Raw genomic sequence first — 71571 nt, 5'->3', positions numbered from 1 at the left:
ACATTATGATATAATAATGCGTATTGAAGTGGTTTCATTCATTAGTGAGTTGATTGAAGGGAAGTAGTTAAAGCCCTATGTTATCAGTATGTCTGCACAGCAGGTACAATGGGCCAACTACATTACAACACAATTGTCCCCATGTTTTCTTTAATAGTTATTAACATTAGATATTTTAATGAGATATTGACGAAGCTAAATTAAAAGTCACCTGAGTGTCACATGCAATGACCGTGTTGTGTTTTTATTTCATGAACCTTTTACATTCAAACAAGTTTCTAAAGGTCTTGTGTTGTTCTCCGCACGTGCCTGCCTGTACATGGCAGCTTTTAATCACGAACGGTGCATATAAGTGTTAACTTCATAAACGTTAGCACATAGCAATAAGCATCAAATCACAAGTATCTACGGATTTAAACGGCCGGAAAGCTCCGTTATGCTTCTGGCTAAGCGGCAACTTGTTACCAATGCTAATATTCGCGAACGTTACAAAGCAACACATTGGCATTCATCTGTTGTATTACATTATAACGGACTGTCTTGATAAGAGTGATAGCAGAGGGTATCTCACCTTTTCAAAAGCCGCTCAGTTGTGATGAATTTACATTTAAGGCGCTCCTCGCTAAGAAACACGTCATCCAATCAGAGGAGACACAATCTAACTGAGACAACCAATGGGTGGGTCAGAGTTAAACGAGGGGGCGGGACTTATAACCGACACTAAGTGAGAAACACTAAGTGAGAAACAGAAGGTCCCTCTGGGGATTATTATAAATCAATGTATTGAACATGTCAGAAACAAAACAAGCAACAATAATTATTATAAAAATAATAATTACACTATATATGTTTTGAAAATAAAAGATGAGGTCATCGTCATTATCATCCGTGAGGTATTGGATTCTTTGTACAAAACAACCAAAAGGAAATCACTTTTACAACCACAATAAATATGAAGCCTGAGTTCCCCTGCTCAGAACATTCAGTCTGCTTTCTGAATCAGAGTTTGACTTTAGATAACGCTGTGTCTCAGCTCATCGGTCCAGTCATTCCAGATCAACACCTTTTGTTGAGATGCAGTGAAGTTTGGAATTTGTTCGTATGGATGTTTTAAAAAATGCAGTTTCCTCTCAATATGCGCACGCCCTCTCTCCGTGTGAACACTCACACATTCTTTAGACTTTCATTCATACATTTATCACTTGAAATGCTGATCTGTACCAAATGTACTCAACCAGTCATTCTTATTAGCCATACCTGAACATGCCTACGGTACTTTGATCCCGTACCTGAGCTAGAGTAGAAGTACTCAGATCTTGTAGTAAAAGTAGAAGTACTCAGATCTCGTACCTGAGCTAAAGTAGAAGTACTCAGATCTCGTACCTGAGCTAAAGTAGAAGTGCTCAGATCTCGTACCTGAGCTAAAGTAGAAGTACTCAGATCTCGTACCTGAGCTAAAGCAGAAGTACTCAGGTACTTTACACCTCTGTATATCTGTATATATTAAATGAAGAATTAAAGCCACGTATCCATGAAGGCGTTCCGTGAATCTGCTGTAAACCCCGTTGATGCTGCTGTCAGTGACTGAGGGTTAGAGTCAGTCATAATGCAGTCTGAGGTTCTAACAGCAGAGCCGGAGGGTTCCTAAACCTCTACGGTCTGTGTTTACTGGGACCACATGCTGCTCTGTTTACTTTCACAGATGGCTCTGTGAAAGTAAATCCTGCTTATTGTAATAACAGAAATGTGCGATGCAAAGTGAAGAAGGTGTGACGGCACAGAGCTCAGGAGTGTTAGTGTGTCTCTCCTGGTTATTAAAGGCATGATAATCTACTCAGCGTGAAACTACTGAACTCAATGTGTAAGTGTTTTAAAGAAAGGCTGATAGAATAGAATGGGAGGGATGAACCCCTCTGTAATGCTCACACATGCAGAGCACACAGTGTGGACACGTGTCCTCTGCTTTCAACCCATCCTAGCACCAGGAGCAGCTATTGTACAGCGCCCGGGGAGCAATGGGAGTGGGGAGGGTGGGGGGTGTCCGGTGCCTTGCTCAAGGGCACCACAGCAGGGCCCAGGAGGTGAACTGGGACCTCTCCAAGTAGCAGTCCAAACTCCATACTTAGGTCATACTCTTAGGCTCAGAGTCCAAGCCCCTACTGGCTGAGCCACTGCCGGAAGAGGGTCAGTGAAGAGGAGGCTCTGCTGTGTGGCTGCAGTACCACCGGGGGCCATGGGGGCGCTGTTTCACCCAAATCATATAGAATCTTTATAAAGTCTTTAAAAAATCATATTAAATCACAGAAAAGAGCTACGGGAACGAATCAATAAGGAACGCTTCACGAATTTGCGTGTCATCCTTGCGCAGGGGCCATGCTAATCTTCTCTGTATCGTTCCAATTTTAGTATATGTGCTACCGAAGTAACACAAAATAACTAAGAATCTGGGGGGTATTTATAGGTCTGTGCCCACCAGTGTTTATGTATTGTGGTGTCAGAACACATACAGCTGAAAGGGAGCCAAAGCCTGGGTGTAAGAGGCTTTAAAGGTGCAGAAATGTACGTGTGAGCAGGTCTGGGTGAGTCTGTGTGAGCCAGGTACCTCACATGACTCTTCAGGACCGGGTCTGACCCTCTCTAGGTCCACTTTCAACCTGCTGAGGAACCGCTAGGGCTGGTGGGAACTTTGTGACGTCAGACAGCGAGGATTAGTCAGCCGAGAGGACAAAAGATCTCACCCCTCCTCCTCTTCCTCATTCCTTCCAGAGAGGGGCACGTGGGGTGGGGGAGGGACACAGAGACTCCGACATATCTTCTGTTCTCCCTCTGATCCACGCAGGAAGACGGTTCTGCTCCAGAAGGCTTCGGATTGCTGAAGCTGCTGACGGGTTTCTGCTGGAACATCAGCCTGAGAGGAGAGAGACAGAGAGATACACAGAGAGAGAGACACAGAAAGAGAGAGAGAGACAGAGAGAGACACAGAAAGAGAGAGAGAGAGAGACAGAGACAGAAAGAGAGAGACAGAAAGAGAGAGACACAGAGAGAGAGACAGAGACAGAAAGAGAGAGACACAGAGAGAGACAGAGAGACACACAGAGAGAGAGATACAGAGAGAGACAGAGACAGAGAGACAGAAAGAGAGAGACAGAAAGAGAGAGACACAGAGAGAGACAGAGAGAGAGACAGAGAGACAGAGACAGAAAGAGGGCATTTCAACCCAGAGAGAAGCTGCACACAGAGTGGAGGACATGCAGCTGCAAGCACTTTGAGATGACGTTGTCTTTAAAGGGTGCTATATAAATCTAATGTATTATTATTACAGCTGCAGCTTCATGTCTTTTGTCATGTTGTAAATAAAGCTACGAGGCTTTTGAAGGGATGGAGAGAGGTCGTTAGTCTGCATGTGCAACATCTGCCTTGAAAGGAGAACTCAAACACATCCAGACAGGACATATTACAATATGAACAGTTTAACTACCAAGGTTCATGAAAACATTGTGAAGATGTCTTTGTGCAGCTGGTCTTTACTTGTGTTCATGTGAATCAAGTCTAAAAGTATACGGTTGCTTCCTGCTACTTCCTGTTTACATTCAAACCAATGCAGTTCCACAAACTCACCACCAGATGTCAGCCTGAGACCAGTCTGTGGAGGAGAGAAACACACCAGTGGCGGCTGGTGGAAAATATTTTAGGTGGGGCTGTGGAAATGGTGGACAAACAATACGGGGTCCACATTCCTTTGAGAAAAGACCCCTTCAATTATGACTTCTGATGATGTTAGAGGGGGGGGGGGGGGGGGGGGGGGCAACAAATTGAGGCTTAAAAATATGAGAAGACTGATCAATACCTCCATAATCTTCAGTGTGGTTAGCTACACCTTGTCCTGGACATAGTTTCTACAGCATAAACTGTGTTCAGTACAGTAGGCCCACACAAACTGCAGAACACCGGGGCTTTGGGAACACTCACAATTACTTGAAATTATTTAATTCCCATTCAACCTGTTAAGGGGCGGGTCACACGCACCTGACACAATTTGTTGTTTGTATTTTTCGCTACGTTCTCTTTTTTTGAATGGTTGCATAACGTTCAACTTCCCCGAAGATCTCGACGCGAAGCCTGAAGGGTAAACACCAGGTTTACTAATCTACCCGCACAATTTGTCTCTGGTGTCGGAATGTCTCGCTATGTTAGTACATTTTTAAAAAACAAAACACCATTTAATTTCGGGTTAAAATGTGTTGTAACTGCGTTACTGAGCATTGTAACGGGTAATATATCACCTGCGTTACATTACTTCGTTACAGCAAAAAGTAATATATTACTGTAACTCCGTTACTTTTGTAACGCGTTACACCCAACACTGTCTGACATCACATACGTATCGTAGCATAAAAGTTCACCGTTTATTTATAATTAAAAAAAAAATATATATATATATATATTTTTTTATAAATAATAAAAAACGTGTTTATTGGGGGAGGGCAGGAATGTCAAATGGGAGGGCCTCCCACGGCGCCGGGCATGCCCTCAAGCACACGTTCCTTGAAGGCTATAAGAACTGCAGTCTGAGTGAACTGCTGACAGTGGTAAGCACATATTGATCACTTCATTTCTTCCCTTATTACATTGCTTACTATTTTAAACTCATAAATTGTATCTTATCTTATTGCTTATTTATTTTTAAAGGTACATTGAGCTCAATGTTATGTTCTCCGATGGGTACCGGAAGTACAACACAAACCTTCCACAGTACCTCCAAAACAGGCCACGTGCCATTGCACAACACATCCTGGACAGACACTGTCGATCACTCGACTACAGAGGAGCCGTCACAGGACGGGAAAAAGAAAAGGAGTGTTCTGTATGAAAAGCCTGAAAACATGAGCCACACACCTGGTGTCTTTTGGCCGCGGTTCCATCAGTCCATACCTGCCAAGACTGGCAAAGACATTCACTGCCCTGCACTCACTTCTGTGTGGTGTTCAACACAATTGATGGTTGTGGTTGGGAGAGTCTCAGTGAGACCTCCAGGGAAAACCCTCTGTTTTCTCTGGACCTTATTTGCTTAACTCCATCCCAAACAGATTCAATCACTCCCACCTTAGAGGTTGCCCCTGTCTGCACGGAGGACACCCCCAACACCCCTGTCTGCACGGAGGACACCCCGAGCACCCCTGTCTGCACGGAGGACACCCCGAGCACCCCTGACTGCACGGAGGACACCCCTGTCTGCACGAAGGACACCCCTGACTGCACGGAGGACACCCCGAGCACCATTGTCTGCACGGAGGACACCCCGAGCACCCCTGTCTGCACGGAGGACACCCCTGTCTGCACGGAGGACACCCCGAGCACCCCTGTCTGCACGGAGGACACCCCGAGCACCCCTGTCTGCACGGAGGACACCCCTGTCTGCACGGAAGACACCCCGAGCACCCTTGACTGCACGGAGGACACCCCGAGCACCCCTGTCTGCACGGAGGACACCCCTGTCTGCACGGAGGACACCCCTGACTGCACGGAGGACACCCCGAGCACCCCTGACTGCATGGAGGACACCCCTGTCTGCACGGAGGACACCCCTGACTGCACGGAGGACACCCCGAGCACCCCTGACTGCATGGAGGACACCCATTCTAAGAACAGTGGTAACCACTCAAAGTCCTCAAGAGATAGGAAACGACAGCCGTGTGGGACCTTATTGCAGGAAATGACTGAGCACACATACCACCTACAGGATGAGACGTTCATGTGTACAGTGATATCAAGACTAAATGATCTTTTGGAGGACATAAAGCAACACACCCCACATGACAGTAGTCTTCCTCTCCCCTTCACGCCCCCCCAAACACAAAAGGCAGAAGAGGACCATAACACCTCTCAGTACCAGCCATCGTAGACACCCTTTTTCAGGCCGGGTGGGTCATAAAGCTGAGGTCATGAGGTCCAACTACAGAGTGGACAGCTTGAACAAGAGTCTAATGCGGGAGGAGCAGGCAGGGGTACGAAGAGGAGGATAGATGCTTTAGGTAAGAACAAAGTATATTTACTTTTGCCATCTCCTCTATATTCACAAAACACAGCCAGTCATTCCAATCCTATGTGACATGGCACAGTTCATTTCCCTCCAATAGAAACTGGTAAGAGACCATTAGTCTTCTCATTGTGCTTATTGCTGTGGATAGGTGTTAAATATTGTTGTTGTTTTGTATCATATCAAAAGTTGTTTTCATCCAAGGCACCACCGCCAGGTAAATGTTTGAAGCTTGGAGATGAATGGAGCTGGAAAGAGGCAAAGAGGCAAAGAGGCAAAGAGGCAAAGAGGTGCTAAGTAAAACAACGTTAATCCATTGCATGTGATTGATGGAGTTATAACAAGTATATCATAAGGTGTCATTACCGTCTAAATATCTAACAGCAAAAGGAGGAGAGTCTGAGGAGGAGAGGAGATGAGGAGAGGAGAACAGAGGAGAGGAGATGAGGAGAGGAGAACAGAGGAAACAGGGAAAGCAGAGTAAAGAGCAGAGTTGAAGGAGAAGTAGAGCAAATGTAAAAGTCACTTTGAAAAGTATCAGCAAGAAGATCAGAGTTGCATAATGTCATTTTGTTTTATTCGTTACTGTTATATTAATGTTGTATGTTAATGTTTGTACACAGGATAATAAAGGGGTGGTGTACATTTTGTATAAGTTTCCTCCCCTACATGCAGACATGCTATCGAGTTAAGTATTGGTGGAATCTCTTCCTTAAATGTGTCTATAGCACTAACAGATAGGTTTCTGCTGCAGGAGCTTTTGACTAATGCTTTGTAGTCTAGTAACAGCACTTCAAAAGTTACTAAGAAATGGTCGGATAAAGCAGGATGATGCGGTTCGACTAATAGTTGCTCAATTTCAATACCATAAGTCAGAACAAGGTCGAGAGTGTGATTATAGCAGTGGGTTGGTTTATTTACACTCTGACAGAAACCAACAGAATCTAATATAGAGTTAAATGCAACAGTAAGGCTATTTTTATCATCGTCAACATGAATATTAAAGTCACCTACGATAATTACTTTATCTGTTTTAAGAACCAAAGCTGATAAAAACTCAGAGAATTCTGATAAAAACTCTGAATAAGGACCTGGTGCACGGTACACTGTAACAAATCAGATGGCTGCAAAGTTTTGCAGGTCGGATGCGTAAGACTAAAAACGAGGCTTTCAAAGGAGGTATAATTTAATTTTGGTTTAGTATTGATTAGTACATTTGAGTCAAAGAAAATGTCACAAATGTGTGTTTTGGTTTTTCAGAACGACTTCTCAACTCAGGAAGACTTTTGAATCGAGACTTATTTTGAACATGAAGGAAACTATTTAAGAACTTATGTTTGTATGCCTTGACACACGCACTCGAACACACACCCACACCCACACACACACACCCCCTCTCACACACACACACACCTCTGCTCAGCCAGACTTCCTATAAACGTCACAGTCCATGATATTGACAGAAATGGACTCAAACCAGTATTAAGACCAGAGGCCAGTTATTGTCTCACACTCACTCTCAGTTCAAAGCATTTGAACATGGAAAAGAGTTTTGTCTCTAACATGTTCAATACATTGACTAATCAAAATATTAATAATAATTATAGTAGAAGTTGTACACAAATATCAGAGGTGGAAGAAGTACTCGGATCAGAATCAGAATAAGGTTTATTGCAGGTGCGTGTGAGGAAGTCCGCGGATTGGTCCAAACGTAACTATACCGAAATACGTCACTATACCTCAGAAGTAAATGTCCAACGAGTCGTTCTGGGGCAGCACAGACAGGTCTTCTCTGTGTTAGAGTTTTACTCTCTACAGGGTGTACTTTGAGGGTTTGTGACTCTGCAGACCGTTTACATGCAGACAAACCTTCATAACACACAAGGGGACGGGTGATAACCAGGAAAGCAGGACAATGGACCTTTGAACACCAGAACTCTGTGAAGAACGTCCATTACATGTCTGTTTGCATCTTGAACTTTATTCATCTACATATCATATTCCATGTACTTGTATATCGACTCTCCTTGTATTTATTTGCACATCTCAAAACATTCTCTTGCACCATTTGATCAGTTCTATGTCCTAGATATTCCTGTTGCTCTGCTGGAGGACGACTTCAGTTCTCATTGAGATATCTGCACTCTAGCTGCTGAGCTCATGGTGTGAGAGACTTGAAATGATTAGAATAATTTTGATGTGTTACTTAAATTATCAATTCTACATTTAAAAAATACTCATAATGTGCCCGTCATCATAAATGACGCGTTTTCCCCCCCGGTATCGGGGGTGCGGTGTAGAAGAGGTTAATGTCTGACCAATGGTTGAACAGCATTTCCGTCCACATGACTTGTGTTTAAAGTTTATAGTCCGTTTGAGTTTGAGAACGCAAACCGAACGTTCTGGAAAATGAAACAATGTAACAAACTGTCGTTTTAGGAAATTAGGATTTTGCAGAAAATTTCTAAATTCAGATGTCAGAAAATCTCAAAATGCAGTCTTTATTTAAAAAAATGATTTATTTACAAGGCAGATTATGTACAACACTATTTACACAGAAGTGAACTATAGCACGAGTTTATATTGGCATTTAACAAGCACACACAGGGGACAATATGCTCAGATGAACAAAACAGGTTCAAACACGGGTCACCAGAGAGAAGGGGACTCTGGGCTTCTGATGGAGCCCAAACCCTAACAAGCCCATCTCATTCAGGATGCAGGGCCACGAGCTGCTCTCAGTCAGACGAGAGAGAGAGAGAGAGAGTCTAATGAGAGAGAGAGAGAGTCTAATGAGAGAGAGAGAGAGTCTAATGAGAGAGAGAGAGAGAGTCTGCAGAGGAGCTCCTGTAACTTCAGGTATTTACTGCAGGCTCCATTTTCTATCTCAAGCCCCCTTAGCGAGAGCTGCCATTCCTATTGGATCAAATATTCCCGATCTATTCGGTAACATCTCCTCTCTAAATGCTGTTTCCAGACTTTTACCACACACAATTCTTTAATAATTAAAATAATGTGGAGGTGAAATAAAACGAACATTTCCCAGAAAAATCTAATAAATCTTTCAATTACAAACCGTATGTTTTCATCTTTGCCTTACGTACGACTCCTGCACTGACCACAGGTGGAGATATTTGATCAGGTGTTGCTCACTGGTGACCCCGACACACACACACACACACACTTTCTCACACACACTCTGTTCAGTCGGAGTCGCTGCTGCTGCTGGACGAGTCGGTGGACATGGCCTCCACGTCGTCCTCGTTCTCCTTGTTGTGACCCGGAGGCTCCAGGCCGAAGTCGTTGCCGTGGTGAGGAGGAAGCATCGACACGGAAACATCTGAAGACTGCCACGGGTAGTGAGGGGTCAGGACGTCTGGGGGAGGGAGAGAGAGAGAAATCTCAAGATTCTGACATTTTTGGAAAATCTCAGAATTCAGAAATTTGTTCAGAAAATGCTGAATTTTACTGAAAAAAAAAAAAAACGATGATTCAGAAAATTCAGACTTTATTCTCAAAATCTCAGAATTCTGTATTTTTTCTGAAAATCCAGGCTTTCTGAGAATTAAACGAGTTGGTTGCTGTGTTGCTGTCTCCACATCTTGGGGATGTAGCGACGATGCAATGACCGCAGGTGGAAAGGACAGACGATGAGCGAAACCTCAGATTCTCAGGATTATGATCTTTTTGAACTTTATTCTCATCATCTCTAAACTCTTACTTTTTTTGAAAATCTAAGAATGCTGACTTTTTTCTGAAAATGTGGACTTTATTCTCAACATTATTTTTGTTATATATATTTATTATTTGCATAATGATGTTTTTTCAGAAAATTCTGACTTTTTTTTTTTTTTTTTTAAATCATAATTGTTTCTCCTGAGAATGAAATGATTGGTTGCTTGCTGTGTTACTGTCTCCACATCTCGGGGACGTAACATGTAATCATGTAATGACCGCAGGTGGAAAGGACAGAAGATGTAAAAATCCTCAGATCTCAAAGAATTATGACCTTTATTTTGAAAATGCTGATTTTTTTTTTCTAAAACTCAAACATTCTGAAAATCTGAAAAATTCTAGCTTTGTTCTCAAAATCCTGAAAATCTCAAAATGCTGACTTTTTTCCTAAAATGTGAACTTTATTCTCAACATTATTTTTGTTATATATAATTATTATTTGCATAATGATATTTTTTCAGAAAATTAAAGAATTCAGACTATAATCTCAAAATCCACACTATTTCTGAAAATCTCAGAATCATAATTGTTTTTTCTGAGAATTGAATGACTGGGTGCTTGCTGTGTTACTGTCTCCACATGTTGGGGATGTAACATGTAATGACCGCAGGTGGAAAGGACAGAAGATGTGCAAAACCTCAGATCTCTCAGAATTCTGGCTTTTGTTTTGAAAATCTCAAAATTCAGACATTTCTCAAAATGCTCTCAGGTGTTCAGGCGTACCTGGAAGCCTCCCGGCAGCGAGGGCGTCTCCCGGCAGGTGTCCGTTCACCCCATTGGTCGGCAGGTTGGCCATGTGACCCAGCATGCCGCTGCGCATCTCCAGGTCCGTGGGGTAGGGCCTGCGGGGGTCGCCTGAAACCACAGGTGTGTTACAAGGTTTCTGATGACAAGTCATTAAAGCAGCTTCCCTGCGCCGCCTCGTAGCTCCCTGGTTCAACCAATCAACGGGCAATAGGTGCTGAGCATCTTGCGTCATGTACACAGGCAGGAACACACAGGACACCTGGATGGGGATCGTTCACATTCACACCATAACAAGTTCATAGCATCACAGTGAATAAGTAAAAGTTTGAGTGCAGAGGGGATGAATGATTTTGAAACGCGATTCGTCTTAAAAGCAGCTCGAGCATATCTACGCTGTGTTTACTCGTGTGTTTGTTTTTAAGGCTGCTTGTACGAACCTTTAAATTCAGTTTTCATTCAAACAACTAACATCTGGTTTGTGTCGCTTCCCTTTTCCCAACGAGCTGGGACGTAACCCAAAGACTGAGCAATACTTATGAGTATGTCCCTCTGTGGGACGAATAAAGGTATTCTGTTCACCCATCCCCTTCTGTTCTCACCGCCTCCAGAAGCACTGGATCGCTTTCCTATCAAACACGGAATCTGCTTCCAGCTGATCTTAGAACCCTTTGTCCCATTGCTCAATAAAGACATCATAATAGAGACGAGGAACATTTAGGGAGGAGACAGACAAGAAGTGGTTCCTACCGGGGACCCAGTTGAGCGGCGCACACACGGCGTTGCTGGCGCTGATCCTGTGAGCGTACTTTATGATTTCCTCTGAGGAGATGCTCCCTAAAGACGGAGAGAGAGAGAGAGAGAGAGAGAGAGAGAGAGAGAGAGAGAGAGAGAGAGAGAGAGAGGGAGAGAGAGAGAGAGAGAGAGTCAGACACTAAGACACACGGAGGTACATCCCGCTCACCAGGAAGCGGCGCTCACCCTTCCTGGCTTTGTCGATGGACTTCAGTTTCTCCTTGGCCTGGTACACGGCAGTCGCCTAGGGACAGAGAGGACTCTGCTTAGATTGAAAGGCTCCTATTATACAATGTTTAGGCAGATATCACAGGTCTCAGGTATACACAAAGTGTTCTGATCATTGTAGCCACACCCCCTCTCCTCCAGCTGTTACCAAGGAGACAGACGGCAGGAGAAACACCTTTTAAAATGTGTGTTTCCTGAATGGAGCTCGGTTAAGCTAACGCAGTGTATGCTCCGACCGTCCACACTACAACGGCCTACAGACAGAAACCAAGCAGAGACTGTATTCTCCATGACACAGACAGTCTGTGGTTTGGACTTGTTTCACTTCTGTCTAGTTTCTGAACAGATGTGAGGAGCTGTGAGCTCTGAGTGCTAACAGCTAACGGCTGATGTTGGTTTTGTGGTTCTCATTGAAGATGACGTCACGGCTCCGCCTACACTGCGTTACTATAGTTACTGCCCCAGCTACTACACTGCCATGGAAACGCAGCATAAAGTAAGCCAGGCCTAACGATGCCGAGCGAGGCCCTGCAGTGGGAAAGCACCATAACTGAGGTTTCACCGTCTCAGAGCTCACACCCCGCCCTCAATATCTCATTCAGACTGTTAAAGCCTTTTCCGCCCAAAGCAAGGACCAATCACAGATCTGGGTCACTACTCCTACATCCATGAGAACCAACAGGCTTTTTAAAAGAGAGAAACATTAAAAAATACTTTGAATAAACTTAAACTTCGCCTGTTGCGCAGAGTAAATAAATGTAGATCCATATTGTGACGCGGCATCCTGACGTTGAGATGCACATTGTAATTTGAGTGAGCGGATAGGAGACCTTTAAGCTGTAACACGTGTGAATGACCCCTCATGCTCTGAGTGGTGTGTGAAGCCTCACCAGGATGTGCTCGGCCTCCTTCAGCTGTTTCTGGAGCTGCTGGATGTCGCTGTCTCTCTTCTCCACCTCCTTCTCCAGCAGCTGCATCTCCTCCTGAACCTTCCCCTGCTGCTGAGCCACCTCCATCAGGTCCTGGAGCTCCTGGTCCCTCTGCACCAGCAGCTCCAGGACCTGAGACACACACACACACACTTTAATAATATATATATATATATATATATATATATATATATATATGTCCCTCTGCGTGCGTGCGTGCGTGCGTGCGTGCGTGCGTGCGTGCGTACCCGGATGTCCTCCCCAGGCTGCGGAAGCTTCTGGCTCCGGGACAGCGCCAACATCTCAATCAGCTCCCTGAGAGAAACACAAATATCATGTTTTATTACTTTATCTACCGCTGATGTGAAGTACAAGTACTCAGATCTTGTACTTGAGTAAAAGTAGAAGTACTCAGATCTTGTACTTGAGTAAAAGTAGAAGTACTCAGATCTTGTACTTGAGTGAAAGTAGAGTACTCAGATCTTGTACTTGAGTAAAAGTAGAAGTACTCAGATCTTGTACTTGAGTAGAAGTAGAAGTACTCAGATCTTGTACTTGAGTAAAAGTAGAAGTACTCAGATCTTGTACTTGAGTAGAAGTAGAAGTACTCAGATCTTGTACTTGAGTAAAAGTAGAAGTACTCAGATCTTGTACTTGAGTAAAAGTAGAAGTACTCAGATCTTGTACTTGAGTAAAAGTAGAAGTACTCAGATCTTGTACTTGAGTGAAAGTAGAAGTACTCAGATCTTGTACTTGAGTAAAAGTAGAAGTACTCAGATCTTGTACTTGAGTAAAAGTAGAAGTACTCAGATCTTGTACTTCAGTAAAAGTAGAAGTACCAGAGTGTAGGAATACTCTGTTACAGTAAAAGTCCTGCATTCAAAATGTTCCTCAAGTAAAAGTATAAAAGTATTCTCATCAAAATATAGTGAAAGTAGCGACAGTAAAAGTAGTCATTGTGCAGATTGGTCCATTGCAGAATAATATATATGATATGTTTTATAATGATTGATCATGAAAGTGTTCTCAAAGCTGGTAAAGGTGCAGCTAGTTTGAATGACTTTGTATACTGCAGGGTAGCTGGTGGATTTACTCCAGGAGGAACTAAAGTCTGATTTAACACTTGATTATATTTCACATCATTCATCCACATCTGAGAAGTAACTAAAGGTATTAAATACATGTAGAGGAGCAAAAGTACACCATGTACCTCTGAACTGTAGAGGAGTAGAAGTACACAGTACCTCTTTAGTTTACTCAAGTACTGAGTAAATGTGAATGATATAAACACAACACCCGGCTCCTCTCAGATGGGTTCCCCAGGAGAACCACTAACACAGAAACATCCCTAGAGAGAGCGCAATGAAGGAGGGGGTAATAAAGAGTAATAAAGAGTAAACTGTACCGAGACAAAACCTCCAGATCCTCCAGAACTGAGAGGAGACGATCTTTAGTGGACTTCTCTACCGCCGCCATGTTGTCTGCGTCTTCTTCTGCGCAGCAAGGGAAGTGACGTCAGATACACAATTCTTCTTCTTCTTCTTCTTAGAGGTCTGGCGGTTGGGTTAGGAAATAAATAAAAAGGGAAAAATAGAAATTCGAATTAATTAAAAATACAACAAGAGGTGTTGATAACTAAATAGGAGAGACAATAAATATATATTTCTGTAAATCTGTTTTCATTGTCATCCGGGTACTTTCCCTCTACGCAAGGCCACGCCCCTTATTGGGGACAAGACTCGGGTTATGGCCAGCGCCATAGTCATAGAGAGATAATATTAAAATAATAAATAAAAATAAATTATAAAATAATATTCAACCTGAAAAATTATTTCAAATACTTTTTTTTGTTTTGAATACAACATTGTATTTTTCAAAGTTCAGGATGAAAACTTGGACTTTCAAATAAACTGTATTTTTTTGAATGATCAAAACTTATGACCCTGAAATAGCTCCTTACAGTTGAATGTTATGCACCCTCTATTCAAAAAAGAGAAGAAAGCGAAAAATACAAACAACAAATTGTGTCAGGTGCGCGTGACTTGCTCCGCTGCGCGTGCATCATTTCCAAAGTGCTTCCACAGCAGTGACACACATCTGATCTGTGGATAATCATTTATACGAAAATGGTTAAAGCAACCATCACTAAACGCCAGCAACACAGCATCTACTGCAGACAGTAGCAACAGGTCAGATGGGGACATCACGTTACCCTCCGTTGTGGACACTAGCTTACTCCCGCCTGACTCGCCGCCCTCACCCCCGGAGCAGCAGTCTTCGTCGCCCGAAACTACGCCGCCCCTCTGCGGCCCGCAGGTGCCAGGATACCACGGCAAAACAGAGCCTGCCCAGGTGTATCTCAACAACTACCCGCCTGTACAGTGGGGTTAGGCGGTCATTTTGCAGCTCGTGGTATACAAATAGACAATGGCTAGAATATTCATGTGAAATAGCCATATTCTGCCATGCCTGTAGAAATGTTGGGTCAAACATACAGTAATGCATACAAAGCAAAGATGCCTTCACCACGAATGGCTACAAAAATATCTCATATCCCAAGCTTATCAACAAGCTAATGTTGCAGCTGAAATGTTCTCCAGGTCACAAAGTCAACCTCACATGATGATGTGATCCAGTTTTCAAGCACAGTAAATAATCTCTTCCCAGAGTATATGATGGGACCAAGGTGATGATGTAGTACATGGTTTTAATAATACTTCTGCTTTTCAATGTTTGCCATCTCAAACCATGAGCTGGTTTAAATAATATTTGCCTTGATGTACAATATCTTCTCATTTCTTTTATCAGTACAGGTTTGAAGCTTTTGTGATTTTCTTTGCCATATAGTCCACTTTGGACTATATGAAATATTTCAGGATTGCACTTTTAGCTCACTTGAAATGTTCTCACTTGCTTGGTTTCAAAACATAACAAAGGCCATAATCTGTTCATTGGGGACCATCAATGCTATTTCTCATTGCTGCTGCCGGCCACTATTGCTCATGCAAACCTACTGCTGCTGCGCCCCTGTAATCTCAGAGGCACCCTGAGTCATGTTGTTCTGGACCCGGGCCTGTACACGGCCATATACTAAACAAACTACAGAGCCCACTCCGTGTCCTGTTAGTGCTCACTTCCTGTCTGCCTTCTTCTGGTGATTTATCTGACGTCCAGCGCTCCGTCTTTAAACCTCTTTTCCTTTCTCTTTCTTGATCCTCCTTAGCAACCTTCATTATAGGCCTTGACAGCGGCCTGTACTGTATTCAACGTGTCACATGTTAAGAAGTTACAATCAGAATGGAGTATTCAACTAAGCCGTGTAATACACATTTCCCTTCACTGGATGTATAATGAGCTGCACTAAACTACATTTCAGCATTTAAAATACCTAGCCATTCTTTTGAGGTTATTTTGGTGAAAGTAACTAAAAAGTAACTAAAGTAGAGTAGTAACTCATTACATTTCAGAGACAGTAATATTGTAATGTAACTTATTACTTTTGAAAGAGAGTAATAAGTAATATGTAATATATTACATTTTAGGAGTAACTTGCCCAATACTGTATATTGGTATTTATAAAACGGACAAGTCAAATCAAGCAATCTGCTTGCAGTTTGCTTTTCAAACTGGAACAAGAAAGCAGCGGAGAAGTAACGGGCAGAAACCCTCCTTTTTACGCAGCGGTCCAGACATAGACATCAAACGGCAAAACATATTCAATGTGCAGTTCCTTTGGCATTAGGGCAGGGATATCTAGATACTTTTGAAGGTTTAACATAATGAGGGGGCCGAACCACGCCCCTTAGCTGTGATATAATGAGCATATACCACGGCCTGTCGTGAGCTATTGCTTAATTATAAAACGGACAAGTCAAATCAAGCAATCTGATTGGTTCATAGCCGTGATATACTGAGCGTATACCACGGGTAGAATTGTAAGTTACTTTTCACAACAAGTCAGTATCCCTCCGCGTCTGAGAAAAACAGTATACCGTTGGGTTGAAAAGCAAACTGCCTGCTTTTCATACTGGAACAAGAAAGCAGCGGAGAAGTAACGGGGCAGAAGCCCTCCTTTTGACGCAGCGGTCCAGACATAGACATCAAACGGCAAACATATTCAGTGTGCAGTTCCTTTGGCATTAGGGCAGGGATATCTAGATACTTTCCAAGGTTTAACATAAAGAATTGTGCTACTTTTAAAGCAAGCAACGATGTTTTCAAATCTGTAATCAAAGAGGTCCGCAAAAACACTATCGACCAATCAAATTGCTTGATTTGACTTGTCAGTTTTATAAATATATGTACATTTCTTCCGTTACGAAACAAACTTACAAAGCATAAGATGGAAACATTTAAGATTAACTTCGACCTCCGGGGGAGTCTTACTATGGAGGAGTGGATTGAGGAGTGCCTATCTCCAGAAAAAAAAAAAGCACCTAAACGACGGCATGCAGAGCTCCGTGAAGAGCAGGTAGACCAACTGGAAAAGTACCACCATTCAAAAGCTTTCTGATGCGGGTCTTGAAACAAAGCAGAGAAATTATGACCGTTAGTGGCCACAGGTGCGAAAGCTCTCTCCAGAGCTACTGGAAGCCCAATCTCGGGGACCGGAGAAAGTGGAGCAATATTCTCGCCACGCCAAGCAACAGCCTCGAACAACCTCAACCTATACAAGTGACCACGTAAGCCATGCTACTGATGCTGGACAGTTTTTCTGTGGATGCACAATAAACAGCAACATACACATTAATGTAAATAAACAGCCAAATAATGGATCAACGCTCTCTGTCTAATATGTTCGCTCGCTGTTAGTGTTGTTGCATAGCAACCACCTTGCACTATGTTTCTTGCAGAAGGCAACGGAGGGACTATTTTATTTTGAACATCATTATTTGCTAATAAAAACTATTTAAATTAGAGTGTGTATTTTTCTTTCATGTTGCCACACTTGGTAACCGTTTTATAAAGGTTGACGCTTCGCGTCGGGCCGAACCACGCCCCTTAGCTGTGATATAATGAGCATATACCACGACCTGTCGTGAGCTATTGCTTAACTATACACCGCTATGCACAGCGCCCAGAGGGGGGTGCAGCAAGTGCAGCAGAAGCCAACTGTTGCTATCTTTAAACTATGCCGCTGAAACATAATTTCAGCCAATCAGCGTCGTCAAATCTGATGGTCACAGGGCGCCTACGTCAGCGCCCGGTGCAGTCTGTGAGTTGTTTGGACTCGTATCCAAGGAGACAAAACAGGAAGCTTTCATACACTCTGGAAGCTATCATTGGTATCTAATGAAAACTCAGTTTCTTACATAAAAATGGAATTATGGATTATCAATCATTCTTTTCAAAGTGACAGACACATTGGATTAACCTATGGATTAACCTTCAGCCGCGTTTCTCGTTTTTGATCAGAATAACAGCCAAAGGTGAGCATATCTCCGTGTTTTGCTACCTAAAGCTACGTTGTGTGATGTCTGTATTATTTGCTTCCCCTGTCGCGAGTTCTGATTGCTCAGTGATGATACTTATATTTCTAGAACCTGTGGAATCTCAGCTTGTTAGCTCAGCTTGTTTGTGCAGATCCGATAAGTATATCGATTGATTTATACCTAGAGTGCGTTAGCATTTTTTCGCTCAGGGCTCATTTAGACGCTTCTTGTGAGACTTGTGTTTTGTTTCAGTAAACATGGTTCATATCATCAGTTAGCTGAGTTTCTTCCTTTTGAATGAGCAGGACACATGAATAGTTTATTACATTTTAAGAAGCCCTGAGACACAGTTTCATTAGAAGAAAACGGGGGGGGGGGGGGGGGGGGGATAGCCCCTGAACAAGTTAAATGGGAATTAAATCATTTTAAGTAATTGTTAGTGTTCCCAAAGCCCCGGTGTTCTGCAGTTTGTGTGGGCCTACTGTACTTAACACAGTTTATGCTGTAGAAACTAGGTGTAGCTAACCGCACTGAAGATTATGCAGGTATTGATCAGTCTTCTCATATTTTTAAGCCTAAATTTGTCTGTCCCCCCCCCCCCCCCCCCCCCTCTAACATCACCAGAAGTCATAATTGAAGGGGTCTTTTCTCAAAGGAATGTGGACCCCGTATTGTTTGTCCACCATTTCCACAGCCCCACCTAAAATATTTTCCACCAGCCGCCACTGGTGTGTTTCTCTCCTCCACAGACTGGTCTCAGGCTGACATCTGGTGGTGAGTTTGTGGAACTGCATTGGTTTGAATGTAAACAGGAAGTAGCAGGAAGCAACCGTATACTTTTAGACTTGATTCACATGAACACAAGTAAAGACCAGCTGCACAAAGACATCTTCACAATGTTTTCATGAACCTTGGTAGTTAAACTGTTCATATTGTAATATGTCCTGTCTGGATGTGTTTGAGTTCTCCTTTCAAGGCAGATGTTGCACATGCATACTAACGACCTCTCTCCATCCCTTCAAAAGCCTCGTAGCTTTATTTACAACATGACAAAAGACATGAAGCTGCAGCTGTAATAATAATAATACATTAGATTTATATAGCACCCTTTAAAGACAACGTCATCTCAAGGTGCTTGCAGCTGCATGTCCTCCACTCTGTGTGCAGCTTCTCTCTGGGTTGAAATGCTCTCTTTCTGTCTCTGTCTCTCTCTCTCTTTCTGTGTCTCTCTCTGTCTCTCTCTATTTCTGTCTCTCTCTTTCTGTCTCTCTCTTTCTGTGTCTCTCTCTGTCTCTCTCTCTGTGTGTCTCTCTCTCTGTGTCTCTCTCTGTCTCTCTCTCTCTGTGTCTCTCTGTGTCTCTCTCTCTGTCTCTGTCTCTCTCTCTGTCTCTCTCTCTCTGTGTCCCTCTCTCTGTGTCTCTGTCTCTGTCTCTCTCTCCTCTCAGGCTGATGTTCCAGCAGAAACCCGTCAGCAGCTTCAGGAATCCGACGCCTTCTGGAGCAGAACCGTCTTCCTGCGTGGATCAGAGGAGGAAATGCTGCTGTGAACGAGAGGGAGAACAGAAGACATGTGGGAGTCTCTGTGTCCCTCCCCCACCCCACGTGCCCCTCTCTGGAAGGAACGAGGAAGAGGAGGAGGGGTGAGATCTTTTGTCCTCTCGGCTGACTAATCCTCGCTGTCTGACGTCACAAAGTTCCCACCAGCCCTAGCGGTTCCTCAGCAGGTTCAAAGTGGACCTAGAGAGGGTCAGACCCGGTCCTGAAGAGTCATGTGAGGTACCTGGCTCACACAGGCTCACCCAGACCTGCTCACACATACATTTCTGCACCTTTAAAGCCTCTTACACCCAGGCTTTGGCTCCCTTTTAGCTGTATGTGTTCTGACACCACAATACATGAACACTGGTGGGCACAGACCTATAAAGACCCCCCAGATTCTTGTTTATGTTGTGTTACTTCGGTAGCACATATACTAAAATTGGAACGATACAGAGAAGATTAGCATGGCCCCTGCGCAAGGATGACACGCAAATTCGTGAAGCGTTCCTTATTGATTCGTTCCCGTAGCTCTTTTCTGTGATTTAATATTATTTTTTAAAGACTTTATAAAGATTCTATATGATTTGGGTGAAACAGCGCCCCCATGGCCCCCTGTGGTACTGCAGCCACACAGCAGAGCCTCCTCTCCACTGACCCTCTTCCGGCAGTGGCTCAGCCAGTAGGGGCTTGGACTCTGAGCCGTAGGGTCGCCGGTTCAAGTCCCCGCCCACACCTAAGTATGGAGTGTGGACTGCTACTTGGAGAGGTCCCAGTTCACCTCCTGGGCCCTGCTGTGGTGCCCTTGAGCAAGGCACCGGACACCCACCACCCTCCCCACTCCCATTGCTCCCCGGGCGCTGTGCAATAGCTGCTCCTGGTGCTAGGATGGGTTGAAAGCAGAGGACACGTGTCCACACTGTGTGCTCTGCATGTGTGAGCATTACAGAGGGGTTCATCCCTCCCATTCTATTCTATCAGCCTTTCTTTAAAACACTTACACATTGAGTTCAGTAGTTTCACGCTGAGTAGATTATCATGCCTTTAATAACCAGGAGAGACACACTAACACTCCTGAGCTCTGTGCCGTCACACCTTCTTCACTTTGCATCGCACATTTCTGTTATTACAATAAGCAGGATTTACTTTCACAGAGCCATCTGTGAAAGTAAACAGAGCAGCATGTGGTCCCAGTAAACACAGACCGTAGAGGTTTAGGAACCCTCCGGTTCTGCTGTTAGAACCTCAGACTGCATTATGACTGAGGGGCTGCCCTCTTACTGTTGTCACTGAGAACCCTGACAGCTTGATGTGGGGGCTTAAGCTGCAGCTCTGAAGAACCAGCCTGAGATCCATTGTGAAATGAAATTGTCCTGAAATCACATCAAAAACACGTCAGAAGCTAGCAGTCAAGTATTTCACAAGAACATGTGAAGCAGCCAGAGAGAAACACAGATAGTACGCAGGATGAAATAAACAGGATGATAAGAATAACAAGTAAATAACAGAAGATGAAATAAGAAAAAACATGTAGTAACAGTCTGAATAGAAATAATAAAAATGACATGAGTAAAAGCTGGTTCTGATTTGAAAGATAATGCGAGCCAACACTTCTCCATCAGCTCAACATTAACCTCAGAGATCTGACTTTAACTGAATGATACTTATTACATTATAATAATAATAATATTCGCCCTATGGTAGCCTTCACATGTTAACTTTAGTACACTACCACAGAGTAAATACGAATTACATTAAAAGTTATTACAGTACTTCATTAAATAGCCAAGTGTCTATGACCGTTAACCCTCCGTCCACATCTGTGAGCGTTAACTTCATGAACATTTACGTTAGTGCAAAGTCAAAAAGCACAACGTGTTTTGCACCGAGCAAAGTGCAGGAGAAATGCATGTTGTTGCCGTAGTTCTACTGTTAAGACTGTAAATGGCGGAGCGGCAGCTTTTAATCACGAATTGTGCATATACATGTTAACTTCATAAACGTTAGCACATAGCAATAAGCATTACATGACAAGTATTTACGGATTTAAACGGCCGTCAAGCTCCGGTGTTTTTCTGGATAAGCGGAAACTTGTTACCAATGCTAATATGCGCGAACGTTACAAGACAACACATTGGCATTCATCTATATTAAATTATAACGGACTGTCTTGTTAAGAGTAATAGCGGAGTTTATGTTACCTTTTCAAAACTCGGTCAGTTTATGATGGCTGTTCATTTACAGTGAAGAGACTCCCCGCTGAATGAGACGTCATCCAATCAGAGTACTAGAACTAAGTGAGACGACCAACGGGTGGACACAAGATGAAAACGAGAATGCCATAGAAATGAACGGGAGGGGCGGGACTCTAAGTGAGACTAGGGACTGAGCTGGCCAGATGTCCCCTTCGGATCATCTGGGTTGAGAAGGTCTCAGTTGGGGGACCGGAGCCTGTCATCCAATCAGATCAGAGCCCAGTGGCGGCTGGTGGAAAATATTTTTGGTGGGGCTATGGAAATGGTGGCAAAACTCGGGCATTTAAAATCAGGAGACTAAATACGAACATTGTGTGTGTGTGTGTGTGTGTGTGTGTGTGTGTGTGTGTGTGTGTGTGTGTGTGTGTGTGTGTGTGTGTGTGTGTGTGTGTGTCATACTTGCCAACCCTCCCGATTTTCGCGGGACACACGCATTTCTCCCGATTTCTGACAAAATCAGATTTACTCACGACTGTTTCCACTCGGACTTTAATACAGGTACACCATTGTTTGGTTTCCATGGTAGCGCGTCTCTTTAGCAGCGCGCGCAACTCAAAGTCTGAGAGGGTGAGGAAGATGAAAACTGAACAAGAATCGACAACTCGACCCTCTGATCACTCCTTTCCTGTAAAATACAGGTCCAGCCCACACATATGCTCCATGGTGCCACAGGCATTGCCCTTACAACTACAATAAGCATGCAAATGTTAATCTACAGCTCCGGCGATCCACTAGCACCGGAGTCTACAACTGCAGACGCAGCCATCCCCTACTGTAGCGTCGCCTTGGATACGAGTCTAAACAGACACACAGGCCAGGGCGCTGAAAGGGCGCCCTTTGAGCATCAGATCTGACGACGCTGATTGGCTGAAATTATGTTTGGGCTGCATAGTTTACAGATAGCAACAGTCAGCTTGTTGGCTGCTGCTGCTCTGGCTGAGGGTTCCTTTCTACCGCCCGGACGAGAGAGGGTAATGATCAGGGGTGCAGTCAGTGTACCAAACACTGACTCCAGGTACTCATCTGAGTACCTCACTGAGAAAGTTATGTGCACCCCTGGTAATGATACACGCTGCGGCCAGGCAGGAAACATGTGACTTATCAGTAACTTTAGACATCGTAAAACAATTTTAAACAAGATTTTATTGTAGATTATACATTTTACTGATACCAACTATATCATATTTACCTTGTTCTTTAAAAATAAAAAATCTTTTAAAAAAAAATCTTTTTTTGGAAATATATTTTTTTATGAATTTTTAATGACAATCAAACATGTGGGAAGAGGGGGGGCGGCGCCCCTAGCGCCCCTATGGACCGGCCGCGACTGTCAGAGCCCCTTAGATCAATTCAAGCCAGCCCACATCCGCCCACCCCAAATACTCTGTGACACTCCCTGCTGGCTGCATGCTTGATATGACAGAGATAGTCAGAGATATTCAAGTTTAAATATACCTATTTATTTACAAGTTTTACAAATTAAAATTAGGACATATCAGTCATTGAGCACCTCTCCCTCCAAGGTGATACATTTTCTTTTAAAATGGTATGAACATGTCCAAATTTAAGAATCCCTATAAAAATTGTCAACGGACAAACTGTTTTCTCAAGATGTAAATGTATTGTTTTAAAAAAAAAAAAGAAAAAATACTTTTCTTGTTTATTACAAAAATGTATGGACAACATTTTAAAAAGTGCTGGGGACATGTACCCAGCATCCCCAGCTTAAATGACACCTATGAATATATCCCTCTGTCCTTTCAGCGCAAATCGACATAGCATAGGCAACAAATCAGAAGTCAGGGAATCAAGCTAATTAATTAAAAAAGTCTAAACTGAGTGAAAAGTTTAACTATAAATAATAGATTTGAACTTGTTATGTCTTTTCAGAGTCTTGGTTTTCTCAACGTTTGGGAAGGCAAGTGTTTCTTATTTGTCACACAATTGTAATTGCATTAAAAAATGCAATGATTTCTCAAATTTCATATTTACAAAGAAATGACGGAACTTTGACATTTCAATTTCAAACAAGAAAAATAACAATAACAGAAGAAGTCCTTTTGGCTGTCACTGAGAAGCTCCGAGCCACGACCAAAACCAAAGGCAACGATGAAGGTGACGAGAAAGCCACTTTCTGGGGCGAGGTGTGTCAGGAGCTTGGAACCCCCGATTCCAAGACCAATAGGACACGGCTTCCTCATGCCTATAATCATCATAAAAAAGGTCAATAAAGATTTATATTTCAATTTTTTATAAATATTCACTATCACTACCATGATTCTTATTTCTGCTTTGCTTTTACCTTCATCATCAGTCTGCCTATGTGAACAACTTTAATTTGGATTTGCTATAATATTTTATATTATTTGATTAATAATTTAATCTTTGGATTTCATTTGCTCCTTGTCATGTGCAGATGAGACATAAGACACAGATGGTGACCGCAGCACCTGACCTGCCTGTCTCTCACCCTCAACCGTTACCCGGCCCATCTCGGGTCGTTCCCCAAGTTGAGGTATGAAATAAAAAGTAGTAAGGACAATTACCAAATGTTGACATACATTCATAACCAGCTCATTGACATGTGTTTCAAAACGGTTTTTTGTAATGTACTTGAAGAGATAGCTCTGACCCATTTGAAATTGAAAGTTTTAGATTTCAATCAAGACACGAAATTCAGGACTTGAGTTAGATTAAAGCAGTACTGCAGATTTTTGTTGAGTTAAGAATACTGACTCTTATCTTTTCAGGAATCGCTCTCACCTCACAGCCCACCTCTGTAAGGTTTCAGCATTAGAGTTCTTTTAGTTTATTGTTTTGTGTTTATTAGTGTGGCCTTGCATTTTATTTTGTTATTGACTCTCCCATCTCTTTTCAGGTGTCTACACTTCCTGTCGTTGTGTGTCACCTGCCAGCTTGTGTGTCTCCTGTGCTCATCATCACCAGCCCCGCCCCTGATTGTTTTCACCTGTGCCTCATTAACCGTTGTGTGTATATATAGCCCTGCTCTCCTTTTGTCTTTTGTTGGTTCGTCTTGTCTCCACGTCGAGTCCATGTCTGTAAACATCAGTGATCTGTTGAGCAACCTAGAGATCTTGTGAGAATCCTAGTAGAACCTCGTGATCTTTTGTTTTGAAAAAGTCTTTTATTAATAAAAGATATTTTTGAAGTCAACCGAATCGTGCATCTGAGTTCCTGTGAGTCCTTCGTGTCAACCTCACGTGATAGAGCCTTTTCCAGGACCGGTTTTGACCCGGAAAACAAAATAGATGTCATTTTTGTTGACACAGAGGGTGCCGTTGATGAGGGGGGTCCCACAAGGGAATGTTGTACTCTGCTCATGAGACAACTTCAGCATAACAGCGTCTTCGAAGGTCCTGAGGAGAGTAGGACATTGGCCCTGGACAGTGTTGGTAAGTTAAGAAGTAAATAAAAAGCATTGTGAATTTAAGATGCATAATATATGACCAGCAAACATATATTATGGGAAATGTATTATTAATTAAACCTTTACCTTTTTAAATGTATACTGTGCCAGGAAATAGTAAGTTAACCCATAGTGTTATCCTGCGTCTTTGTATTATTAACACTGCATTGTGTAATTGTGTCTTATTTTAGTGATGTTAGTTTTCATAGGTTTTTTTAAATATAAGATCAGGACACATTGTATGGTCTACGGCTGCTCAATTAATCTCATTTTAATCGCAATTACGATTATGGCTTGAACGATTACGAAAACAATGTAATCGAAATAAAACGATTATTATTGTGTTTTTTCAGTTGAATTATATTTAATGTTCTGGGTAATCAACTGTTAAACATACTGCTCAAACTGTTTTCTCCAATAAATGGATGTTTTCAAAGTCAATGAATAATCGCATTTAATAATCGCAATTACATTTATTGACCCAAATAATCGAGATTATGATTTTTGCCATAATCGAGCAGCCCTAGTATGGTCACTGTATAATCTTGTAATACTTTTTTTTTATCTTCAGCATTACAGAAAGGGCTATACAGGGTGGTCGCCAACATGCTGGTCATCTGCTTGGTTCAGGGGTCGGTGTCTCCACATGTTCTCTCCGAGCGTCTGTACAGGCAGATACAGTGGTCTACAACCTCTCCCTGCCTGTAGAGACGACATATTGGACCCCGCCCTGAGGGCCAAGCTCAAAAGGAAAGTACATTCTTTATTTCCATTCAAATGTAGCAGTCTGTTTTGTACAAAGCTTCGGTCTGGTGTGTCCTTAGACTCAGTACTCTTGAATTTGTCATAGCATACTTACCGGTACTCTGAAGTGTATTGTGTATTCCAATGGGAGATTTATGTTATTAAGGAATATTATAAACCCTTATTATAAAGTGAAACCCTTAAGTTAATCGTTATCCATTGTTAGAATATATTTAGCTTAACTTATAGGGGTGGACAATTCAGAATGATCATTATTGTAGCATAATGTTATTCATGAATTTTGTATTCAAATGTTCACATTTCTAACATTAGATTGCCGATGCAACAAGCCTTGAAGGGGCCAGAGAGGCAGTGGAGGAGGCCACAGAGGAGCTCTCACTCTTGGGCTCCTTGCAATTTGTGGGAAACATGACCCAGAGGGATGAGCTCCTGGCGGCCGCTCCTCACCACTATGTTGATGGACGCAAGGTGGAAGCCCTCCAACAGTAAGTATAGCAGCTCATCATTTCAATTACTGGTTGACTGACACCATGAGCTAGATGGAAATCAAATGAATATTTACTACTATGAGGTTAAGCATTTTTAAAAGATTCCTTATCTGCAAAAACATATATGTAATGTACACATGCTGTAAAATGGAAACAGGTTGTAACAGGACATTCACACATTTAGTTATGTTCTCTCTCTTCTGGTACTTCTTACATTATGCTGATTTAATCGCAGTCATGAATCAATGTTAAATTGGAAAGCCACAATATTGATATTTTAACTCAATATCATTTGGTGACATTATTGTGGCACATCAGTAAAGCCATAAATATAAATATATAAGGTGGCAAACATCATTTAATAAATTTAACTGAATGAGTTGGTTTCACTCTTGGGGTACCAAATCTATGCAGACTGCTGCAATAAGGACATTAACTGTCTCATCGATGTGTGTCTGTATGAATATGATATCATTCCTATCAGCGGTCAATCACTTTTATGATTCACATATTCGGTGTTAATATTAAATAAACTCTATTTTTTGGAGGAGTTGATGATGAATGTTCCTCAAGATGCTTGCTCACCCTCCTTCAAATTTGAAAGATAAGTAATTACTATCATGAATCAAAGGAACAGTTCAGCGCCCCACAACTTCCTTGCATACACTTACAACCTTGACATCAGAAAGAACAAACATTAAAGAAGTGACTGACTGCATCAGTTAGCGTTAAACAACGTGTATTCAGCTAAAACATACACATCGCTGCAGTTATGCAGGGGGGTCTGGGGGGATTCTCCCCCAGGAGATTTTTTGAAATACTAACATAAAATACACATTCTGGTACTATTAGGATATTCCTTGTCCTCGCGTCCAGGAGAGAAACTTAAAATAAGGAGACCAATGGAGTCTCTGAGAAGGTTCAAATGGGTACTTTAATTAAAATGGCGCGGTAATAAAACAAACAGAAGGTAGTGAGGAGAGACGGAAGAGAAAAGCTCCCTCTCACAGTGCATCTCGTCTCCTCAGGTAGCGACTCTGCAGTGGAGCAGAGACGTGGACCGCTCCAGATACGGGCTCTGCGTGTACGTCTCCAAAAGACCCACGCTGAGTCCCATCAGAGCGAAGCCGTCCCACAGACTGATTCAGCAGACCCTGAAAGGGTCCCGCTGGAGGACCAGGGGCCGGTGGGTCAGAGCTGCCCCCCTGCACCCCCCCCTCCCTGAAACCTCCAGTCCTCTTAAGAGCGTGTCTCTCAAGACTTTTTATTAATGGAGTGGTGTGCATGCTTTTATATTTTATTCAAGTTGGTTTTTAATTCCATCTTGGATGTCGCGGTGGCCCGCCAGGCTTTGTACGCCCGAGGGCTACAGATATTGTGGCGGTGCTTTCAACTGCTGGCGCGGCAGCTGAGGCGCCGCCATGCTGCGGAACAAGAGGTTGCGACCCTGAAAGGGGAGGGGGCCCACTTAAAGAGGAAGGCAGACGAGGCGCTGCAGCGCCTGGAGGTGCGTCCCCTCTTCTTCATGTCTCTTCTACATCAACAGGTGGCCCCTGTGGACAGCAGAGGGCGTCGCTTGGTGTGACGCAGCCGGAGGAACCAGAGCGGCGTCATCCGGGAAAGCTCAGCGGGGGGGATGGTCTGGGTCACCCACACCTCCCCTGAGACCCTGAAAGGGTCCCACTGGAGGACCAGGGGCCGGCAGATCAGAGCTGCCCCCCCCACTCGTCTGAAGAGCATGTCTCTCAAGACTCTTTTAATATTTTATTCAAGTTTTTTTTTAATGGAGTTAAATGTGCATGCTTTTATATTTTATTCAAGTTTTTTTTTAATGGAGTTAAATGTGCATGCTTTTATATTTTATTCAAGTTGGTTTAGTCAATTTCTAAGTGAAATAAACACCAAAGCTGTAAGAGATGAAGTCCGTATTGTTTCTTATGTTTATTACATTACACTGTACTTAAAGGGGCCCTATTGTGCTTTTAGGTGTTTTCCCTTTCCTGAAGTGTTATGTGTTTCTGTGCATGTAAATGGCCCGCACAAAACCCCAAAGTTATCCATGGCGCTCCAACACATTGTACGTGAATGGCTAAGGGGCGGGACATCTACAACAGAGCCAACCAGCTAACCAATAAGAGCAGACTAGGCTTTGGTTTCCAATGTTGTGCTAGTTACTGAAAACCAGTAACTAGTTACTTCATTTAAAAAGTAACTCAGTTACTTTACTGATTACTTACACCAAAAAGTAATGCGTTACTGTGAACAGTAACGCATTACTTACTTAAAAAAAGGGCTCCCATTGATGCCCTTATAGCAGGGGTCTGCAACCTTTTTGACCAAAAGAGCCATTTTGCTCCTTTTTCCAAAACATTTATTTGTCTGGAGCCGCAAAACATATATTTCATAGCTTGATAGCTAATAAAGTTGTATTTATTGTTATATCAGACAAAAACTACAGTTTTTTTGCATTTATTAGGCTTTTTATTACATTATATACAACTGTTAACCTCTAATAAGAAACAAATAACTCCTATAAGGAGAATTACAAATAATACACAGGCCTACTTTAAAATAAATTAAACACAGCACTTGGGGAGTCCTCTGAACATTTGAAGGAAAACAAATATTAAAATGGGCCCACTTTGAAATAAATAAAACATATAGCTGCACCCTAAAAAGAGTTAAAGGTGGGGTAGGTAAGAATGGAGAAACCGGACTTCCGGTTTACACATGAGGCGATAAGCAGCTAAGAAGAGGAGCTCCCGGCCAAATAAGTTCAAAAAGGACGAAAACCCCAATAAATGTGATTCGAAGTTGGAAGAATAGGTCATGAGCAAATTAGTAAATAAGAAAGGAATGGAGAAAAAGACGAAAGCCGAAAAACAGCCCGGAGAGATGCAGGTCCAGATGGAACACAGTCAGCCGCTAACGCTAAAGCTAGCAACGACGAGCAACCTAGCTGGGTGTCGGCGCTGCAGACTAGCTTAGATGCCATGCGGGATAAACTCGAGAAAGCCCAGCACAACATGGATGCTAAACTGGATCAAATTGGCAGCCGGATGGAAGAAAATCTAAGAGGAGTACGTGAAGAAATGGGACAACTGAGAGAATATATGGACAAACACGGAGAAGATATGAAGCAAGGGCTTGATAGCTTCAGAGAGGAAACAAATAGAAAATTCGAGACCGCCGAGGCGGAGATGCGGGCCCAAAAGAAGGATATGGAGATCCTTGAAGAGCATACGGCTGGGGTCGAGGAGTGGAGTACCGACGTCCAGGACATTATTACGGCCTCTCTTGAACAACAAACCAAGCTCCAAGATAAGCTGTCCGACATAGAAGGGAGGTCGAGAAGAAATAATATACGAATCTGGGGGTTGAAGGAGGGAATAGAGGGAGACTCGGTCTCCGAGTACGTCGACAGGTTAATTCACAAGGAGCTGGGAATGTCGGAGGATATTAAGTTGGAGATTCAAACGGCGCACAGGGCACCTGCTTCAAAACCACAACCAGACAAACCCCCAAGAGCCATTATTGTCAACTTCTTGAGGTTCGAGGTCAAGGAGAACGTCATTAAGACGGCCTGGAGAACGGCGATGGAAGTGAAGGGACAGAGAGTGACATTCGACCACGATTATTCTTCTGAGGTGGCGGTTAAACGTCGGAAATATGCGGGGCTCAAGATAATTCTCAAAGATAAAGGGATTCGTTTTCAATCTCCAATGGACACACTGAGGGTTTACTGGAACGAAGGAACGATAGTGTATAAGAGTGCTCAGGACGCGGCAAGGGCGATGCGGCAGAGAGGCTGGCAGGTGCCGGACCCGGGAGTAGAGAGACCTACGCTGCTGCAGAGACTGGAGGCAGCGCGCAAGTGGACCAGACTTCGGAGACGAGAGCGGGGAGACAACAACGAGATAGGAGTGAGGGAAGACCGGCACCGTATCGAGGGTGTTGATGAGTAGTCTGAGGGAACAAGATACGGCGTTGAAAAGACAGAAGGATGAGGTGACGGGCCACGGCGATCAGAAAAAGACAGCACAGACACAAACAGATTTAACCAAGTTACTTATAAATGCTATAGCCTTTTATTTTGTGCCACTTTGAAACACTGCAGTGGGTGAGTAAGTAAGATTGTTATTTGTTTTTATAAAAGGAACCTGTATGGACAGGGGCGGACCTAGCACATTTGGTGCCCTAGGCGAGCTTCACCACTGCGCCCCCCCCAAAAAAAATATCAAAACATCTTAACAGTTATACAGTAAAGTACTGCAGCTTTATTTATTACAAGCAAGAACAAGAGCTAAGAATAAATGTAAAGTGCACACTAAAGAATTAAAACAAATAAACAACTTAGCTAACAAACAATAATAATATCAATAGCAAACAATAAAAGAATGTGCAAATTTGCTTTCAAAGAAAATTAAGAAGAAATGTAAAGTGCACACTAAAGAATTAAAACAAACAACTTAGCTAACAAACAATAATAACAATAACAAACAATAAAATAACGTGCACATTTGCTTTAAAAGAAAATTATGTATTGTAAAATATGTTATACATGTCAAATAATCAAAATATAATATGCTAAATAAACAAACAAATACATAAAAATTACAAATTCACTTTGTCTCAAGAACTATTTACATTCCACTCCCTATCATCACACAAGGTTGGCCTACATATTAGCTCCTACTGGTTTCCATTTACAGTGCAATCCTTCTGGCCTTCCTCGCTGCAAAGTCATCAATCACATCATCATATGAAATCTGACCACCAACCTCATGGTTAATACTGATTACAGCCAGACCACTGAGGCGTTCTTGAGCCATGGTGGACCTCAGGTATGTTTTCAAGAGTTTTAATTTGGAAAAACTCCTCTCGGCTGAAGCTACTGTTACTGGTAGCGTTGCACTGATCCGCAGAGCAATACACAAGTTGGGATATATTTCGGTGAGCTGCTTTGTATGTATGAATTTCAACAACTCAAGAGTTGTCATGCTCTTTGATGGCAAGTCAGGTACATTTTCCAACTCCTGAGCCAGCTCCTTCCCATCCAAATCAGATTGCCCTCCATGGCTTAAGGTGTGTGCAAGTGCCTCTGCTTGCTTCATCAGCTCTTGGTGTGGCAGGTCTGGGAAGTTGTACAGAATGCCAAACTTGTCTTGCACATGTTCAAGAGTGGTAAATCTCTCCTTTTGTGCTGACACTGCAGCATCTACCACCACGTTAAAGAACGTTACCTCCAGATTTTGCAAGGCATTCCTCAATGGCTCATCAGGAGACTCATATGAGAAGTGCCTCTTTGTTGACTTCAGCCGCTTTTGCACAAGGACTGCATCCACATTCATGTCTTCACACATGTCCTTGGCTGATGTTTGTGCAGCCACAAAGCCTGTGGCTCTGTAGGATTTGAGAGCTTTTTCAGTCTTTTTCAGTAGACTTACTGCTACATCCACTTGCATTGTTTGGGACTGCAGGACTTTGCTCACCTGCTGAATTTGACTTAACATGTCATACCAGACCACTGTGCACAGTGAAAAGCGGAATGACCCCACTTCTTCTGCCAGAGACTGGGCTTCAATCCTGATGATTGGGTCTTTGGCCTGGTTTCTCACCTCAAGCAGTGCCTCTCTCACAGCTGCGGCTTCATATCGCAGAGGCTCCACAGCTTTCACTCTGCTCTCCCATCTGGTTTCTGACCACATTTTGAGTGAAAGGTTGACGTGTTTCTTGAGGATGGCCCATCTCTGTGTAGAGGCAGAAAACAGGCAGTATAGCTTCTGCACAATGCCAAAAAATGATATGGCATCTTTGGAGCTTTTGGCAGCATCAGCAATGACCAAATTGAGTGTATGTGCCCCACAAGGCACAAACAAAGCTCTTGGGTTCAACTGCAGTAGCCTGGCCTGTACTCCCTTGTTCTTCCCTCTCATATTTGCGCCGTTGTCATATGACTGTCCTCTGCACTCATCAAAGGCAATCTGCAACTCCTCCAGCCTCTTCAAAATCAGGGCGGACAAACTTTCACCAGTGGACTCCTCTGCTACTAGGAATCCCATGAAGTGCTCTTTAATCTGGGGGTCTTCTTCCAGTGTCACAATTCTGATGACTACTGACAGCTGTTCAGTGTGGCTAACATCCGGGGTGCAATCTAAAATGAGGGAAAAGTACTTGCATTTCTTTATTTCTTGCACTATTGTTGATAGAATCTTTCCACTGATGCATTCAATCAACTCATTCTGAATGGTTTTGCCCAAGTAGCTGTGGTGGGATGTTTGACTTTTAATCTTGTGGATGTGGTCTTTCATCACTGGGTCAAACTGCGCCAAAAGCTCAACCTCTTTCAAAAAGTTTCCATTTGAAGGAGAGTATTTCTGTCTTTCCTCTCAATGCCATATTTCGCCCTGCCAGAGACTGTACAATAGCAACCAGTCGTGTCAGCACTGCTCTCCACCGACTCTTCTCTGCCTCAAGGAGGGCCTGCTCTTGTTTGTCTATTGTTGTACCTTGTTTTAATCGAACTGCCAATTCTTTCCATGACGCCAAATTGTTCAGGTGTTCCGGACTATTTTCATGGCTGGTCAAAGCAGCACTTGCATTTTTCCAATCCGACAGTCCTGCATTTGTTAAATTAATTTGTTTTGGAGATAAAAGTTGACAACAAAAACAAAAAAGACTGTTCTTCTTTTTTGAATATGTCACCCAACTTCTTTTGATCCTTTCTCCATTTACTAAGGTCCTGCTGAAGTACTGGTGGTGGCAACTTCTCCCATCATCTCTCCTTGGGAAAATGAAATCAGGTGTTATCTGATATGGTCCTCTCCGAACAAACTCTGTCCTCATTGTGTCTGTGAGATGTGAAGGGCAGTCAGCAGGATCGGTTGGTAGTGGATCGTCTGTCTTTGCTGCATCTGGAGGGCATGTGAAGCACATTTTCTCACCTCATATTCACAATATCTTCACACACACACACACACACACACACACACACACACACACACACACACACACACACACACACACACAACCCCAATTCCAAAAAGGTTGGGACAGTGTTTAAAATGTAAATAAAAACAGAAAGCAATTATTTGAAAGCATGAGGACAATTAGGTTTATAGCTAAACATCTTTACATTCATAAGGCACACACCTGAGAAGAGTGTATGGGTGGAATCTGTGGTGCAATCAGGATGAGATGCAGCAGGCTGTTCTGACGTTCCTTGCAGTGGTTCTGGGCCTATACATATATAGAGAACACACAAGAGCAAATATATTGGCTGGATTAGAAATGGCACGACAGTCATTTTTACATTCAATTATTTATCATCACATCAGGAACATCTATTGACATATTGTACTCACCAGAACAAACAGACACAGTGGTCAGTGGCAGGGTGGAATCAGTGGTCATCTCATCAGGATGAGCAGCTTGCTGTTCTGACGTTCCTTCATGTGGTTCTAGGTCTATAAATATAGAAAGAACACACAAGAGCAAATATATTGACTGGATTTCACATTAAATTATTTATCATCAGGAACATCTATTGACACATTGCACTCACCTGAGGAAGCCGGCACAGCTGAGGTGCATGGCGGTTCCTTGTCAACTGATGCAGCAGATGGTCCCAGATATTTTAAAAGTGAATCTAAAATGATATAACAAAATGTGTATTATCAACATTGAATCATTTCCATTTGTTAAATGTAGCTATTATTTAGTTAGTAAGCATTAGGACAGCCTGACAGGTCTGATTCAACTAATCAAGAGCTATGCCTATCTTATTAGAACAGTTGAATCAGGTGTGTTAGTTCTGGGTTGGAACGAAAACATTCAACAGGACTGGAGTTGAGAACCACTGAGCTAGTTAGCTAACGTTAGCGCACATTATGACAGGGTTGAATTTGGCAAATGTTTGACTCGGATAGTCAATGTGCTTTCTGAGGTAAACTTAACGTTAGCTAACGTTACCAACTAACTAACATTCCACCACACTGGCTAGCTCGCTACACCAAAACTAACATTGTTTTTATTACTAATATTTCTATTTCATGACACAAAGAAAATAGCCTTATGACAGTTTCGACTGAATGGCAATAACAAACGCTGGCTAGCTAACGTTGGCTTGGCTAACTAGCAAGATTACATGATCCATTCGCTAATGTTGACAATACAATCAAAATTGCATACCTTTCACCTTGGCACGTTTCTCTTCTTCTTCTTTTCTTCTGTTTTTATACTGCGCCCCAGATGGCTTTTGCCTCTTCATAGTTCTCTAACGTTAGTCTTTCTTTCCTCAACGCTCAATTTGATAAACACTTGACCGATACCCATCAATGCACAGCGCTCTAGCATGTTCTGACTGTGAACACCTAAAGCCGAGGCTCTCCGACCGACCGTTTTAGATTTTTGGCTCATTTTCCCTTATGTTAGAATTTTTTTTTTATGTAAGAATAATGGTTGCAGATATAGAGGGGGGGCGCCAAAACTGCGCCAAGCAAAAAAAAAAAAAAGATATATTTTTTTTTGTTGCAATTTTTGGCGCCCCCCTCTGGGTGGCGCTCTAGGCAACCGCCTATATTGCCTGTAGGAAGCTCCGCCCCTGTGTATGGACATGTATGCAGGCTGGGGAATTATTTATCTATAACATTTTACGATTTGATTCGGACTAATTTAAAGAAGTGCTAATTCACTAGAAACATAGAATCACCTCCATCGCCAATACAGAGACCAGGGGTTTAAAGACTATATGAAACATGTTCACAAAGCTCCGGCCGGGAGCTCCGGAGTTTAAACCACACGCTGGACAATTATAGTGAGCTTGGGAGATCAGTCACAGGAGAGATCTCCGCCACTAGGGGGGGCCCTCTCACTAGGAGAGGCCTTACCTTCCACCCACCAGCGGGGGAAAGGGGGATATTTTTAAAAACCCCGAAAACCTTGGAAGACCAAGTTCTGATGTTTAATTTGTATTTGTTTAGCTTAGCGGTTGCTGCTACTATATATATTGTGTTTTGTGACATGGAGGGAACGAAAATATGCTTTGAAGGGAAATATAATGCAACGTAGGGGAATCAAAATGGTGTCGTTAAATGTCAATGGTTTGAACAATCCGATTAAAAGGGGGAAAGTATTAACCTGCATCTCCTCCTTTCTAAATTTGGTTATCTTATTGCAAGAAACTCACCTATCAGTACAAGAACATGAAAAACTGAAAAGGTATGGATATAACAACACATTTTATAGTTCATTTAAGCAAGGTAGGAGAGGGGTGGCTACACTAATTGGGAACTCAGTAAAATTTGAAATAAACAAAGAAATATATGACAGAGAGGGGAGGTATGTGGTGATCAAGGGGAAAATGGAAGGACAAATGGTTACACTAATTAATGTTTACGCCCCACCGGACAGCGATAAGACTTTTTTTAAGGAATTGTTTGATATCATAGCTGTGGAAATGGAAGGAATCCTGATTTGCGGGGGGGACTTCAATGTGGTACTAAACTATGATTTGGATACAACAAGTACAAGGAAGGCTAGGACGCACATTGTCAGATACATGAACATACAACTGAGGGAACTAGGAATCACAGATATATGGAGAGATATACACACACTAGATAGAGACTACACACACTACTCAAACCCACACTCAGTCTACTCTAGGATAGATTACTTTTTTATGTCAAAGGGAGATAAATATAGGGTAGAAGACTGTAGAATAGGTGTTACAGACCTGTCTGACCATAGTGCAGTGGTTCTCAAACTTTTTCTGTCAGGCCCCCCCTTTGGAGAAAAAAAAAATGTGGGCCCCCCCAACACAAATAGTTCGGCTCAGTGGCGGCCAGAGATTTCTTTTGGGGGTGCTGTGGGGTAGCTTGACGTTTCATAGAGGGTGCTCAAACATTTAGGGTTTCCCATTAATGTACCGGTCGCTACAGTGGAATTTTTTACTGTTACAATGAAGGCTCGATAATCAGCTCACGGCATATAGGTGTAAGCAGGGGTAAAGTGCTATTTTTATAGGACCTCACATAGGGGGGTCCGGGGGCAAGCTCCCCCCCGGGAAGATTTATTTTTAAATATTGAAGTTAAATGCATGAATCTGGTGCACTTTGAGAGCACAATTAAAAGATCTATGGATACATTTCTCAACACGTAATAGTACTGTACTGCATCATATTATTTTTGAATCAATAATTTGTCAAATTATGATTTTTTTTTTTTTTTAACCATTTTTCCTCCTGGTCTCTCGCGCCCCCCCTGGCATGCCTCTGCGCCCCCCAGGGGTGGCGCGCCCCCCACTTTGAGAACCACTGCCATAGAGCAATACAGGACTGTCTCAGAAAATTAGAATATTGTGATAAAGTTCTTTATTTTCTGTAATGCAATTTAAAAAAACAAAAATGTCATACATTCTGGATTCATTACAAATCAACTGAAATATTGCAAGCCTTTTATTATTTTAATATTGCTGATTATGGCATACAGCTTAAGAAAACTCAAAAATCCTATCTCAAAAAATTAGAATAGTTCCTCAGACCAAGTAAAAAAAAAAGATTTATAACAGCAAAACACAATCAAACATTTGAAAATGTCCATTAATGCACTCAGTACTTGGTTGGGAATCCTTTTGCACGGATTACTGCATCAATGCGGCGTGGCATGGAGGCAATCAGCCTGTGGCATTGCTGAGGTGTTATGGATGCCCAGGATGCTTCAATAGCGGCCTTTAGCTCATTAGCATTGTTGGGTCTGGTGTCTTTCAGCTTCTTCTTCACAATACCCCACATATTCTCTATGGGGTTCAGGTCAGGGGAATTTGCAGGCCAATCGAGGACAGTAATGCCATGGTCAGTACACCAGTTACTGGTGGTTTTGGCACTGTGGGCAGGTGCCAGATCATGCTGGAAAATGAATTCCTCATCTCCATAGAGCTTTTCAGCAGACGGAAGCATGTAGTGCTCTAAAATCTCTTGGTACACAGCTGCATTTACTCTGGGCTTGATGAAACACAGTGGACCAACACCAGCAGCTGACATGGCTCCCCAAACCATCGCTGACTGTGGGAACTTCACACTGGATTTCAAGCAACTTGGATTTTGCTCCTCTCCAGCCTTTCTCCAGACTCTGGCGCCTTGACTTCCAAATGAAATACAAAACTTGCTTTCGTCTGAAAAGAGGACTTTGGACCACTGTGCAGCTGTCCAGTGCTTCTTTTCCTTAGCCCAAGTCAGACGCCTCTTCCGTTGTGTTGAGTTCAGAAGTGGCTTGACCATGGGAATACGGCTATTGTAGCCCATTTCCCGGACACGTCTGTGAACAGTGACTTTTGATACCTGGACTCCAGCTTCAGTCCACTGTCTTTGAAGCTCCCCCAAATTCTGGAAGCGACTCTTCTTCACAATGCTGTTAAGGCTGCGGTCATCTCTCTTGGTTGTGCAGCGTTTCCTGCCACATTTCCCCCTTCCAACAGACTTTTTGTGGATGTGCTTTGAAACTGCACTCTGTGAACAGCTTGCTCTTTGAGAAATGTCTTTTTGTGTCTTACCCTCCTGATGGAGGGTGTCAATGACGGTCCTCTGGACAGCAGTCAGATCAGCAGTCTTCCCCATACTTGTGATTTAGTTTACTGAACCAAGCTGAGTGTTTTTCAAGGCTCAGGAAACCCTTGCAGGTGTTTCGAGTTAATTAGACGATTCAAGTGATTCGTTGAACACCCTACTAGTATACTTTTTCATGATATTCTAATATTTAGAGATAGGATATTTGAGTTTTCTTAAGCTGTATGCCATAATCAGCAATATTACAATAATAAAAGGCTTGCAATATTTCAGTTGATTTGTAATGAATCCAGAATGTATGACATTTTTGTTTTTTTAATTGCATTACAGAAAATAAAGAACTTTATCACAATATTCTAATTTTCTGAGACAGTCCTGTATATCTAACATTGAATCTAAATGGTAGGAGGAAGAACACTGTCTGGAGATTGAATGTGGGTCTACTAAACAATAAGGGGTTAGTGGAAGAAATAAAGAGAGAGATAATCAGATATAAGGAGGAAAATGATAACGGGGAAGTAGACCCAACTATTCTGTGGGATGCACTAAAGGCAGTATTAAGGGGGAAACTAATAGCACACCTTAAAAGAACCAGACTGGAACTCTATCAAAATTTAACTGGGCAACTAAAAGAATTAGAGAGGCAACATAAAAATACAAATGACCCAGAGACACTTAGGAAGGTTAAGGACATTAGAGGGAAGATAGAAAATATATTATTAATAGAGGTGGAGAAGAAAGCTAGGTTTGTAAAGCAGGCATATTATGAAGGGGGGCCCAAAGCAAATAAATTATTGGCTAGAAAGATAAGGGCACAACAAACATTAAACACTATACATAAGATTAGGAATCCTAAAACCAATGAGTTACTTAGAGAGCTGGAGGAAATAGAGAGAGCATTTGAGGATTATTATAGGACACTATACGCACAACCAACTGCAGCAGGGGAAGAGAGTATGAAGGCATTTTTAGAGGGGCTGGAACTACCATCGATAGGAGAAGAACAGAATAGGTTATTGAACTCAGATATTACAGAAAAAGAGATGGGGGATGCAATTAGTAGAATGAAAAATAGTAAGTCACCAGGCAGCGACGGGCTGCCATCCGAATTTTATAAGATATTCAAATCGGAATGAAGCCCCTTACTGTTGGCATCATTTAAATATACTATGAAAGAGAACAAAACTCCCCCGTCATGGAAAGAGGCTATCATTACTACAATTCCCAAGGAAGGCAAGGATAAAGAATTATGTAGTAGCTTTAGACCAATATCCATACTTAATGTAGACTACAAGATGTATACGTCCATCATTTCGAAAAGATTTGAGACATTCATGCCCGACATTATAGATGAGGACCAGACTGGTTTTATTAGAGGGAGACAGACACAAGATAATATAAGGAAAACAATTCATATAGTGGAGGAGGCCCAAAGGAGGGGAGACAGTGCAATTTTAGTGAGTATAGATGCAGAAAAAGCTTTTGATAGTGTGAACTGGGTCTATTTGTATAATGTCTTAGAAAAGTTTGGATTTAATGAAAAGTCAATCAAATGTATAAAATCATTGTATCATGAACCAACAGCTAGAGTGAAAGTGAACGGTAGTCTGACGGATCGGATTAAATTAGAGAGGTCGACAAGACAGGGCTGCTGTCTCTCCCCAACACTTTTTGATATCTTCATCGAACCATTGGCCCAAGCAATTAGGCAGAACCAGAATATAAAGGGGGTTGAGGCAGGAGGTTTAGAACACAAATTGGGACTATTTGCGGACGACTTGATAGCATACATGGGGCAACCAGACGTGGGCTTCCCGATGCTGATGGATTTACTGGTGGAATATGGACAATACTCAGGGTACAAACTAAACGTGACAAAGACACAGATTTTAGCACTAAACTACACACCAACACCAGAGATCAAAGACAAATACAGAATTAGATGGAACATGGATACAATTAAATATTTAGGGGTTAACATCACAAAAGGGTTAGACAAATTATACAATGCAAATTATACACAGATCAATCAGAATATCAAGAGGGATTTATGTAGGTGGACAATACAGACCTTAGACCTTAGTTCAAGGATTGAAATAGTTAAAATGAATATACTGCCTAGGCTACTGTACCTTTACCAATCACTACCTATATCTATTCCACAAAGTCAATTTATGGAATGGGATAAATGGATTTCGAGGTTTATTTGGGGGGGAAAGGCCCAGGATTAGGCTTGCGACACTGCAGCTATCCAAAGGGAGAGGAGGATTGGCAGTGCCGAGTTTCCAGGATTATTATTATGCAGCACAAATCAGAACAGTGGCATGCTGGTGTAATATGGACTACGTAGCTAAATGGAAGGACATCGAAACAAATGGGGAAAACTACCAGATTCAAAGACTACTCGGGGATAAAGAATTATTCAGGAGGACACAGGAAAACGTATTAGACCCAATCACAAAATTCACTTTAAACACTTGGAACACGGTAATAAAGAGATACAAAATAGGAAAACAGACAAAGTTTTTGAGATGGATAACAAATGATAATAAATTCCAGCCGGGAAAAGAAGATGCAGGTTTTAAACGATGGGCCCGAGGGGGCATCACAGCAATATGTAGGATGGTGGAAAAAGGGAAAATGCAGAGTTTTCAATATCTAAGAGATAAGTTCGATCTGGAAAGGGGTGACCATTTTAGATACTTACAGGTGAGAGACTATTATATAAAAGAAATAAAAATGGATAAAAACACTAAACAAAATGGGGTAATTAAGGTAATGATTGAAGCATATGAAGGGAAGAAAGGCAGGGTGATTTCAGCTCTATATCAAGCTCTGTTGGAGAGTAGGGGGAATTCAACTCTATATATAAAAGAAAAGTGGGAGAAAGAACTCGGGATTGATATGACAGAGGAAGAATGGTATAATGTATGTAGAGTGCAGCATTCAACTACTGGGTCAAGGGTATGGAGGGAATTTGGGTGGAAAAACATAATCAGATACTTCATAACCCCAAAGATAAAAGGGAGGTATGCCCCGGAACACAACGCATGTTGGAGGCAATGCGGCGAGGTGGGGGCAGACCACACACACATTTTTTTTAAATGCCAAAAGATGAAGGGATACTGGGAGGAAGTATGGGGAGTATTGAAGGGGATATTAGGTTATGAGGTTCCTAAGACCGGCCTGATGTTATACTTGGGGAATCTGGTGCAGGAAAACACACAGGGTGGGGACAGATACCTGATTAAGGTGCTGCTGGCTGCAAGCAAGAAAACAATTACCAGAGCATGGTACAAAGCAGATCCACCTACAAAGGAGCAATGGCTGGGAGTAGTACAGGAAATATTTGATATGGAGAGATTCACACACACATTGAGGGTCCAGGAAGGGAAATTTGAGTCCAAATGGGAAAAATGGGTTGAATATAAAAGAAAAATGAACGACACCACAAATTGAGAATTGGAACCAGACCATGATGTTGCATTAAAATAGGATAGAAAGCTTCCATGTCACTGTTTGCTTGTTTTTATTATTATTTGTATTTTCTTTTTTCTTCTTCAATGGGTTTCTAATTCAAGTGTATACTGAACTATATGTGGTTTTGTATGATTATTAAAATGTCAATAAAAAGTTAAGTGAAAAAAAAAAAAAAGAAAGAGTTTCAGAATAAAGCTTAACTGCTTGTGCACAAGAATTTCTGTTTTTTCAGTGTAAAACTGCATTAAAACTGACGGCATGTTTAAACTACATTTCCCCATTAAAACATTGATTTTAATTTCTAACACTTCTCCTGTCTCTCTCTGTCCTCACTGCGCCCTGCAGCTGCTCCTGTCTACAAGCTTCTCTCATCAATCACCTCTTTGTGTTGTCCAACAGTGTGAGAGGGCTTTTAGCATCGTGCAGCACCTCTGTCATGAACACATTCCTTCTGACTGACAAACTTATAAACCCTTCCTGTTTATCACTTACTACTCTTTCTTCATAAACTTACAAAAAATACAATTGTGGTGAATTGTTTGCGTTTTCAGTTTCCTATCTACTTTAAACAACCACCAACTGAGAGTAACTTTATATGAGAACAACTCCTAAATAACATGACTACATATATTTCCTCCAGTGAGTTTGTTATTTAATGTTTAACAAATTCTCCTCTTCCTATGTCTTTATACTAAGTGGAAAAATCCACCTTTTTATATTTCCTTTGAATAAAGCCTTTCCCTTAATGTACTTCATATACTCAGTAAATCTCTTTTTACTTTCCCTTAACGTTACTGTATGTCATATAATCTTTTCTTTGAAATATAATTAAGTACAATTCTTAGTTAATGACAAATACCATGAGATTCACAACGCAATGGAAACAATCAGTTCTCAAAACCTCTCATAAAAACCACAATGTGACGTAACTGTATCCTATATGCTAAAAACAACTCATTATAGTTTCTTATTTATTTCAATATATCTACTTCATCAAATCACTCATTGATCTATTCATTTTCAATGTATTTCACTCCAACTTCAGATCACTCGATCTTTCACTCCTTATTTTAAATTCAACCCTCAGCAGCCTTCTTTCAGGCATTAGAGAAAAGAGCACACAGACATGACATTGCGTAGGAAACGGAGATCTGTGGAGGACTTTTTACGATCCGCCGTTTTAATCCCACTGCTAATCAATTTTTCTGCTTGAGCCCATTGGTCCCTAAGGGTCCCTGGTACTGGGGCTCCTAACTCACGCTCTTCTCGTTCAAATTCTCCTGCCATTATGACTTCGTATTCTTTATCTACTAAGGTTATTTGTGTTCACCTTTTATACTATCCAGCTTTTATAGAGCGATGTTTATTTCAACAGATTGAGAGACCTTCAAAGGCGCTTCAACACCCCCTTGCAGCGATGTGGCCCTCGCATGGAGTCGAAACCCAAGTTTACAGAATCTCTTTATCGTCACGTTTAGCTTTCTAGATTTAACCCAACAGAACAAGAGAAAGCGAGATCCGGTCATCTCAAATGGCTTTTTGAAGTTTGCGTTTCTCCTCTTGGAATAACATATAACTCAACTTCGGTTCCTATGAGCCTCGGAATTGTTATTCTGATTAGTCATGGATAGAGAATCGTTACTCTACTTGACTTCCCCAGCAAGTATAGCCGTGGGGACTCGATACCTCCACTAGGCATAGGGGCTCTATACCCTTCCAGCCGTAGGGACTCGATACCCTACGCTTAAACTAAAATATGTATTGTATTTTTTACCACCAAGACTATGACACCCGAATGTCCCCAACTCTAAAATGTGGTTATAGCCAATCACAGATTTTGATTGTAACAGGTATCTGCTTACCTTTCAGTTTTCAGGGCCCTGGTTTTAGTTGTCAGATTATTCTAGGTGTCTTCCCTGGACCATTCGTCCGCTGGCTACCGGTGTTCCCTCTATTTAGAGCCTACTCATCACGTCGGGGTCACCACTTTGTTGGAGCACCACCCAATCGAGTGGTTGGAAGGTTCACCTCGGCTCCGCGCGTCCCTTGATGACTGATGAGCTGATCAAATTATAAGAGGTGATAACGGCTGATACTTGCGCATTAGTTTCTGTTATGGATCAGTCTCAACAGTCCTGCCAGTAACGTTACTATATTATCAATGCTACTTTAGTTATAGCCTGATATATGATAGCTAACTTCACAATGTTGTGAATTGACCGACGTTAGCTAACATTCTGTAGCTAACGCCGGTCACTCACCAAGACAGCTGCCCTGTTCTCCACTGGTTCTCCTCACACCACAGCTCCATTTCTCTCCGATGGCCGTTATTTCTTCTAATCCTTGGCTGCTCCTGGTCTCTTGGACGCCTAGCAGGCTCATAATTATAATCATATGCATTCGAATATATATTTTCAACCTCTTCTGTGTCCAAACTAGCATTGTGAACCATGTTTAGTCATATGTTAGACCGGCCGCTCTCCCCCATGTCACACGCGGGAGGTCACGTGGGGAGGCTTTTTTATGCGGGAGTGAAAATGTCTTACTAAAACGACGGCAGATGTCACTGTAGTTTATATTTCTGTATATGTTTTTTAAAATCTAGTGTATTCATCATTTTCCTACACATGTATTCACAGGTGTGTCTAACCTGCATGTTGCTCTTTAACTGACCCTCTTCTTCCTTTGTCATGTGCCAGTTCGCCTTATTCCATGCCATGTCAAGAAAGCCAGCGTTTTTCAAGCTAAGAACTTTATTTGCCATCTACCAAGAGCCACGTTAATTAAGTCTTCTATTATTTGCAATTTGCCGTTGCACATTCTTTCCTAAATTTTGTAAACACTTTTGTTTTTGTACTTTTGTTGTTTGTCGCTGCATTTGAGTCCCAGTCATTGTGTCACGTTCTTCACTCTTTCCACTCTTAAGAAAAACAAATGGATGCAATGCAGAAGCGCCCAAGATTAGACAAAGAGTTACTTAATGAATACTGTATGTAATAACACAAATATATGACTTATTCACCATCTTTATAGAAAATAAACGTAAATGCAAAGAAGAGGATTTGTAAAAGCAGGGCCGATGAATAGATTAAATGAAACTCAAAAAATACAAATATTGTAAAATTAAGGAGGAGCAAAACATTCAGTGATTTTGTTAAAACATTTGATGCAGACATTTTTTATTGGAAAGGAAATGTTTTATTAATCATTGGGATCTTCATTCATTCACTAAGGCAAGCAGGTTCATGTTGTTTAAGGTTTTACTATGACTGTGTCTGATATCACATTTGCATTGTTACATATTAACACATGCAGGTAAGGTCCCCTGAGGCTCTTTGGGTTTGTGTGTTACTAGTTCAACTGAAGGTTGACTTCATTACAGATGTTTTATATCAAACGTGCAGCCTGGTGATGCATAAAGGGAAATAATACATGACTTATGGAAAATCAATAATCAGTTTGGCCATAACACAAACCAGCTAAGGTGAACACCTGAGGTCACACAACAACAACAAGAACTCTGTTAAGGCAGTGTTATATGAACAAATGAAGAAGTGAGAGAGAGGGTTGCTGATGCCTAGAACTTCAAACACATCATCTTTGATTAGACTGTCTATGGAAACCATAACACAGTTTAATGTATTAGGAGTTAAAGAATGTTTGTTTGTGTTTCTCCAACTCTGCTGCCACAAACCTCATTAACCAAACAATGTGTTGTGATTAAGAAATGGCTTATTCATTTCTGAGAACCGGTATGCTGCAGGAGGCAAAGTTAAAGTATTCCCATTTAATCCCATGCAAATGTATATTTGACATCTTTCATTTTGTCTCTGTAAACAGCGTCAAAGTACGCTGCTTCTGCCGGGGTCAGCTGGTTCTTCCAGTCTCCAGCAATTCCTGAAACACAACATGGGAAGAAAAGGAAATCCTTATTCAGTTGGAGGAATATGTGCACCTTTCTATCTTATTTTGAATAGATGTTCTTGCTATTTAGAAATACAGTATGTCAGTTTCTATGTGAGGATTCCCTGATGGTCCTGATACCATCCACCAAACATGACTCAGCACCAATGAATGCCCTACCCCCAAAGACATGCTGTGACTAGATAGTGCAATATTAGTGAGAAAATAAAAGAATAAAGCAGCAAACTCTCCATAAACATCATTATGTATTTCATGAACTGATCATTTCAGGGATACAGTATTTGTATTTTGATGTGTTAATTGTTGCATTACAAATGCAATATTACGTCACATAATCATTCTACTAAATGGCATGCTTTCTGTTGGGGAAATATTTTCCAAAGCCCATAACTTTGACCCAGTGTATCAGTTCAAACCGTCCTGACTGAGCTCAGGCACCTGTAACCTGGCTGCTGTGCTCTCAGTGCTCTGTCTCCCTGCTCCTGCCTGTTGGCGTCAGCTGATAGAGGAGTTAGGATTCTATCTTGTTATGCAGCATGTTGATTATTCTCTCTGAACTAGCTAAACACATGGGTCTGGGGTAGAGTTCTTCAGAATTGATTGTGGCATCTCAACTGTGTGGTCAACTCGTGGCCCGTGATATGTCGTGTGAATTCTCCGGCCGAAGCTCCAAATAAACCGTCAGTGTTTGCCATCAGAGCTCCAGCTGTCCTCGTGTCTCTCTGAGTCCTGACTCCAGCTGTCCTCGTGTCTCTCTGAGTCCTGACTCCATCATAGCTCCAGCTCTCCTCGTGTCTCTCTGAGTCCTAACTCCATCAGAGCTCCAGCTCTCCTCGTGTCTCTCTGAGTCCTGACTCCATCATAGCTCCAGCTCTCCTCGTGTCTCTCTGAGTCCTGACTCCATCAGAGCTCCAGCTCTCCTCGTGTCTCTCTGAGTCCTGACTCCATCAGAGCTCCAGCTCTCCTCGTGTCTCTGAGTCCTGACTCCATCAGAGCTCCAGCTCTCCTCGTGTCTCTGAGTCCTGACTCCATCAGAGCTCCAGCTCTCCTCGTGTCTCTCTGAGTCCTGACTCCATCAGTGCTCCAGCTCTCCTCGTGTCTCTCTGAGTCCTGACTCCATCAGAGCTCCAGCTCTCCTCGTGTCTCTCTGAGTCCTGACTCCATCAGAGCTCCAGCTCTCCTTGTGTCTCTGAGTCCTGACTCCATCAGAGCTCCAGCTCTCCTTGTCTCTCTGAGTCCTGACTCCATCAGAGCTCCAGCTCTCCTCGTGTCTCTCTGAGTCCTGACTCCATCAGAGCTCCAGCTCTCCTCGTGTCTCTCTGAGTCCTGACTCCATCAGAGCTCCAGCTCTCCTCGTGTGTCTCTGAGTCCTGACTCCATCAGAGCTCCAGCTCTCCTCGTGTCTCTCTGAGTCCTGACTCCATCAAAGCTCCAGCTCTCCTCATGTCTCTCTGAGTCCTGACTCCATCAGAGCTCCAGCTCTCCTCGTGTCTCTCTGAGTCCTGACTCCATCAGAGCTCCAGCTCTCCTCGTGTCTCTCTGAGTCCTGACTCCATCAGAGCTCCAGCTCTCCTCGTGTCTCTCTGAGTCCTGACTCCATCAGAGCTCCAGCTCTCCTCGTGTCTCTGAGTCCTGACTCCATCAGAGCTCCAGCTCTCCTCGTGTCTCTCTGAGTCCTGACTCCATCAGAGCTCCAGCTCTCCTCGTGTCTCTCTGAGTCCTGACTCCATCAGAGCTCCAGCTCTCCTCGTGTCTCTCTGAGTCCTGACTCCATCAGAGCTCCAGCTCTCCTCGTGTCTCTGAGTCCTGACTCCATCACAGCTCCAGCTCTCCTCGTGTCTCTCTGAGTCCTGACTCCATCAGAGCTCCAGCTCTCCTCGTGTCTCTCTGAGTCCTGACTCCATCAGAGCTCCAGCTCTCCTCGTGTCTCTCTGAGTCCTGACTCCATCAGAGCTCCAGCTCTCCTCGTGTCTCTGAGTCCTGACTCCATCAGAGCTCCAGCTCTCCTCGTGTCTCTCTGAGTCCTGACTCCATCACAGCTCCAGCTCTCCTCGTGTCTCTCTGAGTCCTGACTCCATCACAGCTCCAGCTCTCCTCGTGTCTCTCTGAGTCCTGACTCCATCACAGCTCCAGCTCTCCTCGTGTCTCTCTGAGTCCTGACTCCATCACAGCTCCAGCTCTCCTCGTGTCTCTCTGAGTCCTGACTCCATCAGAGCTCCAGTTCTCCTCGTGTCTCTCTGAGTCCTGACTCCATCAGAGCTCCAGTTCTCCTCGTGTCTCTCTGAGTCCTGACTCCATCAGAGCTCCAGCTCTCCTCGTGTCTCTCTGAGTCCTGACTCCATCAGAGCTCCAGCTCTCCTCGTGTCTCTCTGAGTCCTGACTCCATCACAGCTCCAGCTCTCCTCGTGTCTCTCTGAGTCCTGACTCCATCAGAGCTCCAGCTCTCCTCGTGTCTCTGAGTCCTGACTCTAATTGCTACAGAACTTTCCCCCACACTTTCATGCTGTTAATTTGCATGATTGCTCATGTGGCAGGGGCCATGGGCGTAATTTCAACTGGGGACACACTTTTCAAAATCCCATTTGTGTCCCCCCCACTTTTGAATTTTTTTTTGAGAGAGAGAGAGATTCAACAATAAGGAGAGAGAGCTCTCTCCTGTGGGACTGAGATAGATAACGTCAGCTCAGGGAGGTAAAGGACTCAGAGCGATTAGATTGTAAACTTTAGTCTAAGTTATCTCAGTGCGTCTCAAACGGTTTGGTCATCTTTGTAAACAAATATTTGCATCTATTTAATATAGTTGTTCAAAATAAGTAAAAAAATAATTCCGATGTCAGTAAAAAATTAAAAACACAGTTTGAAAGGGGGGTGATTAGTAAAATATGCATAAATAAATCAAAAGAAAGAATGCAGACGAGGTAAGATAAAGATAGGAGAGAGGAGTTTATCAATGATGTGTTATTCTAATGGTTTTTTGATTATTGAAATATGTAGTTTTGTTTCATATGAGTGTTGAGAGCTGTATCCATACATCTCTTAATGTTGCCCTCAAAGTGCACCAGATTGATGCTTTAACTTCAATGTAAAGAAAAAAATCTTCCCGGGGTGCATGCCCCCGGACCCCCCTAGAGGATGTGAGGTCATCACAAATAATAAAACAGGTTCACATGGATAGGATACTAGATAAGTGTGCACACTCATTATGTACACACTACACATTTTTCTTTGATTTGTTAACACTATAGTCCTTAATATAATTGTATAAAGGCAGGAAATGGAATTAAATTGAGAAAATGTTTCATTGCGGACAGGGCCGTATCTATGATTTCCTAAATACCGAGGTCCAAACCTTCTGGTACACCCCCCAAGATTTTGGGGATTTTCATGATCTAGTGAGGTGCTGTGGGGGATCTGAAATTGGATAATATATTGATTTCAAACCAAGTCAGTGGCCTGCAATATAAATTATTTTTGAAAGTGTAATGCATAAGAATCAGTTGATTGACAGTTGACATCAATAATGGAAAGTAGAGCTTTGCGATTCATCCCAACCTTCTCTGCATATGCATCACTCAGAACATAATTAATGCTTTTCTGTTGCCCTTGGGCTACTGACAGAAAATGTTCAGCCAGCTCCGAGGCATGTAGGTGTGCTGGACTACAACTGTGGCTAGAAATGATGCCCCGCTTCTCTCCTATAGCCGCGTTCACACCGCAGTACTTTTCCCACTTTAGTTCCGATATAGTTCCGAAATGTCGCGTTCACACCAAAAAGAGCCGGAACTAAAATTAGTTCATGAGAACCTTTTCACCCCCTTTTCCGTCCCTGCTAGAGAGCAGGGACTCTCGTGGGAGAAAAAGGTTCCTATTTCTGATTGGCTGGGCGGATTCCAAACCACGCCCCGTAAAACTCAAACGTTTTGTGATGCCGTCATTTTATTATCCTAGCATTAGCATTATTAGCATTAGCCCAGCGCAGAAACGGAGAGAGAATAACTTATGGCAACACAAAATAAAACATGGGAGCGGTGGAGATGAGGAGGTGTCGGCGTTCTGGAGATTTACTCTGAAGGCTTCAGTAGAAGCTGCTGGGAGTCCCAGCAGCTTCTACTGAAGCCTTCCCCAACTCCGGGACTTTATTTTCATACTTGGCTGGATCAAATTCATGTAGAATTGTCTCTCTTTGACCGTTATCATCTCTCTCTCATCTATTCCTGCCACCTCTCTTCCGACCTGGTCTACTCTAGTATTGGTATTTGGTATCTCTTGTCCCTTTGTGTCTCCTGTGCTATTTCCCTCAGTCTCCATTTCCATGTCTCTCTCCTTTCCATAACCTGCACCCTCTCTTCCATCTCTTCCATTACTCTCTCTGTCCTCTTCTCTTTCTCTTTTTTCAATCTCTCCCTTGTTGTTAAATGTTTGCTCCTCCTCACTTGTCGCTCCTGCCAGTGAATCAAAAGCAATGCAGCCATTTAGTTCATTTCACTTGTTTGTTTGCATTCTTTTTTTACTTTAAATCTGTTTTGTTTGATTCTCAAAAGAGAACAAAGATGTAAGCAAATTGTGTTTTATACAATTGTTATTATGACATCATAACTGCAATAGATGTATTTTGTTTTACAATTATGCCTATTGTAAATTAAGACTATTGTTATAGATATATATATATAGATAGATGGGGTTATTAAGGCTACATTTTTCTGTGTGACTGTACCTGTAGTCTCTCTCTCTCTCTCTCTGAGAGTGAGTGTGTGAGGAGTTCGGTGGTGGTGAGCTGAGAGCGTGGTGAGGTTTGATGGTAACTTTTCGTAAAAGTTTTCTCTTTTTTCTTCCTCTACTTTGTTCATTGTATGATTGTTCATTGGTCTTATTTGTTGTGAGTGAAGTTTAGTTTTTCTTACGTGAGGGAAGCGTGTTTCTCTGCAGGGATGGCTTCCTGTGAGATGCCGTCCCTGCGGCACGGGGTGAGGGTGATCCCTCAGGAGAACAGCACGGTGGAGAGTGTGCTGCTGGCGGTGGGGGAACAGGTGGGACACGGAAACATCTCCTACGCATCCCGCATGAATAAAGCTGTGGTGGTTTTTGTAAAGAAGCAGGAGTTGGTAAGCCAGTTAATTGAAAGTGGTTTAAACATAAATGATGAGTTTATACAAGTGTCCCCGCTGGCAGTGCCTTCTACCCGGATTACCATATCGGGAGTCCCTCCATTTATTCCCAACGAAACGCTGGAGAAAGAGCTCAAACGCTACGGGAGAATGGCGAGTGGTTTCCGCACGGTGAGTCTGGGCTGTAAAGACACCAAGCTGAAGCACGTTCAGTCTCTGCGGAGACAGGTGTTTATGTTTTTGGACTGCACATCACAAACACTGGATGTGTCTTTCCGTATTAAATATGAGGAAGGTTTCTACATGGTGTATGCGAGTGCTGGCAGTGTCAGGTGTTTTGGTTGTGGTGATGTGGGGCACAAGAAGATCGCTTGTCCGCAGAGACTGATAGCAGCACTTCTATTGGAAGGAAATATTGTGAATGAGAGTGGAGAGGGAACCAGCGGGGTTGCTAGGCCCGTGCGGGGAGCTACCGGAGCTACCGGAGTTACGGCCCCTTTTTCCGGAGCTGACGTACTCGTGTCTGCAGCCGCCGTGCCCGCCGTGCTCGGTGCAGCCGTGTGTGCGGCTGCAGCGCCGGGGGCCGCGGTGCCCGCTCCTGCTACACCCGTGCCCGCTCCCGCTGTACCCACATCCGGTGCAGACGTGCTCGTGGCCGTCGTACCCGCACTCGCTGTGCCCAGTGTAGCCGTGCCTGTGCCTGTGTTGCCCGCAGCAGTGGTGCCAGGCGGTTTTGTGTTTGGTCCCATGATGGCCGTTAAAGCCGCAATGTCTGTGGGTGTTAAGCCGTTGTTTGCGGGGATTAATATGAAAGCAGTTGTGGAGGCTGAAGCTCAGGTCAGGGCTGGATGCAGAGAGGGTGTGATGGAGTGCTCGGAGCAGGAGCTGCAGGTTGTCTCTGGGAAACAGGCTCAGCTGTCACAGAAACTGGACAGTGAGGCAGAGCAGGGGGCAAATCAGCTGGTTATGATGGAGTAGATATGGAGTATGATTCTGAATCGGATAGTGTCTCCGTATCTGACAGTGTTTCTCAGAGTGAGGATCTCTACTCTTTTGAACAAATCCAGGAGTTTCTGGAGGAAACTTTCGGGAAATCAGTAAATGTAAAAAATTATTTCCCAGATGTTGAAAAGTTTATTAAGTCAGCCAAGACAATTCAGAGGGTTGTTGGGCTAGACTTACTTGATGAAAAAAAACGGTATCGCCTCAAGAAACACATCACTACACTGAGGAAAGCTTTAAACAAAAAGATCAAAGTGCCTAAAAAAAGGAGTGGTAAATAATTGAATATGATCATACAACACCGGGTGTTTCCTCCTTACTGTCTTTTTCTATCTTGTTTCTTAATGGCCTGTCTCTCTTCTCCTCACATTCAGGGTTTAAGGGTAGCCTCATTAAATATGAACGGGGGCCGAGACGCTCAAAAGAGAGCCTTAGTAACAGAAGTTATTCAACAGAAAAAGTTAGATGTAATATTTCTACAAGAAACTCACAGTGACAGCAGAAATGAAACTGACTGGGGTCTATGGTGGGGGGGGCCGCACGTCCTTAGCCATGGGACAAATTTGAGTGCAGGAGTAGCTATTCTATTCTCACCGCTTTTAAATATAAAAATAATATCCAGCACAGAGGTAGTGAAGGGTAGAGTTATTCTAGTGAGAGCTGAAATAGATGATTTTCTGATTAGCTTTATTAATGTGTATGCACCAAACCAAGGCTCTGAGCGTGAAGAGCTCTTTAAAGTATTGGAACAGAAAAGAAGTGATATTGGTCAAGGGGAGTTTATTGTTTTGGGTGGAGACTGGAATTGTTGCACTGACTTTACTTTGGATAGGACTGGAGTTGAGCCACATCTTCAGTCTTCCTCTGTATTGTCTCATGTTCTAAAGAAAAGTGATTTAGTGGATGTGGAGGAGGATGCATCCTACATGCCAGCAATACACATGGGTTCAGATATCAGGTGGTAGAGTTAGTGCAGCCAGATTGGACAGGTTTTATTTACCCAAGCCCTTTTCTGCTCGGGTTACAAACTGTCAGATCATCCCTGTTGCTTTCACAGACCATCATTTAGTTTGGATGGAGCTGATCTTATCTTCCAACGGGAAACCCAGATCTTTTTGGCATTTCAATAAAAGATTATTACATGATTTGAATTTCTGTGAAAATTTTCAAATGTTTTGGGCTTACTGGAGATCTAGGAAAGATAGTTTTTCTTCCCTTACTCAGTGGTGGGAGGTAGGAAAAGCCCAAATTAAGGTTTTTTGTCAACAATACAGCTCCTATTCAACAGCCAACATTAAGAGAGCAGTGGAGTGTTTAGAAAGAGAGATAATAGATTTGGAAAGTGTCTCATATGCTGATCCACGGAATAATGCCAGTTTAAAAGGAAAAAGACAGGAGCTTAACTCCTTTATGCAAGAAAGAGCCAAAGGAGCTTTAGTCCGAGCCCGTTTCACCAAACTCCAGGACATAGATATAAAATCAGTGGTAAAGAGAAAACAGATGTTGTGTCTGCGGCTTCCTGAGGGGAAGGTGACCACGGAGCCGGCTGAGATGAGGAAGCATGCAGTAGATTTCTACACGGATTTGTTCAAGGCTGATGAATGTGATGTGGATTCTGCTGCAGAGCTGCTGCAGGGACTTCCTCAGCTGAGCTCAGAGGAACAGAACACGCTCAGCTCTGAGCTGACTTTTGATGAACTAACTGCCGCTGTGTCTCAGATGGCGTCAGGAGAGGCTCCTGGAATAGATGGATTATCATCAGACTTTTTAAAGCATTTTTGGAGTCTTATGGGACAGGACATTTTGGATGTTTTTAAAGAATGTTTTGAAGAAGGGATGCTCCCAGCTTCCTCCAGGCGTGCAGTTCTCTCTCTGCTTCCTAAAAAAGGAGACTTGACCTCTTTAAAAAACTGGAGACCAGTGGCTCTTTTATGTACGGACTACAAAATCCTCTCAAAGGTTTTATCAAACAGATTAAAACTTGTTATTGGTCAATTGATTGTTGTGGATCAATCGTACTGTGTGCCAGATAGGTCTATGCTTGATAGTTTGTTTTTAATGAGGGATGTGTTTGACATATCTAAATTATATAATATCAATGCTGGCATCATATCAATTGACCAAGAGAAGGCTTTTGATCGTGTAGATCACAAGTTTCTCTTTACCACACTGCAGGCTTTTGGTGTTGGGGAGGGGTTCCTGTCCTGGGTAAGGATTCTGTACCATGAAGCGTTTTGTGTAATAAAAGTGGGGGGAGGGTTGAGTGTTCCTGTGCCGGTTGGGAGGGGGATCAGGCAGGGCTGTCCTATCTCAGGTCAGCTTTACAGTATTGCCATTGAGCCTCTTCTCTGCAGGTTGAGGAGCCGATTGAGGGGTCTCTGTCTACCAGAGATGTCTCACAGCCCTCCTGTTGTTGTGTCAGCATATGCAGATGATATAGATATAATTATCCAGGGTCACACAGATGTACAGGAACTGAAAGAAAGCCTTGCCCTTTACGAAAAAGCATCTTCAGCCAGGGTCAACTGGGGAAAGAGCGAGGCTGTTTTAGTGGGCCAGTGGAGAGTAGGGGACATTCCTAGTCTTCCTGGCGGCATCAGGTGGGGTAGACAAGGGATTAAAGTCCTAGGGGTGCAGTTAGGGACTGAGGAGTTTCAAAAACAGAACTGGGAGGGAGTGCTTGACAAGGTGGAAGCTAAGTTGTCTAAATGGAGATGGTTGCTGCCTCAGCTATCATACAGGGGAAGAGTTCTGATTGTGAATAATCTCGTTGCCTCTTCTCTTTGGCACAAGCTCGTAGTGTTGGCACCACCACCAGGGCTGGTGAAAGAACTACAGCGGTGCCTTATAAACTTTTTCTGGTCTGGACAACACTGGCTTAAGGCTTCGGCCCTGTATCTCCCTGTGGCAGAGGGAGGGCAAGGGCTGATAGACATTCAGTCCAGAACAGCTGCTTTTAGACTGCAGACTGCTCAGAGACTGCTGTACGGCAGCGGGCAGCGCTGGTTGGATCCTGCTCGGCTGCTCCTCAGGAAGGCTGGAAGGCTTGGGATGGATAAACACCTTTTCCTAATCAGGACGACTGAAGCTGACCTGACGGGACTTACATCCTTCTACAGATCCGTTCTTAACGCCTGGCAGACACTAAAGGTCACACGGACCCCGGACCAGAGACCGGGAATGTGGTTGTTTGAGGAGCCACTCCAAAAGAATGACCTCTTCCCAACTTCAACCTTTTCATCTGCAGCTTTGGGAACAAAGTTTGTTGAGGCTGGAATCACCAAGCTGGGTCATCTAAAAAGAACGTCAGTTGAAACTCTTTGTAACACCATAAACATTAGGTCTTCCAGAGTGCTACAGAGGATCGTTGAAGACATCATGCAGTCCCTGTCGGCGCCAGAGAGGGCATTCATTGGGGATCCTGCTAGATTGGACAGTTGGAAAGAGGAAAATGACTACGAGTTTCCCTCACTCACCGTTGGTCCTGCTGTCGGAGAGTGGCAAGAGGAGCGTGGAAAACTTCTCTCGCTAAAAACTCCAATTCTGGGCAGTTTCAGTTCTTGTGGGAAAAAGCAGCTGTACCAGTGCTGTGTCAAGACGCTTAACATCCGTCTTCTAGCTGAGGTCAAGGAGTCAAGGTGGAACGAGTTTTTCCCTTCAGACTTTACCCCTAAAGGCAGGTGGAGGGTCCTGTATAAGCATCCTGTTGAAAAACGGATGGCTGACCTCCAGTGGAGGATTATACATGGAGCTTTAGCTACAGACAGACACCGAGCTCACCTTGATCCAAGTGCTGGGGAGGAGTGCCCTTTTTGCCAGCAGAGTGAAACAGTTGAGCACCTGGTAGTTTCTTGCACGCGGCTAGCAGGCTTATTTGGGCTACTGAAAGGATGGGTGGAAGGTTTAGGGGAAGTGTTTTCACTTCCTCTTTTTGTATATGGGCCTAAATATGTGGCAAAAAGAGGAGTAACTCTCTCTCTGATTAATGCTATTTTTGCAACTGCTAAGCTAGCAATTTGGAGGACCAGGAAGAACCAGATGCTAGGGCAGGGCTGGACAGATGTTGTTCAGAGTGTGAAGGGTTTGGTGGCTGCTCGGCTAAAAGTAGAACATGCCTTTTACAGTGTGACAAACAACCTGCCTGCTTTCAGGACTCTTTGGGGGGTCAATCATGTTCTATGTACGGCAAGGGAAGATGGTACGCTGGAGCTGAATTTTTAAAAAAATGTGGGGTTTGTTATGTGTGAGCTTTGATATGAATATTTAAAAAGAAAAAAAAAAAAAAAAGAAAGTCATGAATGTGATGTTTTTGTAAGTTCTTATTTAAAATGACTTAAATAAAGGTTTTATTAAAAGTCAAAAAAAAAAAGTCTCTCTCTCTCTCTCGGCAAAGTTGAGCTTCGTCTGACGTAGTCTTTTCATTATATCTGAGTCAGTGTAAAAAGAAAAGCATTACAACGTTTGTTAAAAGGTAATCCTTCTGACATTGGATGAATGTAATTCACTTTAGCTCTCTAGCTAGTTTATTCACGCAATTTAAACCAAAGTAAGGCTGCAAACTGCAATATAAGTTAGTGTGTATGTTGTCGGACGTCCACTGACTAACGTAGAGCGTTCACACAGGATCTGCTGGTCATATGATGTCCTGATGAACAGAAACACAAGCAGCCCGCTAGACTCAGATCTCTAGATACTTCATCACTCCTCCGCTGCTCCGGTTCAAGTCCGGGCTGCTCGGCTGCGGTGGTTTGTTGATACATGTCGTCTTCTTCTGTTTGCTTTAATCGAGGCTACGCAGTTATGCAGCGCCCCCGTCGGCAGTAAATGGAAGTACTACAAAGAACCCCATTCAGTGCAATTATTTCACAAGTTTTGTACACAGCTCGAAAAATATTACCGAGGTCCGGACCTCGGTGACCTCAATGGTAGATACGGCCATGATTGCGGAGGACCCCCTGTTTTGTTCCCCCCCCACTTCTCAAACCAAAGTTACACCCTGAGGGGCTATAGGGTGTTGTGTTCTTTTATTCCAGGAAAGACAAACAACTTCTAAGTTCAACAATTTCTTAAAAGAAAGCAAAATATATATTTAAAGTTTCTGCAATAGATAGTGGAATCCTCCATTATACTGATTCCCAGTTATGCGTAGGCGTTGAGCACACACACACGGCCAAGGTCAGAGCCATCTCCTTTCCTCAATAACTCTTTGTCTTCTCCCAGTGTCTGCGCCTGGTCTTTGCTACATTTCTATTGCAAGCTGAAACGGTCTTCTATGACTTTTCCCTTCGTTTCGTATCCAACCCATCAGAACCTGGGATTGGTGATTATGTCTATTTATTCCATAGTCATAGCAACATCTCATAAGCACAATAAGCATATCATGTAATAATAACAATCAACCTTGTAATGTTATATAAAAATATACTCAACAAGGGTCAGTTGACCACGAGTTCGGGCTACATCGTAGAAGTGCTTTGTCTATGATATTCAATTCAGTTCTTACTAACAGAAATCTAAGCCAAACCTTTTGTACTCTATGTATTATTTAATGGCACTCACCTTTCCTGAGAAACTCAGACTTTGTCTGGTCCAGTAATTCACGAGAAACAGTAGAGTAGTTTGACATGTTGTTCTTCTTCATGTTCTTGAACAAACATCGGTCGGCTATCTTCTCTATCGCCTCATCGTCCAGAGGTTTCTGCAGGAACTGAGCCATGTTGCTCACAGAGTCCTTCAGGTCCTGCAGAGAAACACAGATCAGCTCATAGTCCTGCAGCGGCTCTCCCAGTATACAATAACTTTGAAGATGATTGCTAAATCAAGGTCAGAATTATTAGGAAAATATTTGGAAAAGTGATTTGAGGCAGATTTGATGATTGTTCCTGAGTCTCACCATTATCATCTGTTCATAGGAGATGTGCATGATGTGCTCTTCATCTTCAGCATTCAGCCAGCTCTTTACATGATCAAACCACGAGCCAAACAGAACTGGAAGGGACAGGAGACACAAGTATTCCTTTCATAAGAGGTTATCATAACTTAGTTTGTTTACTGAACTTCATGGCCTTTCAAGATCTCCCTTGCTAAAGGCTATACATAATGCAAAGTGCTAATGGCTTTGATACACATGTATCCATGGTGTGCTAGCGACCCACAATGGGGACCGTCTTCTCGATTTTACTCTTATTTTGGTTTGCTTTAAAAAGATAGGTGTTTAAAATGAGCATTTTCAGAGAATGTATAAGAACAAGAATGTGTTTTTTGAACATTAAAGTTTGTAATCATAGGCTAGTACAATCCCAAAACACAATTAACCTCTTAAGCCCTGAGCCTGTTTTTCAGGTTTCAGGCTCGAAAATGCCACTAACACAGCAAAGACTATATCTTCACTTCTAAAAGGGGTAAATTAATCATCTTTTCTCTCAAAGCATGGTTACATCTGTGAGTTGGATGTAGAATCAATATAGATGTTTTTATTTTAAAGTAAATTCAGATGGAACATAGTAAAAACATGTCAATTCTAATGTCCGCCGGAAAAAAAAACATTACTTATAATGAAAACCACCCTTGAATGATGGGTTAGTAGACTAAAAGCTTTAGGAATCCAAACTATAACATATAATAAGTACCCTGTATCAAGATTGGTGCAAAACAAGTGAAACTTGACCTTTTTAGAGAGGTTTAGAAAAATAAAGTCCAGGCGGACTCACCTCTGGGTAATTTGGGAACCATCAGTTCCATTTGACCTTTTTCACTGTAAAAATCATTTTATTACTTTGGATTATCACTATAGGTATTCATTCCATCCAAATACAACTGTTGTGAAAAAATAAAAAAACCTACTCTGTTATCCTCTTAGGCCCCACAATGCTAACAGTGAGGCTCTGGATTAGCCCCGAACGAAAAATGCTAACCTATTACTGCACCGGAAATCACTCCTTGCTCCCTTATTACTTATCCTAGCTGCACATCCAACACATCGTTTATGATCGTAAAGACACAGACCCAACGGTGCCCACCTCAACACTGAAATATACAAACTCGCAATGTTATCAACAAAAACGTACATCAAAACAAGTGGCGCTAGGTAGCCTACAACGCTAAAATGGCTTACCTTGGTCTTTGTCTGGTCTAAAGTGGTCTTCAATGGCATTAAAACGATAACAACGATGATGTAGTTAATCCATAGGTTAATATCCAATGTGGCTGTGTCCGCTTTGAAATGTTCTGATAATCTATAAGCAATAAAACTGCAATTCCGTTTTCTGCTGTCCGCTCTGTGCTCCATGCGCTCAATCCTGCAATTCCTGCTTCCTTACATAGTAAACAATAAGTAAAGTCTGCTGCGTAATGTGCTTATGCTGGCTGGCATTCTTCATACTTTACGCAGGACCATATCTCTGGAACCCATTGGTCGATTTGGGTGATTTACACCTTTTTCTTAACCATTACATCCAATAGAATCTATGGGCAGTTCCCAAATTCATGTAAACATTACCATTGCGGACATAATAGGGAAGCAAACGAAGCACATCTGAAAGTACAAGCCTGGACGGTAGGCTTGGGCGGTATGACGGTATTACGGTATACCAGGGTATTTCGAAATCCCGTCGGTATGATTTTCAATACCGTGACGTCACAGACGTTTCATTCTATTACACTGACACGGAGCACATTGCTTGTAATGCACAGCACGCGCCAGCAGAGGGCAGGGGAGGGCAGTCCCTCTTTCCCGCTCTCAGAGCTAAGCACAGAGCTGAGCTGAGCAAGATGGCGGCAGCATTTGCCGGCCCCGAACTCGGACAACTAGTAAAAAAGAAAAATGCCTCTGCGCCTGTTTGAGACTATTTTGGGTTTACTCGTCGCCAGTGACTTCATCCAGCACAACGAGAGACAGAGGCACTTCTTTGGGAATGTTTAAGACGGGGTGAGTGAGTGTTGACATTTTTTAATCCTATGCAACTGGTTGATGGTTTTGTAGTGGAGGTTGGACGGTTTTAAAAACGAAAGCGTTTACGTGCTAAACATTCACGCGAGTAATCCAATGAATCAAATGGAAATAAGGTTTTTAACACATGCACGGAATAATATTGCCAAACTAGTTAGTGAATATAGCAAACTTTATTCAATCAGTCAAGTATTTACTCCCAGAAAATGTTTATGTATGATGATATATTGTTAACTTAGCTCACAATGGAAACAACGTCGGACATCTACAAACGCGTCCTGTATCCGATCTCAAAATGTGCCATTTGCACAATGTGTCATGTATGCAGCCCTTGTTTTGCACTTGTGCGCACGTCGCGGCACTTTGCGGGCGTCTACCGGCTCGGGCTGCATTTTGCACCGAACATATAATATACCGTTCGAAACATCTATTTGCCGCCGAACGCCGCCTCACTCAAGTCGACCCAAGTCATACCGTCATATACCGTATACCACGGTATGATGTCAGCAAGGTATGACGGTATGAAAAAAATGATACCGCCCAAGCCTACTGGACGGCAACACTTTATACCCAGTATATTGCCATAAATATGATGGTGGATTATCAGTAAAAATGTCTACGTGACACAAAGACATTGGATTAACCTTGAGCGGCGTTTTTATTCCGGTGAACACAAATCAAAAAAGGTAAGACGTAATTATTGTAATATTTTTGAAACCGGATGTTGTTTACTTTCTCTTTTCTTGCTGATAGCTCCGCAATTCGGGATCGTACAGTGATGACATTACATGTGTGGAATCTGTGGAGTCTCAGCTTTAATCGGATATCTTGTTTGTGCAGTGACAATAAGTAATAAGGGCATTGCTACCGTGAGTGCTGTGCAAAAGTACGTTAGCATTAGTTAGCATTTTTTCGCTCCATGCTAATTCAAAGGCTTGGTATTACTCTTGTGTTTCTTTTAGCTAAAAATGGTTCATATTGTCAGTTAGCTGAGTTTCTTATCGTTAAAAGGGTATGGAACATTAATAGTTTCATAAATGTTAAGAAGCCCCTGAGACAGTCTCGTAAAAAAACGGTGGGAGGGGTCCACTGGGGAGACCCTCGGGCTGAAGAGGTTAAGAATGTGAATGATAAGTCCCCTTTAAATCAGGTTACCAGGTAAAAGTTTTTTTAAGAGTTTTCGTCCCACTCACTGATATGTATGGTGTTATGAACGCATTCTAAACATTACATAGCTGTAACAATCACACCAACCTTTTCCATCAAGGAACTTGTGGAGGAACTGGGTCTGTGGGCCTGGGTCCACCAGGACGGAAGCCGCCTCATGAAGATGAAAAGACGATGTGAACACATCTTTGGGGTTCCTCGTCACATGGATGACCTGCAGTGATGACATGACGTCAGACCCTTTCCTTCACACATACTGTCTGTGATGCGTTCATCACATTGAATCTGATCCGCCTTAGTTGATAGGTTTACCTTTGGCTTTACTTCAAAGAAAGATGGTGGCATCATGTTGTACTGGAAGTGTGTAGTCAACAGTCGTGGAGAGGGCCTCTGTTCAAGTTTGAGGGAGGCGGTCTGCTGCACTTCAAGCCAGGGAACACGATTCCAGTTAACAATCGTCTCAACAGGAGCTGGATCTCCTCCACTCATGATCAGAGGGACAATCTCCCTCATCCAGTGTGTACCTAAACAAAATCAAAAAAAGATTTTCTTGAATATGCATTTATTAGCCCTCTCAAAACTTGGGGTGAGGTGAAATTATACCCATTTTCACGTTTGCTTGTATTTAAATGCGGCCTTCAGAATAAGATAACCACTCATGAATTACTCGTGAATTGTTAATACAAAGTCACAGGCAATAGCCAACCAGGAGGGAGGCGTTTTTCTTATCTTGTGTGCTGAGGGGGCTGCATCCGTTGGCGGAGAGTTGTAACTTCAATGCCAAAAAGTTCACTAATCGAATCAATACAAAAGTTTTATTTTGAGTTACTATTTTTGAGTTAGCATTTTAGTGTAAGCAGTCTATAAATACTATAGATAATGTGGTGCGCTTCTTCTGTTGCTCTGCTCTAGAAAATAAGCTTTTCAGTGCAGACAAGATCAGGGATGGGAGTTTTGTGAAAGGAGGATTTAAGAACCGGCGAAAGGCAAGGGAAACATTTAAGGAGCATGAGAAGTCCCATCAACACACAGGCCGTCAACAAACTGGCAGCATGAAAACGAACACCTATGAATGCACTTCTCTCACAAGCTGTTGCTAAAGACCAAATGACTGCATTTAATATGACGTTATTATACGGGACCAGAGCCCAGAATGTTTTTTCTGTAGCCCCGGACAATTCTCCCTCAATAATCCATCCATCCATCCATCCATCCATCCATCTTCTCCCGCTTATCCGTGGTCGGGTCTCGGAGGTATCAGTTCCAGCAGAGAGCCCCAAAAGTTCCTTTCCCTGGCCACATCAACCAGCTCTGACTGGGGGGTCCCAAGGCGCTCCCAGGCCAGAGAAGAGATACACTCCCTCCACCTGGTTCTAGGTCTACCCCTTGGTCTCTTCCCATTTGGACGTGCCTGGAACACCTCCCTAGGGAGGCGCCCAGGTGGCATCCTAACTAGGTGCCCAAACCACCTCAACTGGCTCCTTTCGACGCGAAGGAGGAGCGGTTCATCTCCGAGTCCCTCCCGGATGACTGAACTTCTCACCTTATCCCTAAGGGAGACACCAGCAACCCTGCGGAGAAAACCCATCTCGGCCGCTTGTACCCGCAATCTCGTTCTTTCGGTCATGAGTCATGACCCATCCTTCATGACCATAGGTGAGGGTAGGAAGGGAAATGGCCCGGTAGACAGAGAGCTTTGCCTTCTGGCTCAGCTCCCTTTTCGTCACACGGTGCGGTAAAGAGACTGCAGTACCGCTCCCGCTGCTCCGATTCTCCGACCCATCTCACGCTCCATTGTTCCCTCACTCGAGAACAAGACCCCGAGATACTTGAACTCCTTCACTTGGGGTGGGTCAATAATATAAAACATTAACCGGCAGGATTGTAATTTCCCGTGTTCAGTGAATGCAACAGAGGCAAGACACCAGACCAACCAGAGAGTTGAATGGAAATAAACATCTGTCTTATTGGCTGACAGGTACCTATCCTGTGAGCTGTGACAATGTTTAAAATAAACTGTCAGTCGGACTCAGAGTTTTTGAAGATGGACATAAGAAAACATTTTCATAAAAAATACGACAATTCTCAAGTGGTGGCTCACACAACAACCCCGGAGCCACACCTGAGCCAGGAGAACAAGGTATGTACATGTCAGTAAACTTCCAAGTTATGCGAACATGTAAGCAAAGCATAAATTACAGCTACGTTGACGTTACTTTGAATCGCGGCCGGGGTAAGCTAAACCGTTAGCAAGTAGCTATAGCTAGCCAGATATATTAAATAAACACTTTGTCATATAATCTAAATGTAATGTTTTTAGCGTTACCTGGTGATTTCAAAGAAAGCTCTCTGGGAAATGTTGACTTACTGTTCGACATGAAGCTAGAAGCTACCTTACAGTACACCGTTGATCCGGAGTCCTGTCAGTTAAAGTGTTTCATAGTTAGCTTAGCTAAGCATCAACCTAGCACTGAAATATATGGATGTTATGTGACAGTATTTCTGAGGAAAAGCTGAAATGGTGCCATAGTTGCCACTGCTTTACATGTCGACAGTATTTGCAGCGGTAAATGTGGCTGTTTGGCCACTGACGTTGCCATAACAACACCTGAATTTAAATGTGCAACCTCTTTTTGTGACAGATTTTTGCAAGAAATTATAATTCTTCTGAATGATATTCCTATTGACAGATAGTTTCTATGTGAACATTATGAGATGGACAGCCAGAGAGAATACATGAAACAGTTATGAAATACTATATGACAAAACAAGAATACAGTTTGAAAGGGGAGTGAATTGTAAAATATAAGAAAAAGAGAATCTGCTTAGAATTCTGTTTCATCTGGGTGCTGAGAGATGTATCCATAGATCTCTTCATGTTGCTCTCAAAGTGCAGCAGATTGATGCTTTTAACTTCAATATAAAAAAAAAAAATCAACTCTGACTGACTTCCCGCGTCCCTGACACTACGTCACAGGAACGATGGAAAAGAGCTATGTTTTAGCAGTGATCAACAACATGTGGAATTGTTAGATTGTTATCGAACCTTTTCCCTAACTGCCTGTGAAACTCTCTGTTGGTGAACTGCTGCACCAGGACTCATATCGTGCGGATAGCAACAAATATCAGTGCTTGTGAATCATTTTGACTTCCTCTTGTCTCATCTGGCTCGTCATAGAAATACAAAGCAGCAGGAAATGTCTTCCTTTTTATTTTAAATATATTTTACAAATCAAATAATAAAAACGTATCTTAAGTAGTGGTGCACACATTCAACACCCAACACTTACAACTCACCTGACCTGGGATACGTCACGATGATGATATCATCTGGGCGAAAAACAAACTCTTCAAAGTATTTCAGACTCTCTGGCGTGTGCACAGATGAGACCACGTAGACCCCCTTGTACACCGTGTATAACTCTTCCTCTGTCATAGTTTCAGCTGCAGAATCTCTGTGGATGAGGGAACTTATATGTGTGTGCTTATGTGTGTGTGCTTATGTGTGTGTGCTTATGTGTGTGTGCTTATGTGTGTTTGCTTATGTGTGTGTGCTTATGTGTGTGTGCTTATGTGTGTGTGCTTATGTGTGTGTGCTTATGCGTGTGTGCTTATGTGTGTGTGCTTATGTGTGTGTGCTTGTGTGTGTGTGCTTATGTGTGTGTGCTTATGCGTGTGTGCTTATGCGTGTGTGCTTATGTGTGTGTGCTTATGTGTGTTTGCTTATGTGTGTGTGCTTATGTGTGTGTGCTTATGTGTGTGTGCTTGTGTGTGTGCTTATGTGTGTGTGCTTATGTGTGTGTGCTTATGTGTGTGTGCTTATGTGTGTGTGCTTATGTGTGTTTGCTTATGTGTGTGTGCTTATGTGTGTGTGCTTATGTGTGTGTGTGCTTGTGTGTGTGTGCTTATGTGTGTTTGCTTATGTGTGTGTGCTTATGTGTGTGTGCTTATGTGTGTGTGCTTATGTGTGTGTGCTCGTTCCCTGTTTAAAATGAAAGGCATTGAGTAAATATTTAGCCTTCACTGTCAAACATCCCCCGGACTCACACCATAGTTTCTAATCCAAATGAAACATGTTGTACCTTTAACCATGTTACACTGACACTGCCTGGAGGTGTGTGGCGCAGTGGGTTGTGCGTTGGTGTTCAGGTCAGGGTTCAAACCCCACTGCAGTCAACATGTCGTACCTGAGACACTTCACCCCAAATTGCTCCTGTGGGGATTGTCCACAGTATTGAGTATGTTAGTCGCTTTGTATTTTTTTATATCTGAGTCCTATGATATCTGCCTAAAAACAGCATCATAGGAGACCTTTAAGTGTTGTTTATCACACACACATGTTACTCTGTCTTTACCTCCGTGTGTCTGTTGGTATTTGACCCTGAGTGCAATGCTAATCTTCTACATCATAATCTATTGACATGTATATAGACTCCTTGCACTATTTTTATTTTATGATATATGTTGCATTGTTGGAGGAGCTCAGGTCAGAAGAATGTCATTGCCTTTTCTACACTGTAGCTGCTGAGCATATGATAAAACCTTTGAATCTTGAATCCAGTGTGTGTGTGTTCACATATTCTGGTCCTTATTTCTGATTCTCCCGTGTTTCCTCAGACTGTGTCAGCGTTCGCTCCGATCTGTAACCCGGCTCAGAGTCCCTGGGGTCAGAAGGCTTTCTCTGGATACCTGGGGTCGGACAGACATCATATTTGTTGCGATACCTACAAGATTTGCCTGTGACAAATTCCAGCGATGTGAACAGAAATGTCGCCCTACTTTCACCTGCAACCAGCAGCAAGCGGGAGAAATGTTTCAAGTTGTACTTACAATTAGGAGGGTGAGTAATTAAGCTTTTATTTCTGTAACGTTAAACTTATTGTTTTTCTTCAACAAGTTTGACTTCATTGAAAGACAGAGGAGGGACAATATGTGCATTCTTAATGAACATACTTTGTATTTTAGTGTCAGGGTGTTATGCTACAGGTCCATGAAGACAGGCCCCACAGTGAGTTCAGGCTGAAGTGTTCTTACCGTCTGGTTCAACATGTTCCTGGGGATTTGGCTCATTTTAGACAGGTTAGACACAGCCAGTAGTAAAACATCAACTTTAATAGAACTAGCACAAGGTAGCTACTCCCCAGAAATGGACTGACTGGTCTGTGTGCTGCACAGAGGTCAAAGTTGTATTTTGTTCCTGTTCTGTTGTTAAAGAGTTATTTCCCTTCGTTCATAGGATGAAAGTAAATCAATTCATATCAGTCTGTATAAGAAGTTGTAAGTATAGAAAACATTTAGGAACAAAGATATGACTTTCTATTAACTCCTTAAAATAGCACAATGTTATTAAACCAAAATCGTACCCTAAAATAAATAATACAAAGCAAACTAAATACGTATTTATTTGGTTTCTCTTCTTACAGGTGGGGCTGAAAGAGAGGGTCCCACTGTCAGAAATAAAGGTACAGTCCAGGTACAATCCTGCTCCTGTATGGTACTAATAAGTACCTTTTTCAAGTAAAAGGTACGCATTAAATATGTACTGCGGAAAAGGTACATAAGTGTACCCTTCACATAGTGAATGCCTAGCCTGCAGTGGCTCTGCTCACTTTATTAAGTTTGAATATTTGTTCAGGGTTGAAAGTAACCATGTAGATCACCAATAAGTGGACAGTTTATCAAAAATAACGGGCTGTTTGTAATTTTTTCGGGTATTTGAACGTATAGCCTCCTTGTTGAAACATGGTGAATAGACGAGACTGCTCCACACAGCTCTGCTGCAAATACCTTGCGATTTTTTAAATTTTGTTTTGCAAGTAGGCTATTTCACTAATTTCATGAATGATATGTGATAATAAACTTGGTTTATTTTCATTTTAATTATTATTGCTGTGCTTCGCTGAGAAATAGACGTTAATGTTACACACCACCTGATTGGTTAAGAGAGCTGAGAGCGGGAGATAATCTAACGTTCATATTTGGCCAGACTTAAAGACTCCGTCTTTTCAAAAGACCTCGGTGTTACATGTAACATGGCGAACAGTGGGACAACTTCTGCCTTGACCTGTCTATCCACTAGTGATATTATCACCAAGGTAGTAGAATATGGGATAGAAGTAACTGAACTGGAAGCTAGGAAATTCAGAGGTAAGTGAACTTTACCTTCATTCATGACTAGTCAAGTAGCTAACATTTAGCTAACTAGGGCTAATGCCTTTCATGAAAAGACCGGGGAGATGGTATCTAACACTAGCTAGCTCCATAGTCCCTGGAGAACGACAGAATACTGCCGGTTAAATGTTTTTGAATGTATTGGTCATAACGCAACCGTGTGTGAAGCTAACTAACGTTACCTAGCTAACTGAACATAGTTAGCCTAGCTAGCAGAGCGCCGACGCTAGCCATTACGTTATTTCAAAGACAATGTACATACAGTGAGCCGCGATGGAGGCGTTGTGACAGTTGTCTGCCTACTTTGCTGGATGGGTGATTAGCATGGTGGCTTTCACTAAAGCTCACAGACACGGGGCTATTGACCAACATGAATCTGTTCATTGTGGAAAAGGCACTCATATTTATTTTCTTCTGCTTAAATAAAGGACAGATTGTTAATTTCCAAGACAACGTTAGTTAGCCGTAGCTCAAGATTAGCTACAGCTGTGCTAGTGTAGTGATTGCTTGACATGAGCACATATAACGTTATGCGGGAAGCAGCCATGTGCGAAGCTACTGTTAGAAATTAAAATCAATGTTTTAATGGGGAAATGTAGTTTAAACATGCCGTCAGTTTTAATGCTCTTTTATGCTGAAAAAACAGAAATTCTTGTGTACAAGCAGTTAAGCTTTTAAGCTTTTATTCTGAAAATCCTTCATCTCCGGTTAGCATTTAGCATGTGGCTAATATACGATTTCCTGAAGAGGTGAATTTAGTAGCGAAATGATATGGAGTGGTGCAAACCGAAACCTACTGATTTAACACTACAACTATAGATGTTGAGATACTACCATGCTGAATATTAAATGAAGGTACAGTTTATTTGAATACATTATTGTTTACAGACGAGAGTAGCATGTGACAACATCCGGAATGACCGGAAACCAAACGAGCCGAGAAGTATTGTTTAGAGTATTGATTACAGCGTTTAGAATGTGTTAAATGAAAAGTGATGAAAGAGAATATGAGGAGAAACGACGTGTTAAGCATATATTGAATGTGAAAAGAACCTATCCTCTGTTTAAATGCAATAACGGACATTGGAGACGAGGCGAGCCGGCTGGCGGGGAGGAGCCAGCAGAGGATATATAAACAGCCACGGAGGAGAGATCCAGGCTCTTCTCTTCCCTAACGAGGAGCCAGATCACAGCTGTTTGTCTGACTGAACAATATTCTGTCTGTAACACTACCGCGCCTTTTTTAATTAAAGTACCCAATTGAACTTTCACAGAGACTCCATTTAGTCTCCTATTTTAAAGCTTCTCTCCTGGACGGGAGAATAACGAACACAGTTAACAATCTGGTGAGTTCCCTGACGTGATCTCGCTGACCGAGGAGAGAAAACCAACCGGCTGTTTTCTGGAGACGCTTGCAGCCATTCGACACACAAGAGCTCAAATCAATCGGTAAGAAGATGCCTGTTATGACAAAGATTCTTCACTAGTTAAACTAGGCAAAGTTAGATTTGTGTGTTTGATGGCAGCCGGCTGATCCTGAAAATAGCTGTGCATTTTAATGTTAAAAACAACCCAAATTCATAAAATAATCACTCTAAAACCACGAGGCGTTGTTTTGTCACAAGCAGGGTGAGTTCACACTTTCTTTTGTTCCATTAACCCTGCATGCTATTAACCACGTGTGGGTGTTGAATTTTAAATATATAGTGTGTGGACATTGTACTTCGGATAGGTGCCTTGCTGCTTTCACATGGGTGTCTCTTGTTACGTTAATAGTTACTTAGCCTATGACGTAAGGGTATATAGCCCATTTAACGACTTTTTGTTAAGATCTGGAGACATAGCGAATCGGTTAAGGGCCGAGAAAGTGAAAAGTAGCGGGGCATAGTGAATCAGTTAAGGGCTAAGACCGAAGTCAGTGAAGAAAGTCCTTTTCAAGAAAGGCTTGGTTAAGGTCTAGGCCTTTATCAGTGGTTAAAACTGTTCTGTTTAAAAAAAGATATTGCGGGTGGGTTACGGTAATCGGAGTTACAGCAGCAGTGCAGTAATAAGACGACGGTCTATTATCAGTGGCTGATAGGTCTCCATATTAGTCCCAGTTTGGCGTGTCCAAATAGCAACAGTTAACCATAGTCGACTATAAAGTCAAATATTACGTGAACAGGTTTATAGCTAGTGCGTAAGGGTTCCTAACTTTAAGTGATGATATCAATAAGATAAAGCCCATAGTCGACTATAAAGTCAAATATTACGTGAACAGGTTTATAGCTAGTGCGTAAGGGTTCCTAACTTTAAGTGATGATATCAATAAGATAAAGCCCATTTTTTCATAGTAAACTAGATAGAAATGTGGTTATTTTAAACTAAGTGTTGTTTTGGCTTGTATTTCAGGGTTTATGATACCACACCAGTGGTTTACTTTGTTACTGTTCGTTTAAAGATCACCTAGCCATTGTTTAAACTCCCACCTGGGAGCCGCATGGACAAATCTCTTTGTCTACAGGTCAGAGTGCGAAATAATCGGGTGCCATCTTGTTTACACCCCACATGTGGAAAAACAAAGACAGGGCAATCGCCATTTCGTGAAATGCTAATTCAAAGCACTCCTTTCTTTGTTCTTATGCAGCTGGTTTCACTCCAATGAGGCATTTTCCTGACCTCCATCTTGTGAAGAACGAATAATACTTCTTGTCACAGTTGGAACTAGAAGGCTGAATCAATTTTTGGATATTAGAGAGAAGGATTGTTGTATTTCCAAAGATTTGAAGTATTGCTGCTGGCAAATGTGTTTTGGCCGTTTTTGAAGTATTGCTGCTGGCAAATGTGTTTTTGGCGGTTTTTGAAATATTCTTCTTTGCAAATGTGTTTTGGCGGTTATGTGTGTTATGTGTGTTTAACCATAGTGTAAATTCCTATTTTAAAGATATTTTTGAGGAAACGTAAGTTTCTCCTTGTTAAAAACGAGTCAGTTTTGAAACAGCTATTCCCTAGTGGATTAAGCTGGAATTTAAAATAGCGCACTCTGGTGGTAGTACAGAATTATTACCCAAATAGCAGAAACACCATAACATTGTGAATTTGAACCAAATTCATATTTCAAAGTCAAAACTATACTGTACACTGTACAATTTTTATTTTTAACAATTTAAAATTTGTACACATTTTTATTTTTTAAACAATTTAGAATTTGCAAAATTTTTATATTTTAATTTACTTTAATAATATAAAAAATTAAAAAAAAAAAAAAAATAAAAAAAAAAAAAAACCTGATTTAAAGTTAAGATCGGATGACATAGGATATTAAAATCAGGAACAAAGGTGCTAGTCGGAGGATTAGTGCTTCAATCCTTGATAAACTTCATAATTTCATTCGAATAAGAAGAGAACATGTCACTTAAAGACACTAAGTTGAGACCAGACGCAGAACCATGCACAACTGCAGTTATTAAGGAAAGGGTAAAAATCAGATCAGATGCTACAACAGTTCCAATCTTAGATGGAAGACATGGACCCAATATAAGAAACTGTTGGAACAGTGGCAAACGAGAGGACTGCTTCCAGCAGATAATCAGCCTGAACCAACGAAAGCCCATAGAAAAGCAGTAATTGACCATGAAAATGGAGAATACCTGCGAGAACAACAAGCATGGATCAAAGCCGGACAACCCTCTTGGTATGGACCTGAAAACATTGCTATGAACAGAGCTGAAAAAAGAAAAGCTATGGTTGCAAGTCTGGTATTCCATCTGGAAGATGCCAGCCAAGGATTGACAAACAGCTTACATGTGGTAGAACTCAGCAGAAGAGAGGAAGAATCCAACAGAAGAATAGAAGAACTCGGCAGAATAATGGAAAAGGAACTCAACAGAAGAATGGAAGAGCAGCTCAACAGAGGAATGGAAGAGAGACGAAAGGCAGTTGAAGCCCATAATGACATTATTGCCGAAAGACAAAGGGAGGTGTCCGATAGGGTCGCTTGTCTCAAACCAGTGAAGAAGTCAACAAGAACCCAGCTGAACTAGAGAGTGACTGTTAGCGGGAGAACAGTGACGGAGCGACGGAGACTGGCCCAACATTTTCCAGCCAGTACATAAATGGACCCCGTCAGAAGACCGGGGCTGTGTTTAAAGGGGAACTTCACTTATTCTTAGCCAGAAGTGCAGTTTTTAATCAAACAATTATGTGATTTATGGAGTCAGATTACATTTTTCTCAAACACAATTTTATAATCGGTCTGAAGTATCTGTTTTAAGGCATGAGCCGCAGATTAAATAACATAACACTGATTGAGAGCTTGGATGAAGAAGTTGTAGGGTTTTTACAACAGTTTCAAGAATCAGTCTTTATTTATTTATTCTTGAGTAACTTTTCTGATTTATAGTGTAGTGCGTAAGGCAATATCTCATTTGAGTGAGGGGCACCAGCCCTTCATGCAGGTCACTCTCTGTGAGAATAGTTCATATTTTCCCTCCAGTTTGGAGACAGATTATTTTATCATATGTTAGTTCAGCAGTGTCAACCAATCCTCTAATCCTAGAGTTATCGAGACGCATTAGCGACACCAGAGGTATTGTTTTTCGCAGCAACGATGACGCATAATACCATTACAAAAGCCATTATTGAAACAAGTAAACTATTAGAAGTGCTAATTGCTGATTTTTTTTATAGTGAATATGCATTTATACCATCAGAAAACCATAAATCATACGATATTTTTGTACCCCTTGTGGGTACACGGAGAAGTTATATTTCTTTAATGCAACGTTATGGGTTTTACATGTCCTGTTCAGAATAGGGTAATCATTGCAATATTAATTGAGCATTTTATGCTCAAAGGAG

At 42.4% G+C, this 71571-nt stretch overlaps 4 protein-coding genes across 5 annotated transcripts in view; all 4 read right to left on the bottom strand.

The window, feature by feature from the left end:
- Positions 1-5625, bottom strand: part of LOC307029776 (uncharacterized protein) — a gene marked incomplete at its 5' end in the record, with an annotated part of 12173 nt that extends 6548 nt beyond the window's left edge. The window contains 2 exons of the mRNA XM_079665859.1: positions 2739-2908; positions 5104-5625. Of these exons, the coding sequence (XP_079521985.1) occupies positions 2739-2908; positions 5104-5625 (692 nt within the window). The remainder of the gene's footprint in view (positions 1-2738; positions 2909-5103) is intronic.
- A 2899-nt stretch (positions 5626-8524) lies between these two features.
- On the bottom strand, positions 8525-14009 carry med4 (mediator complex subunit 4). Its single transcript, XM_079666254.1, has 7 exons — positions 13874-14009; positions 12717-12783; positions 12430-12600; positions 11498-11555; positions 11267-11353; positions 10496-10627; positions 8525-9413 (listed from the first exon to the last, which is right to left on the bottom strand). Exons 1-7 carry the CDS (start codon positions 13942-13944, stop codon positions 9241-9243), a joined length of 759 nt encoding a protein of 252 aa, XP_079522380.1. The 5' UTR covers positions 13945-14009; the 3' UTR covers positions 8525-9240.
- Positions 14010-31947: 17938 nt separating this feature from the next.
- On the bottom strand, positions 31948-34876 carry LOC307030788 (uncharacterized protein). Of its 2 annotated transcripts, XM_079667438.1 has the most exons (5): positions 34562-34876; positions 33936-34019; positions 33736-33837; positions 33524-33610; positions 31948-33285 (listed from the first exon to the last, which is right to left on the bottom strand). In XM_079667438.1, exons 1-5 carry the CDS (start codon positions 34638-34640, stop codon positions 32708-32710), a joined length of 930 nt encoding a protein of 309 aa, XP_079523564.1. In that variant the 5' UTR covers positions 34641-34876; the 3' UTR covers positions 31948-32707. The 2 variants fall into 2 exon arrangements, with proteins under 2 accessions (XP_079523564.1, XP_079523565.1); XM_079667439.1 differs by lacking the exon at positions 31948-33285 and having other exon boundaries at positions 33443-33610.
- Positions 34877-44503: 9627 nt separating this feature from the next.
- LOC307028659 (sulfotransferase 2B1-like) lies at positions 44504-64042 on the bottom strand. The gene is made up of 6 exons (XM_079663877.1): positions 63859-64042; positions 60874-61085; positions 60649-60775; positions 57340-57434; positions 57006-57186; positions 44504-45312 (listed from the first exon to the last, which is right to left on the bottom strand). Exons 1-6 carry the CDS (start codon positions 63995-63997, stop codon positions 45203-45205), a joined length of 864 nt encoding a protein of 287 aa, XP_079520003.1. The 5' UTR covers positions 63998-64042; the 3' UTR covers positions 44504-45202.
- Between the last annotated feature and the right edge of the window lie 7529 nt (positions 64043-71571).

This window comes from Notothenia rossii (assembly GCF_949606895.1).
Source record: "Notothenia rossii genome assembly, chromosome: 2".
Lineage (NCBI taxonomy): Eukaryota > Metazoa > Chordata > Actinopteri > Perciformes > Nototheniidae > Notothenia > Notothenia rossii.
Note: the sequence above shows the minus strand (reverse complement) of the source record. Positions and strands in the feature narration are given on the sequence as shown.

Excerpts from the sequence above, each read along its gene's own strand:
- med4 (XM_079666254.1), bottom strand. The coding sequence starts at position 13,944 with ATGGCGGCGGTAGAGAAGTCCACTAAAGATCGTCTCCTCTCAGTTCTG. Across the intron at positions 11,354-11,497 it reads CATCGACAAAGCCAGGAAGG|GGAGCATCTCCTCAGAGGAA; the intron begins GTGAGCGCCGCT and ends CTCCGTCTTTAG. Across the intron at positions 9,414-10,495 it reads CGCTGCCGGGAGGCTTCCAG|ACGTCCTGACCCCTCACTAC; the intron begins GTACGCCTGAAC and ends TCCCTCCCCCAG.
- LOC307030788 (XM_079667438.1), bottom strand. The coding sequence starts at position 34,640 with ATGAAGAGGCAAAAGCCATCTGGGGCGCAGTATAAAAACAGAAGAAAA. Across the intron at positions 33,611-33,735 it reads CACTGTGTCTGTTTGTTCTG|GCCCAGAACCACTGCAAGGA; the intron begins GTGAGTACAATA and ends ATATATGTATAG. Across the intron at positions 33,286-33,523 it reads CACCCATACACTCTTCTCAG|ATGCAGCAAAGACAGACGAT; the intron begins GTGTGTGCCTTA and ends CATGCCCTCCAG.
- LOC307028659 (XM_079663877.1), bottom strand. The coding sequence starts at position 63,997 with ATGACAGAGGAAGAGTTATACACGGTGTACAAGGGGGTCTACGTGGTC. Across the intron at positions 61,086-63,858 it reads CGTGACGTATCCCAGGTCAG|GTACACACTGGATGAGGGAG; the intron begins GTGAGTTGTAAG and ends GATTTTGTTTAG. Across the intron at positions 45,313-57,005 it reads GTCTGAGTTTCTCAGGAAAG|GAATTGCTGGAGACTGGAAG; the intron begins GTGAGTGCCATT and ends GTTGTGTTTCAG.